Raw genomic sequence first — 65387 nt, 5'->3', positions numbered from 1 at the left:
AGTCGTCATACTTGCTGTCTCAATTTCCTCACTTCCCATTCACCTTTCATCCCTACTCTAGTTTGGCTTCTGTCCCCAGCACTCCACTAAAATGGTTGTCCAGGTTACAAATGTCCTCCATTTTACCAAATCCAATAGAAATTTTAGATTCTTGTTCCCCTTAATGCCCTCAACAGCATTCGATGCAGTTGAACAAACTCCCTTGAAATACTTTCCTCATTTGGTTTCTATAACACATCTTTCCTGTGACACTGTGGCCCCTTTTGCAGGCTTTTCAGTTGGATATATAATAGGCATCTCCAATCAAACAAGTCCCAATTAGAACCCTTCATTAACCCCTCCAAATCTGTGCCTTCCACAGAAACCCACATGTAAATACATGAGACCACCATCCACCCAGTGGCTCAGGCCAGTCACCTGAGAATCTTTCTTTTTTTCTCTCTATTTCTTTCTCTTTATTTATATATTTTTATTTCAGCATATAATGGTGGTATTGCCCTTGTCTCACCTGAGTCAGAGCTTCAAGCATGTCCATCCCCCACATGGTGCTCCTTTCACCTATTAGGTGTGTGTATACCCATCCCCTCCTCCCCCCTCCCATCTGCCCAATACCTGATGAATGTTATTACTATATGTGCACATAAGTGTTGATCAGTTAAAACCAATTTGATGGTGAGTACATGTGGTGCTTGTTTTTCCATTCTTGGGATACTTCACTTAGTAAAATGGGCTCCAGCTCTATCCAAGATAATACAAGAGGTGCTATATCACCATTGTTTTCGTGGTATACATATACCACATTTTATTGATCCACTCATGTATTGATGGGCACTTGTGTTGTTTCCACATCTTTGCAAATGTGAACTGTGCTGCCATAAACATTCTAGTGCAGATGTTTTTTTTATAGAATGTCTTTTGTTCTTTTGGGTAGATGCCTACTAATGGCATTCTTTCTTTCTTCTTTCCTTCCTTCCTTCCTTCCTTTTCTTTTCTTTTCTTTTCTTTTTTTTTTTTTTTTTGAGACAGGATCTTGCTCTGTTGCCCAGGCTGGAGTGCAGTGGCACGATCATAGCTCACTGCAACCTTGAACTCCTGGGCTCAAATAATCCTCCTTCTTCAGCCTCCTGAATAGCTGGGACTACCAGCATAAGCCACTGCACCTGGCCGAGAATCATTCTTTTTCTCCTCCTTCTCACACTCCCAAACTCTAAACAATTAGAAAATCCTATTACGTCTGGCTTCAAATAATACATATAGAATCAATCAACTCCTCTCCATCTCTGCTTTCACTTCTCTAGTTCCAATCACCATCACTTCCTGCCTAGATAACTATAATAGCCTTGTAATTGGTCTGCCTTCTTCCACTCTTATTTCTATATAGTCTATTCCCCACACAGAAACCAGAGTGACCTTTCAAAAGAAAAAAAACTGTTCTTTCAGTTCCCCAAACACACTAAGTTCTTTCCTGCCTCAGGGCCTTTGCCCTTGTGGATTTCTTTCACAGAACAGCCTTCTCCCTGTTTGGTGTGTGGATGACTATTTCTTATCCTTCTAGTCTAGATCTGAATATCACATCCTCAGAGGGTACTTACCACCATGTGAAATTACGTTCTCCTTTCCTACCTGGTCCCAGGAAACAGTTCCTCAAAGATGGGTATTTTTTGACATTGCTTTGGTTGTGTTCTTGGGCTTGAACTCATCGATGAGCTCCTTGCTGACGGAAAATGAGATTCTAGCAATCCATGGCATGCAGTGACTTTCTGATTAATCAAATTATCACCTGTGGTTGATTGTGATGAAGTGCCTATTGAAAGTGCCTTGGGGGGCAAAGTGGCTGTTTCACTTGGTCATTATGGCGGTAGTGATGACCGCCAGGACTATGGTGTGGGATGGATTCTTTTGAATGCACTAAAGTGCTTATAGAAAGAAAATGACAAGTTCAACTGAATATTCAGTTGAGATTATGACCAAATTTGAGGAATAATTAACGTATGTTAGAAATGGATATGAATATCTCCCAAAGATGGATACAATGATTATTGCAACTTTGCATCTCCTCATTTTGGGGAGAGGATTGGACAACTTTGTTTGTAGGAAGGATAGTTGCATCTTGCTAGGAAGAAAGAGTTGTTTTTATTGTCTTATGGAAGTTTGCCTATGTGAAGGAAGGTGTGAAAATATGTGCACATGGCTGTTGAGTGGCCAAAGCAATGGACTGTGCCAGTGACTAAGCTATTGCCTGTTGCTTCAACACACTCTTCTATACTCTGCATTGTGATGCTGGGGTAGGGATTTTGTAAACCGTATTTCTACTTTGCCAAAAGCAGGCTCCCTGCCGATGCATGGTATGAGAGGGAGACTGCAGGACTGAGAGAAGAAGGAGGAACTTGTTTCTCTCCTTGGGCTTCCTGAACTTGTGAGCGTCACCCAGCAACACTTCCTTACCTGAGCCACAGCAGTTCCTTCTTGTGGAGGTTGCTGAATCCAGTTTGCAGTTTTCCCAACACTTGCAGACCAGCCTGATGGTGCTTCATTCAGAAACTCTAGCAATGGCTGAGTGACAGCCCCTTCCTCAGAGATCTGAATTTCAGCTCTACAGGGCCCCTCAGCTAAGCTTGAGTTTTAATAGTTTAAATACTTTCTTTTTGTTCTCTAGCCCAAGGAGTGGTAGTTGCTTCCTGTAATTGCTGCCTCCGAGATACTTTAAACCCTTTTCAGTTAAACAGTTAATAATTTTACACCTACATAACAATCCTTGATATTAGATTTTTCTCTCCTCAAATAACTGGTGTGGTTTTCAACTCCTGATTAGACCCTTCCTGATATAATACACAGACCTTAGTCCCCTCTGAATGGAGAGTTGTGTCTGGCATAATAGGCACTAAATAGAATATTTGCTGAATTAATAGCAATAACATTTATTGAGCTCTCACCACCTCAGGCTTTGTTCTACATGTGTCATTTCATTTCATCATCAAAATAATCTTATGAGATAAGAACTATTTTCCCTAATAAAAGAAAAAAATAAATGCCGATATGTGGTGAGTATTAAGCTGAGTGCACCGCCAGATAAGGCAAGGGAAACCTGACCTGATACAGAGGTTAGGCCATGCAGGATGAGGCCCACAGATTAAATGTTAAAGAATGACTCAGGACAATTAACTAAAGCATTGAGGGCTTACTCTTAGGTAGGTAATACACAAGGGAGAACAGTCCCCACAAAGACTGATGCCCAGTCCAAAGACAAGGGTGGGCTTACAAGGGCAAAAGCCACACAGCTTCATAAGGGAATGCAATCAACTGGTTTAGACAAGTCTTTAGCTTGTCCTCTCAGTGTTGCTTGCCTGTAATGGAGCTGAGCTCCAATTCCATTTTTGGTTTTTTGAACTTTATTGACCCAATCAGTCTATTAAGTTGAGTCCAAATAGAAAGTTGGAGCACAGACCACAAACACAGCAAGTTCCTCATCAGGCTGGGTTTTTTGTTTTGTTTTTGCTGATTCTGGTCAGTTCTCTAAGAGGCAGTTGCTTTGGATCCTGGGACCCTGACTGATTGTTTTCTTGCATTTTATCACCCATCCAGGCTCAGAGCCATGCAGTGGGTAAGTCCATCTGCACATGCCCAAGGCTTAGCAAAAATTTCCTTCATCATCTCATTTTTACAGATGGACCTGAGCCACAGAGCAATTAAATAAACTTCCCTTGGTCACACAGTTGGGAAGTAATAGAGCCAGACTTCGGTAGGTATGGCTGGTAATTTATTCTTCATGAGAATCAATTTCCTGATGCCATTCTGCCCTGCAGGCACCCATATGGGCTAAGTCTTCCTGGTCAAGCAGGCTGACTTCTGAGTTAGTGCATTTAATTAATCACTTTGCTCTACTGCTTTTATAGGAAAGAGGGAGAGAAAGAGAGAGAGTTTGCTACTTACAACTTATATGAACTAAGCAAGTTATTTAGCTTCCTTTCCTCGAGTAAAATGCAATAACAATAATAATACATACCTACCTACCTAAAAGGGCAGGCAGTATAATTTATTCTACATATTTTTTTAAATAGCATACCAATTTATGATCTATGACTGCCCCCTAGAGGTCAAATTAAAATACTGACTCCATAAGTATACTAAATATTATAAATAATATAATCCCCGAAAGCTTTTTTTCCTCCTCAAACAGTCCAGCCAAAAAGCCAGTAGAGTCCTCAAAAAAAAACAAGGAAGGGTTGGGCCAGTTGGGTACTGCAGGGCAGAAAGGTGCCAGAGAATCAAGTCCCATGAAAATAAGTTACCACCGGCAGGGCGTGGTGGCTCACCCCTGTAATCCTAGCACTCTGGGAGGCTGAGGTGGGCGGATCATTTGAGCTCAGCAGTTCGAGACCAGCCTGAGCAAGAGTGAGACTGCCGTCTCTACTGAAAATAGAAAGAAATTATATGGACAACTAAAAATATATACAGAAACAAATTAGCTGGGCATGGTGGCACATGCCTGTAGTCCTAGCTATTTGGGAGGCTGAGGCAGGAGGATTGCTTGAGCCCAGGAGTTTGAGGTTGCTGTGAGCTAAGCTGATGCCACGGCACTCTAGCCCAGGTGACAGAGTGAGACTGTGTCTCAAAAAAAAAAAAAAATCACAATTCAGCTTTAGACCATTTTCATCATCCCCAAAAGTTTACTTGTGCCCATTTGCAGTCAATTCCTGCTCCCCGCCCCAGCCTCAGGCAACTATTAATCCACTTTCACTGTCTATAGATTTGCCTTTTATGGAAATTTTACAAAAATTAAATCATACAGTATGTGGTCTTTTGTGATTAGTATCTTTCATTTACCTTCGTGTTTTTGAAGTTCACCCATGTTGTAGCATCTATCAGTTTGTCCTTTTTAAATTGCTGAATAGCATTCCATTATGTGGATATACTTTGTTTATCCATTCACCACTTGATGCACACTGGATTGTTTTCACTTTTTAGCTATTTATAAAATGGTGCTACCAACATTTCACATGCAAATCTTTGAGTGGACATATATTTTTATTTCTCTTGGGTAGATATCTAGGAGGGGAACTGCTGGGTCATAGTTAAAGTTGAAATTTTAGTAGTTGCCAAACTCTTTTCAAAGCAGTTGCAACATTTTACATTCCCATCAGCAAGGTTTGAGGGTTCTGATTTCTCCACACCCTCTCCAACACTGTTATTGTCCCTCTTTCTGTTTATAGGCATTCTAGTGAATGTGCAGTGATATCTCATTTTGGTTTTAATTTGCATATGTCTAATGACAGAAGATGTTTGCTCATTAGCTCTTTGCCTCCTCCTATCTTCTTTGGTGAAATATCTATTCAAATTATTCTCCTGTTTTTAAATTGGATCATTCATTATTTTGGGATCTTGTTGTTAGGTAACTATAGTTGTTACATCTTCCTAGTATCTTGACCTTTTATTATTATGAAATGTTCCTTTTGTCTGTAGTAATATTTCTTAATCTTAAAACCTATTTTGTCTAATATTAATATAGCCACTTCAGCTCTCTTAGGGTTACTGTTTACATGATATATCTTCTCCCATCCTTTTACTTTCAACCTCCTTGTGTCTTTGAATCTGATATGTGTGTCTGATAGCATGTAATTGAATCTTGCTTTTAAAAACATCTAGTCTGACAGTGTCTGGTTTTTTATTATGTTTGTGTTTAGTCAATTCACATTTAATGTAATTATTGATAGAGCTAGATTTATGTCTGCCATTTTGCTTTGTTTTCTATACTTCTCCTGTCTTGTTTTCCTGTCCCTCCCTGACTGCCTTCTTTTGTGTAAAAAAATATTTTAGCATATAATTTTAATTTATCTATTGATTTTAAACTATATTTTATTGAATTTTTTCACTCATTAATTTTTTTTAAAAAATGTTTAGAGACAGGGTCTCACTCTGTCACTCGGGCTGAAGTACATTGGTGTGATCATAGCTCACTGTAACCTTGAACTCCTGGTCTCAAGTGATCCTCTCACCTCAGCTTCCCAAAGTGCTGAGATAACAGGTGTGAGCCACCATGCTCAGCCAGAGTATCTTGAATCTGTAGATGAATGTTTTTCCTCAAGTTTGGGAAGTTTGGGGCCATTATTTCTTCAAATATTTTTTCTTTCCCTTTGTCTCTCTTTATCTTTCTGGGACGTTCCACTTATCCATACGTAGGTATGTTTCATGATATACCACAGATCTCAGAGGCTCTGATCCTTTTCTTCCATCTTTTTCTCTCTGTTCTTCAGATTAGATCATTCCTCTTCAGCTGTCTTCAAGTTCAGTGATTCTTCTGCCATCTCAAATCTGCTGTTGATTCCATCTAGTGAATTTTTAATTTGTTTTGATATTTTTTTTTTCTTTTAACAAAAATTTTTTTTTGAAACAGAGTATTGCTCTGTCACCTGGGCTAGAGTGCCGTGGCATCAGCCTACCTCACAGCAACCTGTAACTCCTGGGCTCAAGCAATCCTTCTGCCTCAGCCTCCCAAGTAGCTGGGACTACAGGCATGTTGCCACCATGCTCTGCCCATTTTTTCTATGTTTAGTAGAGACAGGGTCTCGCTCTTGCTCAGGCTGGTCTCAAACTCCTGAGCTCAAGCGATCCTCCTGCCTCAGCCTCCTCGAGTGCTGGGATGATAGGTGTGAGCCACCATGCCCAGCCCTATTTTTATAATTTTTGACTCTAGAATTTCCATTTGATTCTTGTCTATCGTTTCTAATTCTTTATTGAGATTTACTATTTGTTGAGTCATTGTCATTAAATTTTTTTCTCTAAATATGGTTACTTATAATTCTTTGAACATATTTATAATAGCTGCTTTGATGTCTTTGTTTGATAAATACAACATGGAGGTCCAGTGAGTGACAATTTTCTACTCATGGCTTTTTTTTTCTGACTATGAGTCACATCTTTCTGTTTCTTTGCATGTCTCACATATTTTTGTTGAAAACTGGGATTTAAAATAATACTCTGTTTCTGATGCTGAATAAAGTGTGAAAAGTAAAAAAAGAAAATAATATAAAAATAAATTTTCAAAATAATACACTGTAGCAACTCTGAATTCTGATTTATTTATTTATTTATTTTACCCAAGGGTTGTTTCTGTTGCTGGTAGTTTTTTGTTTGTTTGTTATGTGTTTTGTCTTTTAGTAACTTGCCTGGATTAAATCTGTAGAATTTGTCTTTCTAGCAGTGTTCTAGAGTTGCATGTCTCAGTTTTGTTTTTTTTTTAATTCTTATTTTTATTTTTCTAGCTTGGCTTCCTAGGGTATGTTAGTGGTAAACCAATGATTAGTCAGAGGTTTTACGTAAGTACCTTGTGCTAGAAAGGCTTCCACTCTCTGCCTATGAATCTGTGTGTGGGTTTCAAAGCGCATTCAAAGTCTGGGCATTTTTCAAGTCTTCCCCAGGTTTTCTTTTTCGATGGGGCTTCCTGGTACTTCCTTGTATTTGGGGACAGTCTCCAAGTCTGCCAGGAATGTGTGCAGAGTTTGAGCCCTCTGGATTTTGCCTGTATACATGTGGTACAGCCTTCCAGGCAGCCAGGGGTGTGGGGAGTGTATCCAGGGCCTCTGCAGTTTTCCCATTTTCAGGATCTCCCTGCTAAATGTCTGGCTTCACTGCCAAGTGGGACTGCAACCTCAGGCCAGCAGAGCTACGGGCTTTCCCAGTTCAGTTCTCACTGAGCTTGGTATTCTTGCTGACAATACTCCTTGCATATGTTTTTTGCCTCTACTGTAAATCAAGTCAGCCCTTTCGAACAGCAGCAAAGCCGCTGGTTTTCATAACTGGCTCTGCCCTGGCAGCACGGATGGAGGGGAAGGGAGAGATATGAGCACCCCAGGCGAGAACACCACAGAGTCCCACTATTCTTAGCTGAAGTTCAGCAGTTTTTCATGAATAAACACTTCTCAATATGCCATGTGCAGTTAGTCAATTTCTAGAGCTCTGAAATGGTTGTTTTTGACAATTCTGTCCAGTTTTATAGTTGTTTTTCATGAGAGAGTTTGTGAACTCTTCATTCCACCACCACCAGAAGTCCTGCCCAATCAACTATGCTTTTTGTTGTGGCAAAATACACACAATATGAAATGTGCCATTCTAACCATTTTAAAGTATACAATTCGGTGTATTTGGTACATTCACAATGTTGTACAACCATCATCATTACCTAGTTCCAGAACATTTTCATCACCCCAAAAGGAAACTCTGTACTCTTTAAGTAGTCACTCCTCATTCTTCCCTAACCCTGGCCGTGGCAACCACTAAACTGCTTTCTAAGGATTTGCCTGTTCTGGACGTTTCTTATAAATGGAATCATACATGATGTGGCCTTTTGTGCCTGGCTTCTTTCCTTTAGTGTAATGATTTCAAGGCTCATCCGTGTTTTAATATGTATTGGTTATTATGTTACTTTATTCCTTTTTATGGACAGAACGATATTCCATTATATGGATATACCACATTTTTTATCCATTCATTTGTTGAAGGACACTTGAGTTGTTTCTACCTTTTGGCTACGGTAAATGGTGCTACTATGACGTTTGTGTACAAGTTGTTGTTTAAACACTAGTTTTCAAGTCTTGTGGGTACCTACCTAATATCTGAAGCACTTGGTCATATGGTAATTCTATGTTTTTAACTTTTTGAGGAAGAGCCAAACTATTTTCCACAAGGGCTGCGCCATTTTACATTCCCACTAGTAACATACAAGGATTCCAATTTCTCCACATCCTTGCCAACACTTGCTACTTATGATTTTTTAGGTTAGCCATTCTAATGGGTGTGAAGTGGTATCTCATTGTGGTTTTTTTTTTTTTCTGAGACAGAGTCTCGCTTTTGTTGCCCAGGCTAGAGTGAGTGCCATGGCGTCAGCCTAGCTCACAGCAACCTCAAACTCCTGGGCTTAAGCGATCCTACTGCCTCAGCCTCCCGAGAAGCTGGGACTACAGGCATGCACCACCATGCCCAGCTAATTTTTTCTATATATATTTTAGTTGGCCAGATAATTTCTTTCTATTTTTAGTAGAGACAGGGTCTCACTCTTGCTCAGGTTGGTCTCGAACTCCTGACCTCGAGCGATCCACCGGCCTCAGCCTCCCAGAGTGCTAGGATTACAGGCGTGAGCCACCACGCCCGGCCTCATTGTGGTTTTGATTTACATTTCCCTAATAACTAATGTTGATCTTGTCATGCACCTATTGGCCACTTGTCTATCCTCTCTGGAGAAATGTTTATTCAAATCTTTTACCCATTTATTAATAGGCTTGTTTGTCTTTTTGTTGTTGAGCTGTAAAAGTTCTTTATATTCTCAATACTAACCTCTTATCAGATATATTTGCAAATGTTTTTGTCCTGTGCGTGATCTTTTCACTCTCTTGATAAGTGTCCTTTGACGTATAACAGCCTTTAATTTTCATGAAGTCTAATTTATCTTTTTTTTTCTTTTCTTGCCTGTGCTTTTGGTGTCTTGTCTAGGAAACCATATCCAAATCCTTAGAACAATTTTAAAGCTTATTATTTTACTGTACATTGTTCGAGTCTGAACTGTTTGCAAATATTTTGTCTTAGAAACCTCATCCAACTTCACTCCAGAAAAAAATATAACTTGGAAAAGAAAAATCACACACAACTATATATGTTTTTCATTTTAAGTCTATTGTTTAAATGCAGAAATCTGTAGTGACACAGTGGTCGGAGACACAAACTGTGTTCAAAGGGAGCTTCAAGGAGCTCAAACCATTCTGAACCAGTAAGAGCTCATGTTCCACATAAGCACATGTAGCTCAGTCCAAGTGTCTTGGGGACAACTGTATAATAAGATTCCCAAATTAACTTTTATATAGATTACAATGTTTATTAAGGATAAATAATAAAACTGTGCCAATTTGAATCATATTCAAGAGCATTCACAGCAACTATTTCAACTTAGAAACAATTGAAAGTTTTTTTCAGGAGGAGTATTTTGTGAATGATATTGTTCAGAGCTGCCTGAGCACAAAAGAATAAAAGGTGACTGACTTTTTAGTTGTTTTATTATTGTTTTAAAATTCTCTCCAGACAATATAGCCCCTTATTGTTTGCACCCAGAATAGACTGCTTCTACTGTCCTGTTCTTACTATGTCATAACTTTTCTTGGAAAAAGTGGTTCTCAGAGTGTGGTCCCCAGGCCAGCAGCCTCTGCATCACCAGGGGACTTGTTAGAAATGAACATTCTTTGCTTCACTCAGGACCCACTGAATCAGTGACTCTGGGAGCGGAGCTCAGCAATCTGTGTTTTAATGAGCCCTCTGGATGGTTCTGATGTGGGCTCAGGTTTTAGGACCACTGTCTCGGAATATGGAACCTGCCAGACCTAGGAAACTGCAGTCTAGGGCACTGGTAAATCCGGTCCCAGGAGATGGTAGTGTAAGGCAGCAGAAGTAAAAGTGGCCACCAGCTCTAGATTCTGGCAGACTTGGACATCTGTCCCTCCTACTGTCAGTGAAGAAAAGTGCCCCTGGCTGGCAGATAGAATGTTTTAGCTTCTGGTCTCTCAAACAGTCTCCATGGTACAAACACTGACTCAGTTAAGAATTAAAGAAAGAGTCTTGGAGACTGTGGTTGCTAAGAATGGTGAGCTTTAATTTGGTTTGTTCTTTTCTTTGGGGATCCCGTTGCTGTGAGGCACATAGCACCTGTGCCACCACACTTGTGTTCACTGCTTCTCCTTGAGCTGTTTCTCCGTACAAACACACCGCCTCCAGTGCTGGCAGCCCACGGCCTGTAATTCAGCCTCTGCAGGGAGCCCAGCACCCAATGTGCTAAGAATAGAATTTTCCATCTCAACTTTATTTGAAAGACTTTCCTTCTCTGCTTCATTCATCAGATACTAAAACTCTACTAAATGTCAAGGAATTATGCAGTGGGCTGGGGTTACAGCAGTAAACAAACCGACCTGGTCCCTGCTTTCAAAGTGCTCTTTCTCTAGAAGGAGAGAAGGGGATTTAAAAAATAAATACAGATACAAATTGGGCTAAGCATGATTATAATGTCTAACTGCTCCCTTCAGAAATACAGGGAGAAAATGATGCTTCCCACTCTCCCACTCATTTCACCTACCTAAAGCTCTCTAAAGATGAGCTTTCTAAAACTTAATGCCGTGTGGAAAGATATGAATCCTTTCTATCACCTTCAGGGACCTGCATTTGGGCTTGAGCTCATCACTGGCATCACATGCTAACGTTCTAGAGCATTCAATGAGAGAAGGAGTATGGTATATAATAACTGTTGTGACATTTATACCCTTTGGCCCTGTCACTTCTGGAAATCCCTCCAAGGGGGATAATGTAGTCTTTTGAAAAAAGGCTGTATCGCTACAGATAGTTACTGCAGCTTTATACATTCAATAAACAAACTGACTACTCAGTTATTTTGCTAGTGTGAGTACATTGTTTGATCTCACTGGGTGTCATGGGGTAAAATGGGGTAATAAATTCTATCTCAAAAAGTTTGTGAGGACTAAACATCTGCGAAAATATCTCCCTGGCACTGAGCCTGACAGAGATTATTCTATATGGGTTCATATCACTTTCTCTTTCTAATTATGTTGTGTTTTATTATGTATTAATATATGAATATATAAAAGAATCTGTATAGTTTTTATATCGCTACCACTCCCCTCACAATGGACGGAATTTGGTCAGGCACTGTTGCCTCTTCTCCCCTTTCTTGGCATTCTGAATGGTAGCATGCAGGTGTTGAATGGTTGGACTGTTCTAACTTTGACCACCGTCAAGCGTCATCCTTTCCTCAGTGCTAACCCGCTGCCTCTCCTGGTTCCCAGCCCCCGCTCCCCCGCCCCCCCCCCCCGGCCTGTGGTCCATGTGCAAGGGCAGGAGCCTCTGATCAACTCCATGCTGGCCGCAGCATCCCCCCAAGAACAGAAGCAGGTGCTTGATAATGAATGACCCCGTGCTTGAAGAAGAAGATGGGGCCAGAACCTGGTGCCAGTCTGAACACCAGTGACTATTCTTCACTGGGGTTCAATTTGGTTTTTTATTAACTATCCTCCCCAGCAGAGAACGTTTGTTCCTGCTCATCCAAACAATGCATTTAAACCTGGCAGGAAAGATTAGAGGAAAAGATGCACAGGGCAAGGTGAGGGTTGAGGGGGGATGAAGAGCTTCCATGCCCTCTCCAGGCATGCCATCCTCCAAGTACATCAATGTGTTCACCAACCTGTCAACTCCCCGAACTCTGTTTAGAGTTTCTATATGGGGTTTTCATTACCTGGGGACCATTGCTTAAATAATTGGCCATTGGTAATTGAACCCAATTTCCAGTCAGTCCCCCTTCCCTCCCCAGAGGTCAGGGGTGGGGCTGAAAGTTCCAACCCTATATTCATGTGGTTTCTCTAGTGACCAGCTCCCAGCCTAAAGCTATCTAAGGGTGCCACCATGAGTCCCCCCCCCTTAGCATAAACTCAGATATGGTCAAAATGGGCTTATTATGAATAACAAAAGACACCCATAGCACTCAGGAAATTCCAAGTGTTTTAGGAGCTCTGTACCAAGAACTGGGACAAAGACCAAGGCTATATTTTTTATTATACCACACCCAAATAAAGGACATCTGTTTAGATTTTTCTCAAGAGTAACCTTGTTGGTTTGGAACGGTGATGGGCGCATGGTACACAGAGTTCTCCTAATCAGATCCCAGAGCCTCATTTCTATGGGCATCATCTCCCCAGTTTGGCCTAAGGTTAGTAAGGTTGGCTGCATGCGTATACAGCCACTGCTTAGCTCTGGGAACACAATGGGTACAGGTCTTGGTGTCAAAGATCTTGATCTAGTAAGAAAGAGAGAGACATGCCTGACTACAGTTATAGGTGTGTTCCAATTGACTTCTAGACTTGGGGGCCATAGACTGTGTTGATAGGGGATTTAGATGAATGAACCTTAACTAGGACGTTTGAGAAGGAATGGTGGGTGCCTCCCAATGGAAAAAGGAGAAAGAACCCAATGAGCAAAGGCAGAGGCAAAGAAAAAGAGCCGTGGTAAGTAGGTGAGGAGCTGGCATGGAGCTCAGGTTGACTTTGGGTAGGCATGGCCCCCTTGTCAAGGGCCTTGTTATCAGCAGCAGTGATTTAAGCAGGGAGCTCTAGAGAGTTTAGGCTTCATTTAAAGGAAGATCACTCTGGACAAGCTGGAGGGTGGATTGGAAGGAGAGTCACGATCAAGTATTCCCTAGTCTACTGCTTAAACTCCTGGTCTCGAGGGTTCCATCCAATCCATTCTGGGCCTAGTGGTCAGTGCACTATTTTATTATTGTTATTATTATTTTTTTTTTTTAGAGATGAGATCTCTCTATGTTGCCCAGGCTGGACTCCATCTCCTAGGCTCAAGCAATCCTCCCACTTCTGCCTCCCCAGTAGCTGGGACTACAGGTGTGAGCCACTGAGCCTGGCTCAGAGCACTATTTGAAAACATAAATGTGACCATGTAACTTCCCTGTTACAACTTCTTCAGTAGCTCCTCAAGGCCCCCAAATCTTCACATGGCCTACAGTGCCCTGTATGGTGTGACCCCCTGCTCACGCTTCCCGCCTGAATTCATGCCCTCCTCCCCACCCCCCATGCTCTGGCCTCTCATTTCCTTGAGTGTGCAAAAGCTGTCTCCCCTCCCTGAAATCTTTTCCCGCTTCCTCCTTTCGCTGGCTCCTTTTCCCTCAGGTTTCACCTTCAACGTCCCTCCGGGAGGTCTTAACCCCCCACTCTATCTAAAACAGATGGCTCCATTACTTTCTACACTTATGTCAATCTGTGATTTATGTATTAGTCCAAGAGTTGGCAAACTTTTTTCCTAAAGGGCCAAGGGCCAGATGGTACATATCGTAGGCTTTGCTGGCCACAGAGCTCCTGCCCTCGAAGCAGGAAAGCAGCCGCTGACAACACTTAAAGAATGAGCATAGCTGTGTTCCAATACAATTTTTTCTGTGGACACTGAAAATTCAACTTCATATAATTTTCACGTGTCACAAAATAATCTGTTGATTGTTTTTTCAATTATTTCAAAATGGAAAAACCATTTTTCACATTCCGGATGGTCCAAAAACCGGCGAGCTGGGCGGCCCGCAGACCTTAGATTATTTGCAGTTTACCATTTGCCGATAACACCCTGGTTTATTTGGCCACGGTTTGCTCCCCACAACACGGCGAGCACTGGGCGCGCTGGGATAACGCCCCTCGGTCCAGCACCGCGCCCCTCGCCCGGCGCTGGACGCTCCCTGCAGCGGGACGCGGGTCTACGCAGCAGGGCTGGGCGGGGCCTGCGAGCGCGGTGCTGTGAAGGCCGGGCGAGGCCCGGGGGGCGGGGATACGGGGATGGGCGGGCCGAGCGCCGGCTTCCGGCGGAAGAGCGCCGGAGCAAGATGGCGACTACCAAGCGAGTGCTGTACGTGGGTGAGCAGGCGCGGGCGCTAGGCGGAGTCTGGGCGAACCGAGTCTCCGAGTGGGTCGCTGCGGGGACCGGGAAGGCGGCGAGTAGCTGTCAAGGCCGAGTCTTGGGGCTGTATCACTTTGCCACAAGCCCAAGACGTAAAGATCATTCCGGCTTCCTTCCTAGCCCGCTAACCTTCAATAGGGTCTGGAGGAGTGGTAGAGCAATATTAGGGCCTTCCACATCCTCGCTCCCATTCATTTTATAGACATTCACTGCAGCGACGGCTCAGCCCCAGTCCCTGCCCTAAAAGGAGGAGTTCCCAGACTAGCCAGAAAAAAGTGGGAATAACCTCATTAGCACACTTTGATAAGCGCTGTGGTGGGAGTGGGCGATGATAACATGGGCCTGGGTGCGGGGAGAAGTGACCCATCCATCGGGAGAGGTGAGGGCAAACTTTCCGGATACTGTGACGCTGGAGCTGATGAGCAAGAGTTAGCTGGAGCGGAAGCCCAAAGGTGTGAAATGGCCTGACACTTGGGGGCAAGTGGCTCATTTTTCGGGAAACCCAGGGAATTGGGGAAGCAAAGTGAAAAAAGCTGGAAAATGTTAGCTCCAGGTGTAGAAACTGTTACTAAGTTTGCACTTTATCCTGAAGGCAGTGGGAAATCTTTGAAGGAATTTAAGCGGAGAAGTGATGAGTTCAAAAATCAGCACTTTGCCAATGTCATTCTAGTTGGCTTCGTGGAATTGATAGAGGGAATGAAGGCAGCGAGGCCACTTATGAACCTATTGCAGTAATCCTGGGGAAAGATGAGGGCTGAAAGATGGGTGAAGAGAAGTGTGTGTTTCATGAGTGGGCAGTCGATGAGAGAGGGGAGAATGTGTACCCAAAGAACTGGATTGAAGTATCCTTTCCCTTCCCTTGGCTAACATGCTAACCAGGCTGCAGGGAATTCTGCAAGAGTATGGAGGACAATAGCTCAGAAGGCCTTTGTCTTATTTGCAGGTGGGCTGGCAGAGGAGGTGGATGACAAAGTTCTTCATGCTGCTTTTATTCCTTTTGGAGACATCACAGATATTCAAATTCCTTTGGATTATGAAACAGGTGAGTTCTTTTGATATCTCTCATGTTTAGAATCCTCCTTCTAGGAAAAGAACTTAAAAAAAATTAAAGTCACATCACAATTCTAAATATGGTTAGTATGCAGTATAAGACAGTTCATGCAGGTGCCTGGTCAGCATGACGGTGATCTTGATGCAAAAGAAATGTTCTGAGGCCATGTGGTTGTCAGCTGTAAATATTTTGCAGAGTCTCTCCATCTCTTGGGTTTGAGATAAGAAATTTTTCAATAGACCAATAGGAAGATGGATTTTGAACTACATCGACACCTGTTTTTTCAAGCTACCTGCTGAGTACTTTATCCCACCAGCTCCCTTCTTAACAGCTGTGCTATTAAATGAGGCAGCAGGAAAGCCTGGCCCCACAGTGGGGGCCTTGGCCTCTTCACAGCTGGATGGGTTTTCCTTTAATTCTTATTACAGTTATAGCTCAGTATTCTATTTTAGCTTTGTTGTCATTTTTAAGATTGTCGTTTTAGGCCCAGCTCTATCATCAGCCTTGCATATGATTGTTAGCAAAGTCTTTGAACTCACTGGGCCTAAGGAATTTTTATTTGCAGAACCAATGAGGTTATATTGGCTTTCTAAGGGCCCTTCTAGGCTCCAAGTTCTATAATTAACACTGTTGTGCTTGGCCTTTCCAGTTAGATCAGCATTTTCCTGAGGTTAAAGACTGAGTATCCTTCAGGCTTTAGGATTCGTGCTTTATGAATGATTGATTCACAAAATGGATATTTTGTGAATAATTGCTAGGTTAAATGACTTCATTTTTCTAGTTGCCTTGCCAGGTTAATGTTTAAAGTTTAAGTGTGGCTTTGGTAGAAGAATTGAATGCTTATTTTAAAGATTAAAAATATAGTTCATTATTTAGCTATGTCCACTAAAAAACAATTTATTGCTTAAAATCTTTTTTAAGAAGAATCAAAGAATGAGATTCCTTCTTCCTAAACAGTAATTGGGTGGAATTTCTGGTGTCTGGATATGGCATGTAACTGATTACACTTTCTTTGTTACCGTCGTGTTTCTTCCCATTGCACCACATGGTAATTACTTTCTTTTTTCCTTTTTGCAGAAAAGCACCGAGGATTTGCTTTTGTTGAATTTGAGTTGGCAGAGGTGAGAAAAGTCTGTGCTGCTTGTATTTAATCTTTGGTTTGTGTTATTGTTACTGAGGAAGCTGTTCTCCATTTGGTTAGGTTTCTGGGCCTTAGTCTAATGCATCCAGACCAGAAATGGTGTTTGAAAGAAAGTTTCTTTCACATAATCAGACTGTAGAATGTGAATAACGTCTCAGACCTTCTGCCAGGCCCTGTTCGTTGAGTATTCTTGCCTGGCAGCACTGATTATTTCTTATGCCTTCAACTAGATGGCAAATTCCTGCACTACAAGAAGTGTGAAGTGACATTTTCCTGGTGTTTTTGGTTTTTGTTTTTTTACTACTGAGTATGTGTTTAGACGCTACAAGAAGCATTTGGCTGCAAGCCTAAACTTTTACCTTGTCTTTCCTTGGCAGGATGCTGCAGCAGCTATCGACAACATGGTATGGTGGGAAATCCTCATTCTAACTGAAGTTGCTTTTTGGTGGTACAGAGGGTCCTTATTCATATGTTGTTTTTCTAAATCTTCACAGTTATTAATACAGAGTTGCATGGGGAAGTAAAAATTGTCAACATGTGAAAATATTCAGTGTGAATCAATCACTTATAAATCCTTTCACATTTAACAGTGATGCAAGTCCTAATCATCCTTGTTGGCCAGTCTCTCACTGGCTGCCCTGTGTCTAAGATAGTAAATTGCAAACACAAGGTAAATTTATTGCACAATGAAAGTGCATATTTTGCAAAAGAGGCAGGATTTCGTGAAGTTTCCGACCAGTTAACACCTAAGAAGAGAAATTTAGTGAAGATAATGGTATGTGCAAATCACTGATACAAATGATTTGCATATCCTGGAAATGTTCTTGGGAAAAATGATGCCACTCTTTAGTATCTGTGCCCTCCTTGAGATCCTTTTAATTTTCATGTCTGATATGAAGTGCAAAGATAGCATATCATACTGTTGATAGAATTTTGTTGGAAAAAATACCTCAAACTAGTCAGCATCTGTTACATCTTTGTTCTACAAATTGTTGCATAGTTAAGTGTGATTATTTGTAATAAATTTATTTTCATTATTTTCAGTATCCTTACACTAAAGTCCCAAGCTTTTTTTAATTTTCACTTTTTACCATGAAATTTTCATCACTGCCATAAGTGAATACACATGAAGTGACCTTTCCTGGTTTCAGTTATCTCTGGATAATACGATTCTCCTTTGTTCTCTGTTCTGTATTACACATTCACCAAACATATTCCTCAGCTGTCAGAAAGAGATCATTTTTCACCATTTCAAAGCTGATCCTTACTTTTGAAGGTGAACTAGCTATTGGGAAACTGCATTATCCTTGTAATTTCAGAGCACTCTGAACCCAGAGTTCCTTTTGGTGGTACAGGTCTTTGTCTGCTGGCATTGCAAGAAAGCCGGTGTGCGATGGCTCAAGGGAGGAAGTTCCCAGTAAGCCATAGGCTGCTTTGTGATGGGTACATAGCTTGCTGTCAGGGGCTCAGGGATTAAGAGAGGACAAACGTCCTAGAAATAAATAAAAGGCTAAGTGTCTCTCTTTTAACCTAACAGTTAGAGCAGCTGGATTTTCCATTTTTTTTCAGAATGAATCAGAGCTCTTTGGACGAACAATTCGTGTCAATTTGGCCAAACCAATGAGAATTAAGGAAGGCTCTTCCAGACCAGGCAAGTAGGAGCAGCTCACAGATTCCCTGTCCTGTCCTGCAGTTTGGCCTTAGTTGCATTTTTATCCCTGTTTACTTAGAAGTAGGTGCTAAGTGCTGCTTCCTGGTGGGCAGGAATAAAGGGTGATTCACATTGGCAAGGGCGTGCACCACCTTTGCGGGCAAACAAAAAGAGTTTGAGTTTCTCAGCAAAGCCAGAGGAACTTTGTATTATGAGAGAAACCCTCTTTGCTCCCTTATCTTGACCAGTTTATCAGCACTCCATTCCTGGGGCTCCTTCTAGTGTTGGAACTGGCAAGGGCTATTCCTTTGCCTCTGGCATAGCGTTTTCCCTTAGCCCTGCTGAGAGGGGACTTCAGGGCTGACATTCCCCGTTGGGACTTCTTCACCCTAGGGAGTTCTCAAAGGGAATCCCCTGGCCGAGAGGACCACATAGTATCTTCTACTTTGCTGACCAAAGCAGCTACTTTTCAATTCACGCTGATAGCTTAAATTTATTAACATTTGTTTGGTTCTTTCCTTTCAGTTTGGTCAGATGATGACTGGTTGAAGAAGTTTTCTGGGAAGACGCTTGAAGAGAATAAAGAGGAAGAAGGGTCAGAGCCTCCCAAGGCAGAAACCCAGGAGGTGAGAGTGAAGGCTCGAGCTTCCAGAGGACAGGTTGCCCCTTTCCACAGGGGACCGTTTTTTATAAAAGTTGTCATGGAAATTTGCAAACATATGTATACAAAAGCAGAGAGAGTGAATAATGAACTCTTAGTATTTTGGTAAAGACACTATTGACTGAATTAAAGGGAAGAGCTTTGGGTCTCTCACCTGTTTTGTGTTCTACATAGTGAGTGTCTCCGCTCTGCCCAGGTACAGATTTGTGATGAGGAAGAAGTGAAAGTGCTCCTCTTCACTCGTCTTGATCAGTCCCCTTTCTTCACCGAAGAGTTTGGCACTAGGCTCATGGTCTTCCTATTCCTGTCTAACAGGAGAGATAGAAGAGGGTGGGGGTGCCTTCCCTTCAGCCTGCTCACCTTAGGAAGACTCGGGGTTCTCCCTTGCTAAGAGAACCCACATGGCACTTCCTTCCGACTCTCGGCATAGCTCTCTGACCACTGCTTCTCAGTCTTCCCCTCCTCTGGCCACCTGGTTAATGCTGTCATTCTTCTGTATTTCTTTCTTGGCTCACAGCTTCTCTCTGCTCTCTGCTGAGACAGTAGCAGTCACTTTCTGATATTCTGCAGCCTCTCCTCCGCTGTCATTGACTTTCATAGTCTCTGTTTCTAGTCCTGAGCTTCTGAGATTTTTGCCTGCAAGACTCACAGGCAGCTTAAAGTTGTCTAAAATGGATTCCTTCTCCTCTCTGATCCTGTCTTCTTGTGTTCTCAATCTTGGTTAATTTGCCACCATCCATCCACACATTGACCCAAGTCAGAAATTTGGATGCAAAGCAGAATGCATAAAGTGGCCATCATAGTCAGAAGACTCCCTGTAGATCATCCTGGACCCCTCTTTTAAGGTGGAGCCAATACATTTTTCTCTTAAATCTGCCTTGAAGCCTGTTTGTGCCATTGTCCCAATTTGGCCTCTTGTCTCTCATTCAGATAATTGCAGTAGCTTTCTGGCCAGCCTTCTGGCTGCAGTCTTGCTCTCCTCCAGTCTTTCATAAAGATAGCTAGAATGGTCTTTCTAAATCACATGTCCAATTGTTAACTCTCCTGCTCAGAACTTTTCAGCTCCCCATCACCTGTCTCCTAGGAGGAAATCCAGGAGGGGCTCTCCCCGTGCCTGACCCTGTCCACCTTGCCATTCTCGATTCCTACCTCTCCATGGTGCCGTCCTCACTTGGCACTCTGATGAAACCATGCTTTGTATTTCCGAGTGCATCTTGGCTTTTGCACAGGCTACTTAAGTGCTTATTGCCCTTCCTTTTCTAGGCAGTAAATTCTGTGCGGATAGGGGCCTTGTATTATGCATCTTATTAATAAAAATGTGGAGTAATATGATTACGAGTGTGGACTTGAGGGGGATTAGTGATTTAGGTGTGAATTCCAGCTCACCATTTGCCACCTTCGTGACCTTGGGCAGGTTACATGATAAGTGCTATGTGAGTATTTGCTGCTACTACTGAGCTACTGCTGTTATTAGCAGCAAATAGTAGTATTAGTATCCTCGGTGCCCAGCATGACACTTCAGCACGTTTGTTAAACTGAATCACAAGCAAGTTAATAACATTTGACTTTTCTTATTGGAGTAAATGTGGCAGTTGTGTCAAATGTCTTTATCCTCTGCTTAGTCTTATCTACTTGGAGCACAAAGCAGGCCCGACCTCCTCCGTTGTCTTCTGAGCACTTAGGCCCAAGCAAGAGGGCCTGCGAAGCCAGGCTGGGAATATGCAGGGCTGAGCGTAGAGGGAGGAGGTGGTGGTACGTGAATGAGTTCACATAACTAGGGGCACAGTGGGCTTGAACTGAGGTTTGAAGACCTTGAGAGTGGTTTATCGTGGGCCAGGAAAGTGCTGTTCCGGGACTGCAGGGGCGGGGGAAGTGAGCTGATGTGTCTGAGGGTGAGCTTGCTGAGATGACATATGGTGTTGGGGGCGGCCTCCAGTCAGATAGTGCTGGGGTCTCTGGTCACTGATGTCCAGGTAGGTGCTGTGGCCATGGCTTCTGCCTCCTGCAGCCCCGTCAGGGCCCGAGGCCTTCCCTGTCGGCACCTTGCTGCAGCCTGCTCACTGGAATTGGGTTCTGAGTATGTGTACAGAGGAATACTTGCACTCCTACTTGGGGAGTCAGAGAGTTCTCTCTAACCTAGCAGTTTCTTCTCCACCTAGGGAGAGCCCACTGCAAAAAAGGCCCGCTCAAATCCTCAGGTGTACATGGACATCAAGATCGGGAACAAGCCAGCTGGCCGCATCCAAATGCTCCTGCGTTCAGATGTCGTGCCCATGACAGCAGGTGAGCAGGGCTCTGTGGTAAGGATGGCAGGAAGCTGGTGGCTAAGCAGTGAGCCTTCCCAAGGCTCTTGCTGCCTCAGTCCTGTGCCCTTGACATTATTTCTGACCTAAGTTGATTTGAGGCATCTCAGATCTAGTAACAGATGAGTCAGAGCAGGCATTTTTAAAGCCTTATAGGTGCTGGCTTACTCTTTTTTTTTGTTTGTTTGTTTGTTTGTTTCAGAGTCTCACTCTGTTGCCCGGGTTAGAGTGAGTGCCATGGCATCAGCCTAGCTCACAGCAACCTCAAACTCCTGGGCTTAAGCAATCCTACTGCATCAGCCTCCCGAGTAGCTGGGACTACAGGCATGTGCCACCATGCCCGGCTAATTTTTTTTTTTTTTCTATATGTATTTTTAGTTGGCCAGATAATTTGTTTCTATTTTTTAGTAGAGACGGGGTCTCGCTCTTGCTCAGGCTGGTCTCGAACTCCTGACCTCAAGCGATCCACCCGCCTCGGCCTCCCAGAGTGCTAGGATTACAGACATGGGCCACCGCGCCCGGCCTACTCTTTTTTAATAATACTTTTTTAAAAAGAATACAAATCAATGGGAGGAGGAAGGGAGGGGCAAAAATCTACCTAACGGGCACAATGAACACTATTCAAGTGATGGGCACACTTATAGCCCTGACTCAAGCCATGTAACAAAAACATTTGTATCCCCTTAATATTTTGAAATAAAAATGAATAAATAAATAAATAAATAAATAATATAAGTAAATAATATATTCATGGTAAAATATATATATATTCTAGTAATACTGAAAGCAATGAATTGAAAACTTAAGTCTTTTTCCCTTCTCTACATCCAGTCCTGAGCTCTAGAAGTAACTAGTGCTGTTTCTTGAGTATTCTTTCTAGTTTGTTAAATATTGACTTTTATTTATTCTTCTTTAATTTAAAGTTTATTATTATCTAGACATACAGTTTAAAGAGTGAATTCATTTTCCCAAAGCTTGTTTGGAACAAACAAGTCCTCTGGTGCTATCCCCGTGCCCCACCGCTGGCACCATTTGCTGCAACTCAGAGACAGCTGATTTCAACTCTTAGCTCTTTTGGTTTTTTTCTTCCATGTTCGGAGGTAACAGGTTTATATTTCTGCTTCCTGGTTTTTCCGTATGGGACATTATCTTTTGACTTCCCACTTCCAAAGATATGAAATCAGTTTTTTATAATCCCCTTCCATGCCCCCTCATCTTCCCTATATAGTTACCATAATTTTGGTTAAGTCATAGATCATTTTAACAATGTAAGCGTAGTATGATAACTTCCTTTCAGGCACAGCATTTAGTTTTGCCTGGAGTTGCTAATTGCCTTGTTTTTACATTTGCATAGTTTTCTATGTGATCTTGATTCTCTTCCAGATCCTCCTGCTGGAGGCTCTACATCCAGCTGTTGGCCTTGTTGGTCAGGGGAGATAGAGGCAAGTTAATGCCTCAACATTCAGTGTATAAACTTTCCCTTAATCTCCATTTGTCATTATGGCACCTCAACCCTTAGGCATGTGTAGGGTGGCCTAGTCCAGAGGCCTTCTGCTTTACCCTACCAAAGAGTAGACCTCCAGCTGGCTGCCAGGGTGGGGAAGGGGCAGCCCCCAGCTGCAGAATCAGGGAGAGGATCCAGGGATTAACTACTTTCTTAAAGAGGATTTCAGCCAGACTCAGTGGTTTTAGGATTAACTCCACCCTTGTATCTGAGATTTCATAGTGTGAATTGAGTTGCTTCTTTGCTTTTACCAGCTTACAATTCACCTTTCTCATATCTGCTATCAGCTATAACTTCATCTATTTGTTTTCTAACTTTCAAAAATTTTTGTTGCTATTGTCTCTTCTTTCCTCCCCCTTTTAAATTTATTTTTTGGCTGTTGTAACCATTTTTAAGTGTACAATTTGGTGGCATTAATTACATTCACACTATTTTCAATTTTTTTTAATCCCTCTAAATAAAAACTCTGTACCCATTTTTTAATTGCTTTAACAATAACTCTCCATTTTCCTATAACTACCCCCCCAACTTCTGGTAAACTCTCATTTTTCTGTCTCTGTGAATTGGCCTATTCTAGATTTTTCATATAAATGGAATTATACAATAGTTGTCCTTTTTTATGTCTGGCTTATTTCACATAGCATAATGTTTTCAAGGTTCATCCACATTGTAGCATGTATCAGTGCTTCATTTCTTTTTATGGGTGAATAACATTTTATTGTATGTATATATAATATTTTATACCTGAACATTGTTTCTACCTTTTGGCCATTGTGAATAATGCTGCTGTGGACATTCGGGTATGTGTTTAAATCCCTGTTTTCGATCCACTGGGGTATATACCTAGGAGTGGAGATGCTTGGTCATACGATAATACTACAGTTAACTTTTTAAGAAATCGCCAACCTGTTTCCAATGTAGCTGGACCTTTTTACATTTCCACCAGCCATGTATGAGTTCCAATTTTTCCACATCTTCTCCAACAGATGTGAGGTGGTATCTCATTGTGGTTTTGGTTTATATTTCCCTAATGACTAATAATGTTGAGCATCCATCTTTCCCTGTGCTGTTGGCCATTTGTATATCTTATTTGGACAACTTTTTGACACATTTATTAACTGGATTGTTTTCTTTTTGTTGAATTATAGGAGTTTGTTATATATTCTGGATATGAAACCTTTATCAGATATGATTTGCAAATATTTTCTCCCATTCTGTGGGTTACCTTTCAATCTGTTAATAGGGTCCTTGGATGTACATATTATTTTAAATTTTGATGAAATATAATTTATCTTTTTTTTCTTGTATTTATGCTTTTCATGTCATATTTAAGAAATCATTGCTAAATCCAAAGTCATGAAGATTTGCCCATATGTTTTCTTCCAAGATCCTTTGGATTTTCTTGCCTTTTCCTTTTTTTTTTTGAGACAGGGTTTTGCTCAGTCACCCGGGCAAGAGTACAGTGGCATCATGATCGCTCACTGCAACCTCAAATTCCTGGGCTCAAGCAATCCTTCTGCCTCAGCTTCCTGAGTAGCTGGGACTATAGGCATGCGCCACCACAGCCGGCTAATTTTTCTAGTTTTGGTAGAGACAGGGTCTCACTCTTGCTCAGGCTGGTCTGGAACTCCTGGCCTCAAGCAATCCTCCTGCCTTGGCCTTCCAGAGTGGTAGGATTATAGGCGTGAGCCACCACACATGGCCCAGAGTTTTCTACCACCAATTTAGTGTGGTTTTGGGAGGGAGCAGAGCTAGAATGTGTGTTTTCAATCCTCCTTCTTTAATGCCCCCTTTTTCTAACTGGTGTCTTGTAGTACCCATCTTTACTATGCTGAACTGAATCCCCTGTAGTCCTTTAAGAGGTCAGCATCACAAAGGTTTATAATGAGCATCACTTATTTTAAAATGAAAATAAAAACATTAAACAAAACACAGTTTCTCAGAGGTTCATTTGTTTTTTGTTCTGTACTTTAACCTCAGCACTTTTTCCTTTCCCCACCCCAGAGAATTTCCGTTGCCTGTGCACCCATGAAAAGGGCTTCGGCTTCAAGGGAAGCAGCTTCCACCGCATCATCCCCCAGTTCATGTGCCAGGGCGGTGATTTCACAAACCACAACGGCACCGGGGGCAAGTCCATCTACGGGAAGAAGTTTGATGACGAAAATTTCATCCTCAAGCACACAGGCCCAGGTAGGAGCCGATCAGTGTGGATCAGTGTGTGGTGACGAGTGAGGCTGGGCCGGGGTGGAGTGGCCATGCAGGATGGGGGGACGGGCTGTGGTTTTCACTGGAGGGATGGAGTCTGCCGGAGACCCAGCTACTGGGCAGAGGAATAGCCTCGGTAGGGTGGACTAGCAGGTTCTGTGGTCTGCCATTGTAGGTTCTCTCTCCTGCCCTCAATCCCACCACTTCCTGCCCCCCTCCTGTCAGACTTACCTGGTAAAATCTCAGTGGTTGGTTCCCCAGCAGCTAGAGGAAAACACAAAATTATACTGAATGATCTCGCTTGGAGTTTATGACTACAGTTCTTTAGGGGGCCCTGGGCAGCCTGAGCAGAGTTTAGATTTCTCTGGTTGATGCTCGAACCCGATCAGAGATGAGAGCTATGTGCCTAAAGCCTCCATATCATCCTCTCCCTCATCTGATGCTTCCACGCCTGCGTGCTCCGACTTCCCTCCAATTGCAGGGATAAGCTGTTTTCCCTGAGACCAGCCCCTCCGCTTGTTCCCTGGATCCCATCCCTTTTGTCTACTTAGGAACTTGGCTTCTGCAGTTGTCCCCCTCTACCTGGTGTAATTCATTTCCCCTGCTCTGCTAGATCAGCCCATCAGTGTAGAAGTATGAGGTGTCAATCTTAACAAAAGTCATCCTTGGACTCTTGTTTCCCCCTCCAGCTATCACCCATGCCTCTGGTCCCCTTTTTAGTAAAACTGCTTGGAAAAGGGCATAGACTTGCTGCCTTTGTTCTCTCTAAGCCCTTCTAGCCCCACTTTACCATTAAAACTGCTCTCACTGAAGATGGCCACAGCCTCCATCTTGCTAATAGGCAATTTTTGGCCTTCATCTTATCCTACCTCCCAGCAGCATTTCAGATGCAAGTGGGGTATCCCTTATACAAAATGCTTGGGACCAGATATGTTTTGGATTTCAGATTTATTTGGATTTTAGAACATTTATATTATACTTACATTTGGGGTGATTGAGCACCCCAAATCCAAAACTCTCCAATGAGCATTTCCTTTGAGCATGTTGTTGGTGCTCAAAATATTTCGGATTTTGGAGCATTTCGAATTTTAGATTTTCAGATTTGGGATGATCACCCTGTACTGACCCTGTGCTTCGTGAATCCTCCTCCACCTGGCTGGCGGGACTCCTCCCTATTCTGGTCTCCTTTTATCTAACTGGCTACTTGGTCAGCCTTTCCTGCCTCCTCCTTTTTTTAGCCCTTAAGCATTGAAGTGGCTCTGAGCTCAGTCTTTTGTTCTCCATAGAAACCTGTTACCCAATACCCCCCTTTTCTAACTGACAGTTTGTATTAATAGTACCCCTCTTTACTATGCCAAACTGTGAAATGCACAGATGATAAATCCCACCTACCTACATAATTATCTTTTTTTTTTTTTTTTTTTGAGACAGAGTCTCGCTCTGTTGCCTGGGCTAGATTGAGTGCCGTGGTATCAGCCTAGCTCACAGCAACCTCAAACTCCTGGGCTTAAGCGATCCTACTGCCTCAGCCTCCTGAGTAGCTGGGACTACAGGCATGCGCCACCATGCCCAGCTAATTTTTTGTATATATATTTTTAGTTGGCTAGATAATTTATTTCTATTTTTAGTAGAGACGGCGTCTCACTCTTGCTCAGGCTGGTCTCGAACTCCTGACCTCGAGCGATCCACCTGCCTTGGCCTCCCAGAGTACTAGGATTACAGGCGTGAGCCACCGCGCTGGCCTTAATTATCTTAAAAATCAATATTATTCCATAACTAATAGGGAAGACCATCAAAGGAAAGTAAGTTGTAATAAAAGAAAACATGTTTCTGGATGTAAATGTTCCAGCACAACTATGCCAGAAGACAAAGGGAGTTATTCAGATGTGTTCAGATGCAGCAAATAGGAATGCAGGCAGGTGTACCCACCTGCAACTTGGGTAATGTGAGCAGTATTGCTGTTGGTGACAAGATTTTGTGAAATGGTAGATAAAGTTGGTTAGATTCCAGATTAAAGAATAACATTCTGTTGATGTATATAATAGTTGCATTCCTAGAAGATTTCACAAAAAAACAAAACAAACCTCCAAAACTTTGAGGTTATATGCATAATGAAATTAGGTTTTAGGTGCAGGTAATTGTAAACACATTTTTCACCTACACTCACTGTTATCTGGTACGACATTTGAAACACCAAGGTATATGGGACAATTCATTGTGTAAGACACCGTAGAGCTTCTAGCATTCCAGGTCCCCACCCACTAAATGCCAGTGGCACCCCACAATATACCTGATAATAAAAAACACTCAGTGCTGGGTGCAGTGGCGCACACCTATAGGCCTAGCTACTTGGGAGGCTGAGAGAGAAGGCTTGCGTTAGCCCAGGAGTTTGAGGCTATCGTGATCATGCCTGCAAATACCCACTGCACTCCAGCCTGGGCAACATAGCCAGACCCCATCTGTAAAAAACAACTACAGAAAAAAAACCACATTCAGATTTCTGGAGGTTCCAGGCTCCTGCCCAGCTGCCTGCCTGTTGTCTTTGCTGGATGCCCCAGGAGCATCTCAAACCTCACATGTCCAAAATAATTCTTGCCTTCTCCTCCAAACTGTTCCTCTCCCTCTTACCTGTTTCGGTAAATGACACCACCTTCTACTTAGCTGCTTGGTTAGAAACTTAGGAGTCATCCTTTACTCCTCTCCTGTGTCACCATATGTCCGGTCATCTCTGGTGTGCACGCACACACACACACACACACACGCATGCATTCCTTTACGTGACTGCTTCATGCTTCCGTTCCCCACACAAATGTCTGTGTCACTGGGCTTCACTATGTCATAGCTTTCATAGCACAATTACCTTTTGAATGACTCTTTTTCCACTGTCTTTTAGGACTATGTCTTGCTCATCAGTGTTCTCAGGGCTTAACAGGGGCCTGGTTACAAAGTATACTCTTTGTTTTTTCTTTTTTCTTTCTTTTTTTTAAGAGACAGAGTCTCACTCTGTCGCTCAGGCTGGAGTGCAGTGGCACAATCATAGCTCACAGCAGCCTCGAACACTCTGGGCTCAAATGATTCTTCCATCTCAGTCTCCTGAGTAGCTGGGATTACAGGCATGAGCCACCACACCTGGCTAATTTTTTAACTTTTTTGTAGAGACAGGGTCTTGCTGTGTTGCCCAGCTTGGTCTTGAACTCCTGGCCTCAAGCAATCTTCCTGCCTCAGCCTCCCAAAGTGTTGGGATTACAGGTGTGAGCCAATGAAAGAACAAACCAGTATAAAATGATTGAAATAACCTTGCTCGTCCCATTTCACTGACTATTAATTGAGTGAAAGACAAGTGGCCATATCTGCATGGTCTGTGAGCAGCCCACAGTCTGAGCCTGCCTGGCTGAAGGGCTGTCAACACTGCACAGATGTCCTTTAAGGGTTGGTTGCTAGGGGTTGGGGAGCTGACATGGTCATACTCTCCCCCAGGCCTACTCTCCATGGCCAACTCTGGCCCAAACACCAATGGCTCCCAGTTCTTCCTGACATGTGACAAGACAGACTGGCTGGATGGCAAGCACGTGGTGTTTGGAGAGGTCACCGAGGGCCTGGATGTCTTGCGACAGATTGAGGTATGTGGCTGGGAACAGGCCTCCTCCTCGCCTGGGCCCTTGGTGCACAGCCTGTGGGAGGGCTGGAGAGGGCGCTCTGCAGCCTGGGAGATGTGGGCCAGGCTGCTTCCAGGAGAAGGGGCTGCTTCTGCCCAGGTTCCAGGGTGGGCGTGGGTGTCCCTAAGCCACTATTTATTCTCCCCACTCACTCCCCTGATGTCTGTTCTGCCCACGAAGGCCCAGGGCAGCAAGGACGGGAAGCCAAAGCAGAAGGTGATCGTCGCGGACTGTGGGGAGTTTGTGTGAGAGATGCTTTCTCTGCTGCCAGCCTCAGCTGTTTGAAGCAGGCAATGTTTGTGCCATGAGTCCTTCCTCAGGGTCAACTTGGAGCAGCTCCTCTGCCGGCATAGCCTGGACTTTTCCCAAGCGTGGCTGTGGGCCCCAGAGCCATGGGCAGGCTATACGTGGCTACCGGCTTTTCCCAGCATTTGCTGCTGGGTCTGTCCTGGGCTCTTGAACATTGTCTTTGCTAAAATAAATCCTAGTTCTTGTACTGCTGCTTCCAGCTATTAATAGTTCCCGGGAGTTGTCAGAGATCGTCTCTGTGGCTAAGCTGTCCCCCTGAGGCAAGCTGGCAAGTGGGTAGCGCATAGCCTCTTCCTCATAGCTTTTATTTCCTCCCTTGGGCCAATCCCCTTGGATGCCAAATGATATATCTTCACGCAGATACCCTTGTCAGACCGTGTCAGGACAATGGAAATCAAAGATAGTGGGAAAGTGGGAAAGTCCCGTCTGCAGCTGCCTCTGCCCTTAAACCCAGCTGCCAGTCTTACAGCCGGCAAGTGTACTGATCAGTCTCAATGATTCATTTGTTTATTTGTTCACCTTCATTCTACAGATTTTTTTAAATGATGTTTTATAACTCAAAGTGCCTTCTCTGTACAAGGTATTATGCTTACTTGTCAGGAGACAGGAGGTCAGCAAACTACATGGGCCTAATCTAGCCTACTGCCTGTCCTTGTGAATAAAGTTTTATTGGAACACAGCCACATCCATTTGTTTATGTATTTTCTATGGCTGGTTTCTCACTACAGCAGCAGGGTTGAGTAGTTGGCAACAGAGGCCGTGTGGTCCTGTATTAGAGTTCTCCAGAGAAACAGAACCGACAGGATGTGTATATAGGAAGATTTATGTTAGGGGATTAGCTCACGTGGTTGCGGGGACTGGCAAGTCTGACATCTGCATGACAGACCAGAAGGCTGGAGACACAGGAAAAAACTGATGTTGCAGTTCAAGTCAAAAGGCAGTTTGGAGACAGAATTTCTTCCTCCAGTGACCTCAGTCTTTTTTCAAAGGCTTTCAACTGATTGGGTGAGACCTGCCCACATTAGTTACTCTGTTGACTTACTTTTGTTTTTTTGTTTGTTTTTTTTTTTGAGACAGAGTCTCACTCAGTCACCCGGGCTAGAGTGCCGTGGCATCAGCCTAGCTCACAGCAACCTCAAACTCCTGGGCTCAAGTGATCCTCCTATCTCAGCCTCCTGAGTAGCTGGGACTATAGGCAAGCACCACCACATCCGGCTCATTTTTTCTGTTTTTAGTAGAGACGGGGTCTCCCTCTTGCTCAGGCTGGTCTTGAACTCCTGAGCTCAAGTGATCCTCCCACCTCGGCCTCCCAGAGTGCTAGGATTACAAGGGTGAGCCACCGTGCCCAGCCCTGACTTACACGTTAATCCATCTAAAAAATACCTTCATAGCAACATCTGGACCATTTGACCAAAAACTGGGTACCATGGCCTAGCCAAGTTGACACATAAAATTAACCACCACAGTCCCAAAGCCCAAATGTTTACATATTTACGATCTGAGCCTTTATGGAAAAAGTTTGCCAACCACTGAACAGAACAAATGGCCCCACCCTCTGCTGAGCTCACAGTCTGGCCCTCCTGTGTGCAGCCACTGCTTGGAGCTGGAGCCAGGCTGGCTTCTCCCTCTTCCTTTCCAGACACTGCTCAGCCAGGTGGCTTTAAAGAATCCCTCATCTGCTGAAGGCTCTGAGCAGGGACTGAGCCCTGGAGGCCTGGTGTCCCTGCTGGACACCTCCCTGTGGGTTGGGTTACTCAGACTGTTCCAAATCCACTGGGCTTTCACATCTTGAGTTGAGATCTAGACGAGGCAGGAGAGGCCTGCCAGCCTGGGTGGCCAGATGACCCAGGATAGCTCCTGCCGAGGGATGGTGACATTCTGGCTTTATCTCTGGCTACCGTGTGCCAACTGGACTCTCCGAGCTCCTTCTGCTACAGTTGTCTGTTTCTGACTCCACGTGCTGGGAAGTACCACATAGTTCCGCCTGACCTCTGTGGAGCTCACAAAAGAGACCCTCAAAGGACAGAGCCACAGTGCAAACTGTGGCCATCAGAGGTCAGTCACAAGTGTTAGGGCAGGCATTTGTGAAGCTGGGGACAATAGCACTGACCCAGGGCTTCTACAGGAACCAAGAGAGGCTGTGTCTGAGGAGCTTAGCACAACCAGCCTCCCACAGGAGGATGGACTCCTGTGACGATGACCTTGTCACTTTCTGCTCCTCCCTGACAGCCTGGGGAAGTGGAGGCCAGTGGGCAGTTCGGAAAGCTCAGCAGGTTTGGAATCACTGGGTGCCAACTCCTCTCCCCGTGCTCTACCTGGTGTTCATAGATGTTATCTCATTGAACCCACACTGGAGCCCTGCACAGGTAAACCAGAGCTCAGGTGACGTGACTGCCAAAGGTCACCTAAGGTGGTGTGGCAGAGCTAGGACTGGAAGCTTGGCCTGTCCCTCCCCAGCAGTAATAGGATCCTAGGAGGTGTGCTGGGCTCTGGCCTCAATCTATGGCAGCTGGGGCCCAAGGCTCTGGAGGAAGACACAGTCGTGGTCCCCATCATTGGCCTGGACCCTTGTGGGGAGACATAGGGAACAGAGTCCTACCTGCCAAGCTGGAAGGCCCCAGAGCCTGAGGAGCAGCGTGCCCAGCAGTCTGACCGCCTGCTTCAGCCACTCACGATGCAACAGCAGCCCCCTGTTGCCTCAGGAGGGCTCTGGCCCATCTGGGAATTTGAGCCAGAGGCACTGTGGGGACCCTTCGCTGCAGCTGGGAGGGCAAAGCCGCTCTCCTTAGGACAGCTTGGCTCCTGTCCCAAGTGACCTCCCAGGCCCATACTCCTATTGCTCCATTGCTCCAGCACCAGGACCGAGGGGACAGGGCTCCTTTTTGCTGATTCATTTCCTAACTCATTCAGAGTTGAGCCCATCCGTGTGCTGGTCGCGTAACAGCTGCACAAAGGCAGAGACCAGGGACAGTGGCCCCAGGATCCATGCTGTGACTGCTGGAGTTTCCTCTGACAGCTATCTCCAGATGCTACTGGCATCTGTCATGGTCATGGCAGCCTTGCAGCCACCCTCCAAGGAAGGAATTATGGGACTGACTTTTCTGTGGTGAAAATGGAGTCTTGGAGAGTTCAGGTGACAGGAAGCTAAAGTGGAGGAAGCACATCACAAAGCAATTTATATAGCACAGTGTGATACCAACTTTGTAAAAATATCTATAATATGTAAACATAGGTATTTATATGTATATCTTAAGCAAAAAGGCTAGAAATAAAGTCACCAAAATATTGTGTGTTTATCTGAGTCGTAAGACTATGGTGATTTAAATTGTATTTTATTTGTTGTATATCCCACTTTCCTCCCAAACTGCACTATTGTTTTTAGGAAATGAAAAGCCTTTTTTAAAAAGGAGGTCAAGTGGTTGCAGAAGGCCTGCCTGTGAGTAGTACGAGAATTCCCCCTTCACACTGGACAATTCCTCCATTCAGATTGCTGTGCAAGGCCCTGGTAGGCCCAGACCTCTCAGCAGGATGTGCGGTACCCGTGTCTCTGGAAACACTAGAGCCCCAGCCACTGCCACAAATGAGACACCTGCCAGGCCTTTAAAGGCAGTGAGAATACAAGTCCTACTCTCCAAGTAATGCCATGTATAGATTTTTTAGGCAAAAGCACAACTCTGAAATAAAGGCACCAACACCTGCAGAACACATTTTGTTTTAATGGACGCAGAAGTGACTGAAAAGCAAATTCACTTGTAATAATACCAAGTACCAATTGTTAAGCATTTATATGCCAGATGTCTCAAATGTTTGTGTATAGATCTAATTTTTATAATAGCTTTGGGAGGAAAGAACCAATATCCCACTCTATAAAGGAAGAACCAGGATTCCAATCCATCCAGCTCCAAAAATCTGTACTCTGGTTATGCTGCCACTTTTTGTGTTTCTTTGGAATTTTTCCAGAACATGTTACTTCCTACCTTCATTAGAAAACAGTAAACACAAACCCTCTGCTGACTTGGCCTCAAGGCCAGTATTGCACTGCAAGTACCAAGACTGCTGGGCATTTCTCCTTAGCCTATTTTTGTATATGTCCTCCCTTCCTGTCAACTGTCATTGATTTCTCATCGCCGTCAGTGATCTGAACTGACCACCCTTGTTTATCCTTCTTGTCTGGTGCAACACATCAACAGGCCATGCCCTAGGCAAGGAAAAGGGAGGTGGTGGTATCTGTGCTGCCAGCCTGGCCGCCCACTGCAGCTGTCATGCTTGGCTCAGCAACCAGACAACTTACGGAATAAAATGCTTGGGCTTTGTGTGTCCGTTCACAATGGTTTCACTGTTCAAGGGATTCCTCTGTTTGATTTCATTTGGTGACCATGTGGATGGCAAAAGTTGCTGGAAGTCCGACAGCCAGGTAGATAGGCAAAGCCTTACTGTTTCTCAGTTCTGCATGAACCAGGAGGGTCACAGCTCCTATGGGTTCCTGCTTGGGCACAGCTTGACTGATGGGTAAGGTGTGCTCCACATTACAAACCTCTGGGTAACTTGACAGACATTCCTGCCGCACTCCTAACTATGCCAGATCATTGGCTGAGCACTAAAGATACCAGGTGAAATAAAAAATTAGTTGTCAAAATAATTGGCTGATTTACAGTTGCCTAAAAGACAATCCTTGATGTTGAGAAGAAAGAATTGTTAGGTAAGTACTAGAAGGGCAATTAGGTTCTATGTTATATGCCAGCTCTGCTTCATGACAGCCACCCCAGCTCCACGTTCAGGGTTATGAGGATGCTTCTGAGCTCAGTGGGAGATGTTGATAGATTCCCTGGCTGAAGGCTCTTTGGAGGTCAACAAGTCCAATTCCCTGTTATAGAATTGATGGAAAACAGACCCAGGAGAAGGACGCTACCTACAAGTCAGGTCTCCCTACATCCAGGCCACAGCTGAGAGCTCTGCAGTGATGGGGAACCTAACACCTTCCAGACAGCCAGGCCCGCCCTCGTGTACATGGGAGGGGGTCTTCCTCTGCACTCGCACACGGAGGCCCTCCCTGGTCCAGGTGGAGGGGCTGCTGTCCTGCAGCGTGGCCCCAGCCTCCACCCCTGCTGCCAGACCTGCCCTCCAAGGCTCCTCCTCGGGGTGCAGCGTGTGAACTCCAGAGAAGCACATCCTTGGGCACAAGGGTGGTTCCACCTCGCTGGGCTGTGCCTGTGGATGGGACAGGCCCAGGATCTGCTTTTAATGGCACAGTTCGGGCAGCTGGACTCTGTCTGTTCCAGCAGGTAAATTACAGGCTTAGCAAGCCAGAAATCAAATAAACACCCCAGCTCCCAGTGGCTGCTCCAAGGAGAACAGCGGTTACCGGGAAAAGTGGGGGCTGAGACAAACCTCCGCACCCAACCCAGTCTAATTACCACCTGTCACTCCCTGGGACGGGGCCTTTTCTTTGACTCACAGGCCCAAGACACAGGACAGGGCTGCTGGGCACCCGGGGTGATGCAGACTTTGGTGACCAGCCTGTTTTTAACAACTCCTGCACACAAACACTGACAAGCCCGTGGCCTCGCCACAGGCCACCCAGTGTTGCAGATACATTGCTCTGGGGGGAATGGGTTGCTCTTTAGCATGGCAGAAGATGGCAAACGGTTTTCACTTCACAGGCCAACTTTGCTCTGTTGGCAGTGGCTGCCTGGAGTCCTGTGCTGATGATTTGGAAATTCTGTCCAGATTTGAAAGAGTAAAATATCAAGATCGATTATTGATGTCTGCCGTGCAGAAGGGAAAGGGAAATGATGGATCTGCACTGCGCGTTGTCCTGGGCCACCCAATGCAATAGCCGTGCTTGCTCAGCAGAAAGAAAACTTTGCCCCAGAACTGAGCTCCTGATGGGTCAACACAGTGGCAGATAGGTGGGTCAACTGGAAGCCTCCAGGATTTTCCTGTTTCTCCAAAGCAAAATGTCCACGCACTGTATTTCTTTCCCAGATAGCACAGGCAGGCGCAGGTTGAAAGATGAATGCCATTGGCTTTAGCCCTAAATCGTGCAGTTCATTCAGCTTTTTCTTGAGTTGACCCCACATGCCTACCTGTGGTCAGTGGATCAATAACTTAGAACCATGAATATACAACATGGTATATTGTATACCATGCAGGTCCACGCTTTTAAACTGTTCTCCAGAAATGCCCAGTCTTGTACCTGGGAGTGGCAGGTAACTGGTGGAGGTGGAGGGGCAGACACCCCCCTATACATACCCAAACCCTGTAATGGATAATGAAGAGCCCAAAGTGGACAGTCGTGGTCCAGGTGCCTCCCAGGTCATCCCACATCCTCTGACAGCTTAGGCCACTGATGGGCATGGACAGGACCTCAGACAGGAATTTCGTGCCAACCCCAAAGAGTTGGTCCCTATGTGGCTTGGGGTGAGCGGGGGGTGACTGGGCAGCACACTATGGATGACTCAGACCACCAGGGCTGGAGGCAGGATGGGCACACACACATCAGGCAGAGGGAGGGGAGCACAGGGTCCTGGAGAGGACCAAGCCCTGGCCTGAAGCAGGGAGGGGCAAGGACATGATTTTGAGGGCCCTGCTTGGGGTCTGGCCGGGGCTGAGGGTTTCCTGTCTCTGGAGCGGGGCCTGACCCGGATGGGAAGGGGTGGCTGCAGCAGGGCTGGGTGGGGGCTGGGCGGGCAGGGCCTCAGTGGCAGCCACAGGCCTTGACCACCATGTTGCGGTGCTTGCGCAGGATGACATTGTTGCTGCTGTCATAGTAGAGCACGGAGGTGGCGCTCAGCTTGGTGGGTGCGCAGCACGCCTTGGGGACTGCATCCGGCTTCATCAGGTGCACCTGGGCAGTGAGGGGTACACGTAGGGGCATGAGCCCCGCAGCCTCCAAGGCCTCCCCAGCCCGGCCCCCCCCTCCGAGCCTCCCCAGGCTCGGCCTGCTCCCCGCCCTGGCCTGTCTCCAGGATGCCCCATCAGGTGACCACAGCAGCCCTCACTGGTCTGCCTGCCTTTCCCACCACTGACCCCTACTGCCCACCCTCCCACAGCAGCCAGGCCCTGCTAAACGCCCCCACAGCTTCCCAGGGGACTTGGAATAAGACCACCCTCCTTTCCCGGGACCCCCAGGCCCGAGGGGAGTGGCCTGCCCATTCCCAGCATCACCTCCCTCCGCCCCCATTTGCCCTCTGCCCCAGCCCCACCTCCCTGCTGGCCCTGAACCCCCCAGGCTTGCTCCTGCCTTAGGGCCTCGCACTTGCTCCTTCTGCCTGGAACATTCTTCCTCTGGCTCCTAACACGGATCCTCCCTGTGCACAGAGGCCCAGCCTGGCACCCTCCCCTCAGGGCCTGTTCTCTCCATCACAGGATGCGTGGCCGTGGTGGTGGTTTGCTGACCTGCTCACCCACAGTCTCCCCCAGGGGGCAATGCCCGTCCTCCTTGCTGCCTGGTGGCTCAGCCTTTGTTGAGCCGCTGGGGGCCTGGGCTGAGGCAGTGGCAGGGGTGGGGGGCAGGGGGGACAGGGTCCTGGGAGGTGTGATCACCTCCCCAAGCACCTCCTTCACCTGGACCCGAGAGCCACCCAGCACAAAGCTGGGCTGGGCTGGGCCACCCCATGAGTCCTATCATCCCCCTGAGCTTGTCCAGGCATCCTGAAAATGCCATGTGACCCTGAGAAAGGAAGTGTCACAGGCTCACAGCCACTTTTGCCAGTTCCTTTCCCCTTACACTGGGCATCACCTTTGAACAGCCTCTTACTAGAAAAGCATAAGGCCAAGGGATCCTAGGAACTAGGATTCTGGGTAAAAAGTTCTGGAAGGAAGTCAATGCCAGAATCGCCATACAAACACTTAGCAATAGGCAGCAGAAACGATGTTTCCATAGAAACTTTTCTTCATCCTTTAAAGCCGCTCCAGACACTGAGGCATGAAAACCCCACCGTCTGGAAAAAACACAAACGGCTGAGGAAGAAACTAGGACAATGTCAGGGGGTTGACAGCCGGAGCCTGGACTCCCCCTGCCCGCGGCGTGGCGGGGGTGGGGAAAGGCACCGCAGGTCCCTCACGCGGTGCATGTGTGTCGTGGTCAGACTGTAACCGGCCCCACGAACAAACACAAAGTGACGCCCCGTCTGTGCCTTCCCTGCGGCTTCCTTATGCTTGGGCTTCCGGGGCCATCGATCTCCACGACCAGAATGTTATAATCTTGCTGTTTCACCAACCCTTTTCCCTTCTGCGTCGTCTCCCAGAAATGGAGACTCGTCAAAGGACATCAGCACACTCACCACCATCACTGACCTGCGACTTCTGAACTAGCCCTCCTGCCCGCGTCGCTTTCAACACAACCGCCCCATACGCGAAGCCACCGTCCTGAACCCCTTACAAAACCCCTGCCCTCAGCTGGTCGGATTTGAGGCATTTCTCCCATCTCCCAAGTGGTGTCACCTGTGATAAAGTATCACACTTCCTTGGCAACCCCTCAGTAATCGGCTTTCTGTGCAGTGAGCAACAGGACCAGAACCCCCTTGTGGGTCTGGTAACGAGACACGCCAGTGCACGCAGGCACACGTGTGTGTCAAGGTCACGCAGGTCCCCGTGCGAGCGTGCATGTCTACTGTGTGCTATGCCTATGACCGTGAGGAGCGGTGCCTGTCAGCCTGGGTGTCCACACACAGGGACATAAGTGACCCACATGCGCGTGTGCAGTGCACGGATGTGTACGTGTACTGAGCTATGTAGTGTGAGTGCGGGCTGCAGCCATGTTCAGGGGTGCGTGCATGTACAGGCGTGGCCGTGAGGGAGTGGTTTCTGCAGAGCTGTGGGGTTCACTACCTTACTGACTCCACGCAGAGAAAGCGCCCTGAGACCCGGAGCAGGTGCCCTCACTGCCCTTCTGGCTCACCAGCCCCCTCCCCTCAGGGCCCCCACCCCGGCCCGGGCGTGACGGTGAGACACTCACCAGGGACTGCAGGATGGCGTGGTTGGTGGCGTTCATGCAGGAGTCCAGTGGGAAGGAGCACTCCCCCTCGCAGTAATAGGCCGAGTAGCCTTGGGGGGCGATGACCCAGTCCTGGGGGACATGGGGGAAGGTGAGTCCCGTCACCTGCCTCCCCTCAGCCCCTCAGTCCCGTCAGAGGACGTGTCACAGGACGACTCAGGGCTGCCCCTCACCCTCCCTGAGCCTCAGGGCCCATCCACCCACCCTCAGGGGCCTGACTGCACCCAGGGACCCTCGGCAGACAGGGCTCCAGCTCTGTCCCCTCACACCCACCTCGCTCTGCGTCTTCCCCCAGCCTGCCCTCCCGCCCGCGCCCCCGGGCTGCAGTCACAGCAATGCACAGGGCACCGCCACCATCTCAGGTCCCTGTAGCAGCGATGACAGCTTAGCTGGCTGACGATTCAGTCTTCATTTTCATGGTTTTTACAAAAACAAAAACCAAAACAACAAAAAAACCCTTTCTTCACTATAAGTAACATATTCTCACTTTAGAAAACTTGGAAAACACAACAGAAAAACACAAAAAGAAAATGGGAGCCGGGCTCAGTGGCTCACACCTGTAATCCCAGAACGTTGGGAGGCTGAGGCGTTCAAGACCAGCCCGGGCAACATAATGAGACCCTGTCTCTACAAAAAATAAAATAAAAGTTAGCAGGGCGTGGTGGGGCCCGCCTGTAGCCCTGGCTACTTGGGAGGAATGAGGATCCCTTGAGCCTGGGAGTTTGAAGCTGCAGTGAGCTATGATCGCATCACTGCACTCCAGCCTGTGCAAAAGAGTGAGACCTTGTCTCAAAAAAAAAAGGAAAGAACGAAAATTGGGCTGGGTGTGGTGACTCACATCTGTGATCCCAGCATTTCGGGTGGGCGAGGCGGGAGGATGGCTTGAGGCCAGGGGTTCAAGACCAGCCCAGGCAATATACCGAAACTGTCTTTATAAAAAATATAAAGAAATATGCTGGGCATAATGTCAACACACTTGTAGTCCCAGCCACTCAGGAGTCTGAGGCAGGAGGATCCCTTGAGCCCAGGAGTTTGAGGCTGCAGTGAGCTATGATTGCATCACTGAACTCCAGCCTGGGAGACAGAGCAAGACCCTGTCTAAAAACAGAGAAAGAGAAAATGGAAGTCACCCATAATTCTAAGTCCTCCCTGCAGATCCACGTGTGACCTACAGGTGGAGGTTTTCAATTAAGAAAGACGGAGAAGGGTCAGAAATTACCAGCCAGCCGAGGTCCTGGAAGCTGACGTAGAGCTCGTGCCGACGGCAAACCTGCCGGCCGCTGGAGCCATGGACGTCATCTGTAGGGACAGACAGGACAAGGTCTTTTCTGGGGTTCCTGCTCTGTGCAGCTCCCATGGGGTACTGGGGTGGGGGTCACCCTGATGGGCACATTTGTTGAATAAACAAATGTTAGGAAACCATGTGGTCTCATAAAGCCACCCCTGGAGCTCTGCTTGTGCCATGGCCCAGCTCAAGAGCCCTCCACGGCTCCCCATGGCTAGAGTAGCCCTGTGCTCGGCTGGCCTCCCCTGCCCCTCAGCCTGTGAGCCGCCTGATGCTCCAACGAACAGCCGAGGAGGCCCCTCGGCCACCCTGTGCCTCCTCTTTCTTTCCCCTGGAGACCCCTCTTGATTCACAGCCACCCCCCTCACCACACCCATTCCACGTGTTCAAGTGGCTCCCGTCAAGGCCGGCCAAAGGGCTGACTCCCTGTGAAGGAGGACACATGGCCGGGTCAGACCTATCCCTGATCCCGAGGGGCTTGGCCCTGCTGGGGAGAGACCTTCCCATAAACAGCTGAGGGTCCTGCAGGGTGCCCAGGCTCCAGCTGAGGTAGGCTCCTGGGAAAGGCCTGGGAGACCCAGGGGAGCAGCGACGGGGACTTCCAGGTGGCAGGGACAGGCAGGGCACAGGCTCCAAGGCCTGGAGAGAGCGGAGTGGCTGGTCATCTCGGTGCCTCAGAGCAAAGACAGTGTCAGGCACGGTTGCTGGAGAGTGACCAGGGCTTAGACCGAACCGAGGGCCCCGAGGTTCTGTGCCATCGCCTGGTTCTTGCCCCACCTCTCTCGGCTGAAGCCTGCGGGGCCGCAACCCAGGCCCTGCCCCGGCCCTCACCGAAGATCCCTGGGAGTCTGTTGGGGTGCGGCAGCTCGTTGGTTCTTTTCGGCTGCCTCCTCTTCAGTGGCCTCACTGCCCGAGGGGCGCGGACGGGGCTCGCGCTGGCTCTGAAGAAAGTGACCACGAAAGGCTGTCTGGCGCGCGGGGCCCGTCGCCCCAGCAGACCGGCCAGGCCAGGATCCACGCTGTGCCCTGAGACAGAGGAGAGAGGGGGTCACTCACGGGCGGGGGCCCTGTGCCGGGACACAGAGGGACCTCTCCCCCTGCAGGTCCAGGGGCGTGGAGCCTGAGGGCCTGAGGGGCCGGCTGAGCCTCAGTTTCCTCGCCTGAAGCCCAGAGTCCTCAGTCCAGCCCCGGCTCCCTGGCGGCAGATCTGGAGGAGGTGGGGAGTGAGGGGCCTCATGAGCCACAGGTGTCGGTATTAGGGATAATCATGACACAGACGTTAGTAACACGTTTTGCAAGTTGCAAAGAATTTCCCCACTGGTTACCTCATTCGGTCTTTACAGTAATCCCGAAGTGCACGCTTTACAGAAGACACTTCAGGGGCTTCTGTGGTGACCAGGGCCCCTGCCAGTGACTCCCAGAACCGGGCTCTCACCTCCGCCTGAGGACCCTGAGGCCCGTGTCCTGGCTTCCTGCCTGCACCGTCTGGGGTGCGAACCTGTAACCTCTGAGCGGGACAGCCCGGGGCAGCATGTGCGGGTTCGGCGAGTCCTGCTCTGCCGGGGCGGCCCGAGGGCCGGGCCTTGACCGACCCCCTGATGCCCGCAGAGGAGGCGCCAGGCTCCGCGGGGCAGAGACCGGCCCTGCAACCCAGTCCCAAGCCCAGGGCTCAACCCGAGTCGGCCTCTTTCCAGAGCCCAAGTTCCCATGATGGTTGAGAACAAGAGAGAGACAGGAGGCTGCAGGCGGGGACCTGGCTCGGGCTCAGCCCCAGGTCCAGCGAAGCCTGTAAAAAGGGATTTTTCCCACAGCCGCCCCGAGACCCAGGAAGCCATTAAAAACGTGATCCCTGACCCTGGAAACGCAAAGCCTCACCAAAACCCACAATTCCTCCTGCACTTGTTTGCATTTCAAGTGATCTCTTTTCTTTTCTTACTGTGAAAGCAACATAATAACCACAGTAAAGAAACCTTTGAGAAAAAACATTTCTAACCCCCCTCCTCAACTCCTATATATTCATTTTCATTTTTCTGGGCTGTTTTCATGACATGGATTTAAGTTTTAAACAGTTGTCAGCCCAGGAAAGAAGTCTGTATTTTCTGCAGTTGTTTTTTTCAGAGACGGGGCCTGGCTACGCTGCCAAGGCTGGTCTCGAACTCCTGGCCTCAACGACCCTCCCGCCTCAGCCTCCTGAGTTGCTGGGATTACAGGCATGAGCCGCCACGCCTGGCTTTTCTACTTTTTACCACAAACATTTTTCCGGTTGGCAAAATGTCTGCACAATAAACATTTCCAGCGTATAAAGTCCCGTGGAGCACACAGCGCGATTGACGTAGACGCGGCTCGTCCTTAGTCACGCGGGCCATTTCCCGGCTCTCGTTATAGAGATGAGGCTACAGCAGAGCCTGTGCACTTTGGGTGTGAGGTCTCCTCACACTGAGTCCCAGAAGCAGGATCACTAGCTCATTTGTGCGTCTCTTTAAACACAGTGCCAAGTGGTCAGTTTACACGAGAGCACGTTTCACTTCCATGTTACAAACACTGATAAACTTAGACATGCACACACACATACATGTACATGTGTACATATACACACGCAGACATACCTACATGTTAGGCACGTTACACAACGTGGGTCTCCATTACGCACCACAGGTCGAGGACACCGCCTGCCCCACCCTCAGTCCCTCTCAGAGCTCGGCCCTTAAGCAGCTGTGCCTCAGACCAGGTGTCCGCTGGACACTTGATTGAACCCTTCAATCCAGAGACCAACCTTTGACCTGTGACGTCACCTGCCACAGACAACTGCTCTGGGCCCGGGAGAGGCTCCCTCTGAGGAATGTGGACCAGAGCCCCATGGACAGGGAGGGTGCTGGGTGCAGGCACCGCCATCAGAAGGCGGCCCGGGAGAGCCATTCGGCAGATTGGGTCCTGGCCAGTCTGGGTTATGGAAAGTGGCAGAGCCACAGGGGGCGGAGCCTCAGGAGCAGAGGGACAGGCGGGAGAGGACACATGGGAAAGGAACACAGTGTCCTGAGCAGGGTGGCCGGCAGTCACCGATGCCGGGACCTGGAGGGGAACTCCGCAGACTGGCCCCCCATGGGGACGACTCTGGACCCCGGGCAGCCCTCCAGGGCTGTCTGCTGCTGGGGAGCCCTGGCTGCGGGGGGCAAGGGGCCATCAGTCCTCCAGGCTTTGTTCGCTATTTGCCTTTCTTTTGTGCGACTACCTATGTTCCAGGGTCTGCAGTTATGGGGGTCTCCTGGGCACAGAACATGGCGACATATTAGATCAATTCCCCAATAAACCCTTGCAGACCTTCTGAGCCAGGGACCCTTTGGTGCTGGGGACCCCTTCGCAGGCCCCACAGGCCAGGTGAGCCTGACTGAGGGCCCTTGCGAGCAGCCGATCCCAGGCGCCCATTTTACAGCAGCAGCAACGAAGGCCCAAAGACAGCAGCAACTGCTCAAGGTCCCAGGGCAAGGTGGGACAGAGCCAGGACAGTCACACCCTTCCCTGGCCAACTGCAGAGGCCTGGCTTGGGGCCATGGGGGTTAGGGGACTGATGCCTGGTCTCTGTTCAGAGCTTGCATCTGGCAGGCCTGGGGAAGCCCCCCAGCCCCTCCTTCCAGAGCCCAGAGCCCCCCTCCTCTCAGCTCTGCTTTGTGCCCACCCGTCCTTGGGCAGGGCCCCCGGCTCCAGCTGGCTGCAGGAAGGCCGGGCAGTCCTGGCGGTGGCAGCTCCCAGGCTGCCCAGCTCTGGCAGACCCTCCCTGGGAATGAGAGTGGGGCGTCTCGCTGTGTGCTCCTGGCACCTCTGCCTGTTCCACGCTCCTGCTAGAAACTCTCACAGCCGGGGCAAGTCAGCTGCCCCTTCCCAGAAGCCCGAAAATGTGCCCCACCGTCCACTCAACAACATTTCATCCCACCCACCCCCAGCCATGGTCCCTGGCCACTTCCCCACGCCCCCAGGCTGTCCCCTCAGCGAGTGCCATCCCTCCTGTCCAGGATCCAGCCCTTCCATTGGGTGAGGCTCTAATGGGCCCTCTCAAAAAGGCCGTCCTTGACCACCTAGAACTTACTGCTCTGCCCAGCACGCTCCCATCAGCTGTGTGAACCCCTGGAGCTCACTTACAAGGAGCACGCTCCGTGCCAGGCTTGATCTCCAACAGTGCACACACAGGCACCCACAGGCACATACACACATGCACACACACACATTCTTCTCACTTTAGTTTTGAGACTACAGACTCAGGATGAGACACCTCACAGCCCCTCCTGGGTTCTGAGGGCTGTTACACAAGAGGCCACTTAGGGCCACTAACAGGGGGAAGGATGTAGGTGTCTGGTCTGGAGGATGCAGATGCAGCTCAAGTGGAGAAAACCCTCTAGTCCATCGCTTAGGTTTCTAGACCTCCTTTTAGCATAAGCTGTCGCCTTGGGCAACACAGAGACTGCTTCTTTCTGGGGGAACCTTCCCTGTGGGCTGTCGGCACCAGCAGTCTCTCCCCGCCTCTCCCATCACCAGGTCCCAACCCCTGGACACGGTTCTGTTTTCCTTCTAGGGTCACGTATTTATTTAGGCACCAGGAGAAGAGACGTGGGAGGAGGAGGGGAGGCTGCCGGGAAACAAACTTTACCAACAAAGTGAAAGGCCCCAGAAGAAAGTCAGAGGAGCTACCGGGGAAACTTCCATGAAGACCACATTTCTCCATCACAGATTCACATGTATGTCTGTCTGTGTGTCACGGCAGTAGTGAGATGGCCCTTTAGCTCTACTCTGGGTGGGGGTGTTTTCTCCCTCATCTTTTGTCTGGATTTTGTGACTGGATTATGAGGGAGGCGCATGGGTGACATTCCGCTAGGACACTCTCCAGCTGCTAGAATTTGATGTGAACACCACAGAGACCGAAGAGGGCACGTTCCTCACCGACGGTCGCAGAGCACCTTGCTATACTCAAGAACATTCCAGATGCCCTTGGCTGTTTTCCTTTTGTGTTTATTAAAGTCACGTCCCTCTAGAGAGAACACCACCTGTGCAGTAAAGTCTGAGAGACCAGCGGCCAGCCTGTCACAGCGCTGGTGAAATGCTTTCCTGTGGTGACCCAGGTCCTCTGAGGACGCCCTGCCAGGTCACCCTGAGAAGCCCAGCGTGGGCGCCCAAGGGCTGCCTCCTGGGTCAGGGCGTGACCTGCTGCATGGGCCTGAGGTTGGGGCACACGGCAAAGGCGCACCCTGTGATCTTTTTGATGTCATCCACGGTCAAGCCCTTCCAAAGCTCTACCAGCGTCAGCCCCTTCTTCTTGTGCACGTCGAACACGGCCTTCTCGGTGATGATGCGGTCCACACAGCGCTTCCCAGTCAGCGGCATGGTGCATTTATCCATGATCTTGGGGGTGTTGCTCTTCGTGCAGTGCTCCATGGTGACCACCACTTTGGTCTTGGGACTGGACACCAAATCCATAGCACCGCCCATTCCTTTCACCTTCTTGCCGGGAATCATCCAGTTGGCCAGGTCGCCGTACTGGGACACCTGCATGGCTCCGAGCATGGTGAGGTGGAGGTGCCCCCCTCGGATCATAGCGAAGGACTCGTCGCTGCCGAAAAAAGAGCCCCCGGGAAACACGGACACGGTCTCCTTGCCTGCATTGATGAGATCCGCATCCACCTCAGCTCTTGGAGGAAACGGGCCCAAGCCCAGGACCCCGTTCTCGCTGTGCAGGTGCACGGTCATGTTGGGGCTGATGAAGTTGCTGGCCAGCAGGGGGATCCCGATGCCCAGGTTGGCAAACATGCCGTCCTCGAACTCCAGAGCTGCCCGTTTGATGATGCGCGTCCTTATGTCTTTGTCCCCGACTTTGGCTTCTCCAGCCTGCTGTTCGCGGAACCTTAACCGCTCGATTCTTTTCTCATATTTCGGCCCCTTTATCACGCGATCCACGTAAATGCTAGGGACATGGATGTCCTCTGGGGGGAAAGTCCCCACTTCCACGATTTCTTCCACCTCCACCGCTGTGACGTCTGCGGCTTTGCACATGGGCGCGTTGAAGTTCCGGGCGCTCTTCCTGAAGATCACGTTGCCCTCGCGGTCGGCCTTCCAGCCCTTGATCAGGGCGAAGTCCGCCCTGATGGCGCGCTCCAGCAGGCAGTGCTCCTCGCCGAACTCCCTCACCTCCCGGGGCTGGCTCATGATGGCCAGGTGGCCGTCTGGGGCGTACCTGATGGGGGTGCCCCCTTCCTGCACCAGGGTGCCGTAGCCCGTGGGCGTGTAGAAGGCGGGCACCCCTGCGCCCCCCGCGCGGATGCGCTCGGCCAGGGTGCCCTGCGGCGTCAGCTCCAGCTCCAGCTCGCCAGCCAGGTACTGGCTCTCGCACAGCGTGTTCTCGCCCACGTAGGAGCACACGACACGGCGGATCTGCTTGGTGGCCATCAAGAGGCCCAGGCCGAAGTCCTCCACCCCCACGTTGCTGCTGACCACCTTCAGGTCCTTCACGCCCGTCCGGAGCAGCGCCGCGATCAGGTTCTCGGGGATCCCGCAGAGTCCGAAGCCCCCGACCATGATGGTGGCCCCATCGGAGATGTCCTTCACCATCTCCACGGGGTCGGTGTAGAATTTGGCGCGGGGACGGGGGCTGGTGGCAAAGCTGCGCCGGAAGCAGCCCTGGGACAGCGCGGGCCCCGCGCGGCCGGCGGGGACGCAGCTCCCGAGCGCCGCCGCCAGGAGCCGCCGGGCCGCCATCGTCCGCCGGGCTCCGAGGTCCGGGGCACAAGCCGGGGGCGCCCCGCGTGCGCGCCCCGGGCCGCCGCCGCGTCACAGAGCAGGGAGGGCGCCAGCGCCGTGACGCGCGCCTGGGGGTCGTGCTGGGAGCCAGGTGTACGCGGCCAGGAGCCAGGTTCCTAACGGCCCGCCGCGGGGACAAGGACGGAGCTGTGCCCGCGCCTGCCCAGAGCTGGGGGCCAGAGTCGCCGCCCGTGCAGGCCCGGGACGGCGCTGCTCTCCGTCCACCCGTGTCCCGCACACAGGCCCCAGGCGCAGGGCAGAGCCGAGCTCAGGCTCCGCGTGGAAGGCGTCACCCCAATCCCTCCTGCCTCGTGGAGCCTCAGACAGAAGCTGCAAACCCGCCAGAGCCTCCCCAGAGCTGCCAGTGTCTAAGGAACAGGCACAGCAGGGGGACGCTGATGGTGGTGATGAGCCACCCCTCTCTGAGCACTCCCTCTGTGCGGGGCACCCTGGTTTAATCCTGTGACAACCGGGAGAGTGGATGTCTGCTCCACCGCAAACACCTGGGGCTCAGGCTCACCCCTCATTGTGACAGTGAAGCACATTGTCCCTCCCACACAGCCATCAGGAAGGGCCCCTGCACCTGAAGAGCCTGCCGCCAATGTCCTCTGTCCCTCACCCTTGAACTGGTCCTGAGTTTTGCAGTTTTCGTCCCTCTCCACTGAGTCACTCCCCCACAGAAGTGCAAGAGTGTCGCCTAACCTGTAAAGACGCTGCCCTGTCCCCCATTTCTCTCCAGCCACCACCCCATTTCTCTGCTCCCCTTCAGCAGCAAAGGTTCTGGAAAGAGCTGTCTACTGTCTCCACAGCCTCTCTCCCTCCACCTCCCCCATCAGACTTTGTCCCCACACTGAGCTCTTGGTCATCAACATCCTCCTGTGACTAAATCCTTTGGTTACTTCTCTGTTCTTGTCTTCTGTGCTCACAGCAGGACACAGATGACAACTCCCTGCTTCTGCAAACACTTTTCTCTCTTGGCGTCTGGGTCACCTTGCCCTCCAGGTTTCCTGGTCCCTCCTGTTGGAGGCTGCAGGGCTCTGGGCCACCCCCTTCGTCTCCAGGGACACATTCCTTCCCCAAGTGACCTGGTCCAGTCCCATGGCTTTAAATCCATTACATTCCAGCACTTCTCACACCTGGATCTCCATACCGACCTGTCCCTGGAGTAGCATTTCCATGAGGTCCAGGGATCTCAGTAGGACCCCAGAGGGTCTCCATATTCCAGCCACAGAAGAACTCTTGACTTACTACCCGAAACCTGCCCTTCCTCTATTTTCCACCAACTCAGGCCAAAAAATCTATTAAAAACTATCCACAGGTTGGGTCCACATGTCATCCACCATTCCCCTCTTCCCTCACCTGTTCCCCAGCTGGACCTACATCCTCACCTCCCTAATTCATCCACCTTTCTCCATCTCCGCACCAACGAGCCCTCACAGCCGCCTCCTGGACCGCTGTGTGGCTCCGACAGGTCTCTCTGACGTCACTCTCGTCCTTCTCAGTCTGCCCTCCCCGCTGAAGTCAGGGGGTTGCTTATTTTATGCAGATGTTCTGTAAAGTTTTAATTTTACAACAGTTGAGATTTACAGAAAATTTGTCAAAGGTAGCACAGAGCGTTCCCATATACCTGGGCCTAGTTTCTCCTGGGGAAAGTTAACATTTTACACTACTAGGTAGGGTACCCCTGTCACAACTAATGAACCAATACTGGTATCTTATTACTAAGCACATGCCATCATTTATTCGGATTTCATAAATTTTCCCCTAATGTCCTTTCACTGTTCCAGGATCTCGTCCAGGACACCACATTGCATTTAGTTGTTACAACTGCTTAGGCTCCACTTGCCTCGTTTTTGATGACCGTGACAGTTTTGAGAAGTACTTGTCAGGTATTCTGCGGAGAGTTTTCTCGTGGCTGGAGGGGGGTTATGGGCTTGGGGGAGGCGGCCTCCGAGGGTAAGCACCGTTGTCCACAGCGCGTGTGGACGTGACCTTCCTCCCAGGCGACGTGGAGCTTGTCCGGCTCCTCACTGTGCAGGTTCTGCCCCACCCCGTCCACACGGCACTTTCAGACAGCAAGTCCCTGTGGGTCGCCATTATGGACGGGTGGGGAGTCACCCTCCACCCCCTTGAGGGCAGCATTTCTGAGGGTTCTCTGCAAAAGCCTGAATCAGGTCCTGTCATCCTCCCTGCTACTAAGCAAAATCAACCACCCCAAACTCCGAATACCTCGCCCTGGTTTACCCTAACTCAGCTACCCCTGCCGCCCTCTCTCAATCTCAGCTCCTTCCAACTGCTCCCTGGCCGGCTCTGCAGCCCACGCGCCCTCTTGCTGGACCGCAAACACACCAACCTCGTGCCCACCTTCGGCCTTTCCCACTGCCCGGTATGAAAGAGGCTGTCCCCCCAAATCCCCGTGCAGTGAGAGAGAATCCTCGTTCTCTGGATGAGAAAACTGAGGCCAGGGCCACCGAGTGGGGCATTGCCGAGGTGGGATTCAAACCCAGGCCTCTCGGACTCAGAGCCTGGGGATGCAGCCACCTCCCCTCCTTCCCTTCCCAGTGCAGAAGCTCCCAATGTAGAAGCCGCTCCGGGGGCAGAACTGCCTGCGTCCCGGGGAAGGAAGACATGGGCTCACTCTTAGAGACTCAAATGTGGGCTCTGCAGGAGAGCAGGGCCACCTGCCCAGGACCTCCTCTCTGGACCTCATCGACCCTCACAGTGGGCACAGCTGAGAATGGCAGGACACCAGGGCCCAAGGAGGCCACCACCACGGCCTCTGCTGGGACAGCCTGTGAGGGCCCCGGGGGGAGCAGCCCCTCAGCCTCACCATCCTCGGTTTCCACATAGAGGCGGAGTCCCAGGTCCTTGTTACGGTGCAACAGCCAGCGGTCACTGGCTGCTGTGACATCCAGCACCAGCCAGCCCTCGTCCCCAGCTCGGAGCGTCTGAAGATCCAAAAAGAACAAGTCAGACTCCCTGTGGACACGAAAGAACAATTAACTGGTGGCCGGCACAGCTGCCTGTGAGTTTCTAGTGTCCGCTTGGGGACCCGTCACTGGCGCATCTGACTCTGGGCTGGCTCCTTCCACGCCTTATCTCACTGAGTCAGCCCACAGAGGTGTTACTGCGCCTGAATACAGATGGAGAAACTGAGGCTCAGTGACCCGACCAAGGTCCCACAGCCAGAATGGCAGGACGGGGACCTGACACCAGGACTGTCTCTGGGCTGTTCCCACAGTGCCCAGAGATCTCAGTACAAACATCTTTCCCATCTCCCAGGCTCCCTTTTCCATCCTCTGGGAGCAGATCCTTCCCCTCCCCCACCCCAGCCCCCAGTGGGTGGGACACACCACCAGGGCCTTGACCATGAGACCAGGAGGCGGGGCGGGCGCCGGGGCCCAGGGGAAGGCACCTGTTGGATTGCTCCTGGACCACCTCAAACATGCTGACGTGGAGGGTCCTGTTGAGTGGGCGGGTGCTCGGCACCTTGTAAATGCGGAACTCCGCGGCTGTGACCGCCTCCCCCGCCGGGATCTGGGTCAGATCAAAGCGGAACTCCTTCCAGTGGGGCTCCTGGTGGCCCAGGGCTCGATCTCGCTCCACTGGAAGACAAAGCGGAGCCAGTCACTCGGGGTGACTGAGGCTGCTGAGTGGCCGGAGCCGGGTGACCTGCTGTCACCCACTGCCTTGGGGGGCCCTGGGAGGCCTGGGCAGTGCCAGCTTCCTCCTGTGCAAATGGTCTTGTTCTAGGCCTGCCCCACGGTGTAGACAGGATTCCACAATGTAGACAAGGCTCTGAGAGGTCGTGTAGTCAGGCCACCCTGAGCCCTGCGCCTGGCCACCCCCAAACCTGGCTTGCAGCCCCCCAACACGCGGCTGGCCCTGGGACCTGCAGGTGAGACAGAGGCTGGGCCCTCCTCTGGGAGCTCCCAGGCCAAAGGGACACAGACATCGGACCCAAGGCAGGAAAGGGCCAGGCCCTCCTGGGGAACCCTGGTGGACAGGGACATAACCAAGGGCATCTCAGAGGGACACGGGCCATCCAGAGTCTGCCCCTTGCCTGGATGGGAGGGCAGGGATGAGGTGGGGGGCTCAGAGCTGACAGCTGAGCTGGGCTGAGGCAGGAGTGTGAACCTGCCGCAGTGTCAGGGCACTGCAGGACACAGGCCTAGAGTGGAGGGACCCGAGGGCAGGGCAGGCAAGTGATCACCTGGAAACAGCAGAGGGCAAAGGACCCAGTTTCCCTTTTTGGAACAAGGAGAAGGAGGAAGGAGGGAGGAGGGAAACATGGAAAGGAACAAGAAGAGCCAGGGTGGGAGTGACAAGCTGCTGGAGAGGCCCAGTCAGGTGCTGGGGAAGTCCGAGGGTCCCACGAGGTGGTGTGATCTGAGTAGGCTCCACGGAGGAGGTGACACCTGAACTGGCCTTGAAGGATGGGATGGAGTTCTAGTGGTTGGAGAAGGTGGCAGGGAGGGCGCTCTAGGCAGAGGGGACCCCACCTGCACAGGTGTGGAGGTGCCCTTAGGCCAGCAGGTGTGGGGCACAGCAGGGGAGCCGGGCCAGGACATGGGCTGTGCCTCTGGCCAGCGGGGAGCACAGCAGGTGGGGGCAGCAGGGCCTGGTGGGGCGAGTGGCGGGTTGCAAGACTCCCTGGAGGCCGAGCTGGCGCAAGGGCTGGAGGTGGGATCCGAGGCGGCCCCGCGGCGGGGGCTGGTCTAAGAGTCTGGCGGAGTCCGCGGTTGCGGAATAAATCCCACATTTCCCTGCACGGAAATGCCCAGGATGGTATATTTAGGGCGGTCTCACTTTAGCCTCCTGTCACTTTCAAACACTAAAAATCTGTGTTTCCGGAAAGCAGGGCTGGGAGCCGCCCAGCGCCTTCCTCAAAACCCAACACTGAGATTTTAATTATATGTTTGTGAGTCTTTTTAAAAATTCTCTCTCTGGCTACTGGGCTCGGTGACCACAGCCAGGTTTTTAAAAAGCACCGGGCTGTGTGGCCCGAGACGGATGTGGGGAGCACTTCCTGTCCTCGCGGTGGGGACCTGGCCCAGTGGCGGACGGGCAAGCGGCTGTGCTGGGCAGGGCCGGGGCCAGACCTGCTTGGGCAAGAGGAGACCAGGGCGGAGAAGGACTGGGTCGTGCATTGTCCAACAGCACCCGAGGGTGTCTTTTGATGTCTTAATTTTTGGTCAGAAAAAAGACTTTGAATTATCTTTTCATAAATAAACGTATTCACTTACTCATTTATTTATCCATGAATTCATCATGTTCAATTTATAAACAAATTTACCAAGTTCTTACTCTATGTACGACACTATTCTGGGCAACAGTGAACAAGACAATTTCTCCACATTCATGAAATGTATAGTCTAATGGAGGAGGCAAGATATAAACAAAAAAAACAAGTAAAATAGGGAATGTCATTTCTATCGTAAGTGCTATATGAAGGAAACGGAGAAGGTTCTGGGCTCTAGAGTCATGGATGTTCTTCACAGGGTGCGCAGTATGGCCTATGAGAGAGAAATGGGTTAAGATCGGACGCTCTTATGCGTTGCTGATAGGAATGCTGTTCAGAGCGGGAATCTGGCTATACCTGACAAAATGACATGCGAATTTACCCTTTGACACAACAATCCCAAAGACACACTGGATACAATATGAAAAGACATACACAGAAAGCAATTCATTGAGCATCGGAAACGCACAAAGCTATACCTAGTTCCACAGGCACCTCTAAATGTTTATTTTCCACAAAATTATAAAAGCTACCCAAAATGGTCAAACACTGAACTGGCTTCTGTCTGGAGAAGCAGCAAATGGATTTACTTTCTGAACCGCCTCACTGTGGCCCCAGGAAAATAAACAATCGTGAATCACCAGCGTGCGCTGATGGAACCCTCGGCCTCCTCCTCCAGCCTCAGCTAAAACAACCTCTGGATCCCACGTTTCCAGGAAAGGCCTGCTGTGGGCAGGAGGCGGCCTCCACCCGTCACGGCCACTGGCCACGTCCGGGGCGCTGCGCCTGCCACTCGCACGCCAGCCCTCCAGATGTCCAGCCCTGTGACCATCGGCCCGACACCAACAAAGGCTCCAGCTATTTTTGAGCCCCGGACAAAATTTAGACTCACCCAGACAACCTAAATCTGTCTTGTTTCTGACCAAAAAGTAAGACTTCTAAAGACACCCTCTCCCTCCAGCTCTGAGTGGCTGTTCAGAGAACAGAACTTCTGACCCGTGTGACCCGTCCCGCGTCCCTCAGACCCTTCCCAGCCCCGCAAGGCCCACAGGAGCTCAGCTCTGTGTTCCAGGCCCTCCCCGAGCTGGCCCCGCCCTCTGTCCCTCTCGGCCTCTTGCGCCTTCTGGCTGCAAACACCCTCCCCAGAGTCCCTCCTGAAGCCGCTCTCTCTGGGGTCGACCCTCCCGTCGTGACAAAGGCTGCCTCCCTCTCAGCCCGGCTGAGGAGCCCCCTTCTCCTCCGACCCCACACGGATCAGGCCGTTGGTCTCTCCCTTCCCGCTGTGCCAGGGGCTCCTGTTCCTGCTTCAGCTGCCCCTCCGCACAGAAAGCCCTTTGACAGCAGGGACGGAGCCACGTGAGGGGGACACGAGAGGCTCTCAGCGGTCAGCTCAGCAAGCCCTGTGCTCCGGCGGCCCCAGGGGCGGGGTGGGACCCAGCCCATTCTTCCCAAGGGCTGCCTGTCCCCAGGACGGCAGCTCCGTGTCCGGCACCTGGGCCGGGGCATCACTGCTGGTCTGGGAGTGGCTTCCACGTCACAGCGTCTCCATCAGATGCCACCGACAGTTCGCGTTGCTGTGGGACTTGCCTCCTTCCAGCCTGGCCCTGAGGTGGGGGACAGGCTCCCCCAGAGCCCCGGGGCGGACAGGCTGGGCCCGTCTGGCCAGTCCTGCTCGTAGCGAAGGCCGAGGGGCCACGTCAGGCCTAACGCAAGGTCCCCCGGGTCTCCTCGGCCTCCGCCGGCCAGCGGAAGGGCCACAGGGTGGACGACGGGTCAGCCTGCGTCCTGAAGGGGTTCCTCGCACCCAGAAATCTCAGCGCCGCCTAGGGCAGGCCCGGGCCTTCACTTCTGGGGTATTTTCGGTCCGGTCTCCTCACTGGCTTTTCTCAAGAGCTGTTTCCATAACTGGCTCTGCGCTCGTAATTACCGGGCCGGGCCTCGGACGGCTCCGGGCCCCAAATTAAAAGGGAACACCCACGCGCCACCACATCAAGCCCGCCAAGGCCAAGAATAGATCCCAGGAGATGCGAGCAAGAAAGATGCAATTCCTCCAGTTGAACCGCGGGAAAGAACTGAACTCTGGGAATTTTCCAGAGAGACCTGGGCACGGTGACACTTCCCTCCTGCCTGTGGGGCAGAGGTTTCCGTGAGGAGGAGCCCCCGTGAGCGGCAGGGAGTGGGCACATTCTCTGGTCAGAGCTGGAAAGGCCTTTGGGCAACCCTGCAGAGATGGGGAAACTGAGGCCCAGAAGGGGCAGAGGCTTTCCAGGGGTCACAGATCAGGTTAGGGGCCCATGACGTGGACGTTCAGGCTTGGAGCCGGTGCGCAATGAGTGGCCCTGGAGTCAATGGGTGGCCATATTGGGATGGGAGGGTCACCTGTCCACAAGGTTCTTCTGTCAACAGGTGCCCGAGATGCCTACTGAAGCCACCCTCCTCGAGGCAGGGCCCATGGGGACTCAGGGTCCCAGGGGAGGGCCCAGGGAGCTGTGGCACCCACTGTCGGCTTCCACAAAGACGGAGGGCTGGCCCCCTTCTGCCCACCGACCAGGCCCAGCTCCTGCCTGGCTCTCAGGCCCCTGCCTGCCGCTGGGCTCCTCTCCCAACACTGCCAGTCTGCCCGGAGCTCCCGCCACGCAGGGGCTGGTACACGGTGGGGTGGGGGTGCCGTGAAGAGTCAGATTTGGTCCCTGTTTTCAGATTGTTCAGGGTTTCCCAAGGAGTAGGAGGAAGAGGGGCTGGATGTGGCCCTGAGTCACACAGGCAGAAGGTGACCAGACCTGTAAGAGAACTACAATGAAGGATGGGCACTCTAGTAAGGTAGGGTGCCTTGGGGAGAAGGGCTCAGAGACCGCTTTTCTAGAAAACATATTTGGGAGTGGTGGAAGAATTCTGACAAGGAGAAATGAAGAAGAGTCACCTAGGCAAAGGCACAAAGGTGGGAAACAATGTGCCAGTTCCCATTTTTTAAGCACTGAACTGTGTGTCAGGCACCGTGCTAGGCACACTGCATGGGCCATTTCTGTTCCTGCTTACCTGATTGTATTTGTGATCTACTGCTGTGTTACAGATCACCCGAAACACAGCAGCTTAAAACAGCAAACACTACTTCACATTGTTTCTTAGGGTCAGCAGGCCCAGAGCTTAGCTGGTAGGTCTGCATCAGGGCCTCTCATGAGATCACAGCCGAGCCATCAGCTAGGGCTGCAGTTGCTGGAGGCTTGCCCCGGGCTGGCAGGTCCGCTGCCAAGCTCACTCCTTCATTCCTCAGCACAGCGGCCTCTCCCTGGGGCTGCTCACCTCATGGCTTCCCCCAGAACAAGTAATCCAAGAGAAAGAGAAGCCATGGTCTTTTGTAACCAAATCTTGGCAGTGACATATCATCACAATTATCATAGTCTATTGGTCACCCAAACGAGAGCTGGCACAATGTCGGAGGGGACCACACAAGGGTGTGTGTACCAGGAGGCAGGGACCATTGAGGGCCGGCCATGTTGAAGGCTGGCTACCCCAACAACCCTGTGAGAGTCAGTATTCATTATTCTCATCTATAGATGACAATGGATAAGATCAGGGAAGTTAACGATTTGCACGATGCTACAGTTAGAAGCATCCAAGGTGGGATCCCGGTCTGGGTACATCTGGACTCCACAGTCTATGTCTTTTCTCATCCATGGCCTCCTCAAGCTGCGGACGTGCCAACATCATGTGGTTCAGTTGACTAGAATGCTGAACTTTGAATGCCAGGCTGGGGCACTCGAAATCTATTCTGGCTTGAAGGGACACTCAGGGATCCTGAGCAGTAAAAGCCATGATTGGATTTTCACTTGAGGAACTGGAGTTCCAAGAACACTCCAAGAGCTTTTCACCTGCATGGCTCCCCTCTGCCTGGAGATTAACTCATTTAACACTCATAACCATCCTAGGTGGTAGATCTCCCATTTTACAGATGAGGAAACTGAGGCACAGAGCATTAAATGACTTAGATGAAAATCATATAAATAGTATCTCAGGTTGGACTCCCTGGGCAACAGACTCTGAGTTGGAAATATACTGGGGAGTCCTCTTTGGAGGGAAGGAAGGGAGCAGGTCTGAACACAGTGGAAGAGGGATGCAGTCCCAACAAAGGCCTCAGCCAAGTCCAACTGCACAGGGAGCTCTGGGGCCAATGGCCTTTCAGAATTGTCCCGCCTTAAGGCAAGAGGGCTGGACATTTATACCCCACAAACCAGTTATTGGAAGGGGAGTTCCCCCAAGGAGGGTGCCTGACCTTGGGCAGCTTCTGTGGACCCAGTCAGTCAATGCCCAGAGAAGAATTCTGCCTGGAGATGTCAGCAGCCCGCACTCCATGCAGCTGTGGCATGCACTGAAGACCTCTGAGCAGCCCACCACAGCATCCACCATGAACAATAAGTGGCAGAACGGGGATTCCAATCCTGGAGCAATGCGCCAGGCAGCCAATCCTGGAGGAGTGCGCTTTACCACTCCTCTGTAGGTTCCTAAGTACACAACTGGCAGGCGGGTGGAGGGGTGGGGAAGTGGGGGGGTGATAAACACAGCAGGCCCTTCCCCCATCATACTGTCGGCCATTCATTGAGCAGTGCTGGGCATATGCTAAGTTTTTATGTGCCTTAACCTATTTAATCACTGACTATGATACAGGTATTATATTATTACCCCAATTTTAAAGGTGAGGAAACCAAGATGCACAGACTTTAAGTTACCTGTTCAACAACTCACAGCTCTCAAGTTGTAGACCCAGAATGAAAACCCAGTGTGCCCCACTCCAGAATAATTAAGCACCCTGCCGCCCTACCTCCAGGGCCCACCCTCCTCACTGCTATGATCTGGTTCTCATGTCTGCTCCTGTTGCTCTGGAGATCCAGGACCTGGGGCCAGTCACTCTTTGAGACTCAGCTTCCTCCTCTATCAAATGGGGGCAATAGTAGGTGTTTACCACAGAGGTGAGAAAGCATGAAGGAGATAGGAGGGACGAGTTGTTGGGGATCCACAAGGCACACCTTCCTGCTGAGTAGACAGCATCCTGGGGAAATCAAACACCTTTGGGCATATGGTCACTATAACAGTTAGCTTTTAAGATGGACAAAAGATTTATTAGGGGGTTTTGTTTGCGGTTTTTTTTTTTTTTTTTTTTGAGACAGAGCCTAGCGCTGTCACCTGGGCTAGAGTACTGTGGCGTCAGCCTAGCTCACAGCAACCTCAAACTCCTGGGCTCAAGTGATCCTCCTGCCTCAGCCTCCCGAGTAGCTGGGACTACAGGCGCGAGCCACCACGCCCGGCTAATTTTTTATTTCTATTTTTAGTTGACTGGCTAATTGTTTATATTTTTAGTAGAGATGGGGTCTCGCTCTTGCTCAGACTGGTCTCGAACTCCTGACCTCAAGTGATCCTCCCACCTCAGCCTCCCAGAGTGCTAGGATTACAGGCGTGAGCCACCATGCCTGGCAGATTTATTGTTTAATGAAATACAAAGTAGCAAAACGGTTAGCATTTACATCTCACTTAGTAAAAAATAATACCACAAATGTTAGTATCTGTATTGATAAAATATGGGGGTGGGACGGTGCTACACCAAAGGATTAAAACACTGGTTTTCTCTGGGGTAGACAGAAGATTTCTAGGAGTTTCCATGTTATATATTTCTGAATACATGGTACAAACTTTCTGTAATTAAATTCTATAATTAATTTAGTCTTAATTCAACAAAAGGAACATGCACTAGTTCTATAAATCCCAAAATAAAAATATTTTTAAAACAGGAGTCTCCATTTACATCACACGTTCACATTTAACTTAGTCCATTTCAGCAGCACTCGCTGTACCCTATGATGGGCCAGGCCCTGGGCTCGGGGGACAGGCAGCCACTGTGTAAAAGAGCAGAGGCTGTGGAGGCACGGAGACAACCTGCTGTGTGCCCTGAGAAAATCACCTAACCTCTCTGAGCCTCACTCACTCTCCTCCTTTTAAAACAAAGATCTGACAGTCATTGTGAGACAGAAATGAAGGAACAGACGTGGAGGTTCTGAGCATATGGTCACCACTGGGTGGCATCTCACACAAGCCCAGAACGGCCCTATAAGCTGAGGATGTCCATGTTCCAGAGGAGGAAACTGAGGCTGGGAGAGGTGGGCTGGAAAGCCCAGATCACGCTGAGAGCAGGTGTTGGAGTCAGGATGCCAATTCTGTGTGTGCGAGTCCCAGGTCAGAAACCCTCACCCCAGTCCTGTCTGCCCTGCTGTCCTTCAGCCCTTCCCGTTTCCAGGAGAGGGGATCACTGTCCAGCGTACCTGACCATTATCTTCATGGCTCATGGATTTATTATTTGTGTCTCCCACTGGGAGGTCAGCTCCATGACAGGAAGGACTTGGTTTTGTTCACTGTTGTGTCCCCAACAACTAGAACTGCGCCTGGCAGGTAATAGGTGCTACATAACTTATTTGAATGAATGAATGAACGAATGGGAAAGTGAAAGAGTTCCCTAGTAAAGAACCAAAGGATGTGACCCTGGGGCCCGTGGAGATAAAGCATTACCCTTCAAGGCCACAGGGCTGATAAGGGCAGAGCAGGACCCGGGCAGGTTCCTGATCCCCACACAGTCCCGATTCTCCCAAACCAGCAGCTCAGTTAGTTCATCAACACCCCTGTTCTCAGCCACCAGACACCACGGGGATAAATCAGTCTGGTTCAGGAAAAGGTCAGGGCAAAAGGGCCCCTGGCTAGACTTCTGCCTGCTAGTGCTGTCTGTGCCTCAGTTTCTCCATCTGGAACACAGGCATCTGCCTCTCCGGGGAGCCCTGGTGGAGAGGGTTCAGGGAGGAGCGGAGTCGGTCCTTCCTGCCCTCCTTCCTCCCTCAGGAGGGGCCAGGCTGGGTGAGGCACTGGGGCAGGGGACGGGGATGCTGTGAGAAGATGCCTCTGACACTGAGCCACAGGGCCAGAGCGGGGAGCACTTCGTCTTTCTGACACCATCACTGTAGACTGGACGAGACAGCGGAGGCCCAGAGAAGGGAAGGGACACGGCTCAGAACACGCAGGAATTAATGGCGGGTGCAGAAGGTACAAGAACCTGGGTGACAGATCACTAGGAGCCCCACTTTACAAGGAGGGGCCCAGGCTCGGGGGACCAGGGACAGGATCCATCTGCTCCACATGGTGACAGCCCCCATTACTGTTGGGACAAAGAGGAGCTGCAGGTCTACGGGCTGATGTGGACACAGAGGCCAGGCTGGGGCACCGTCTGACCGCGGCCCTGGCCCCCAGGGTAAATCACGACAGGCTTCCTGGAGCACCTGCTCCACGCGGCGCCGGGGGCCATGGGTGGGAGGCCTGGACAGCACCCGGCCTCTGGGTCCCACAGGCTGCCATCGACAGGCAGGGGCCTGGGGACACCAGGCCTGGCTTCTCAGGAGCCAGATGAGGCCGATAGGAGAGGTGGGGCTGAAGGCAGCAGGTGTGGGAGCCGGGGCGTGGGTGTGACACCTCAGGGGCCCTGCTGTTGCACCCATGGTGGTTCTGGGGCCTCAGACCTTCAGGGGCCTGGGGCCTGCGGCTCTAAACACAGAGAGACTCTTGGCACGTGTCCAGTGCCCCAGACGGCCTCCGTAATCACCAGTTAGCACTACTCTCACCGAGAGAGTTCTGCTGGTGCCATTAGTGCATCCGGATAAAGAAGGCCCTCTGACAGCCGCTGTGCCCGCCCACAGCCTGGGCTTCCCCTGAACAAAGATCTGCTTGTTAAACCCACAGCGTCCGAGGCCCCGGGTCTTAATGAAACACGCAGAGCTGGCGTGGGAAGAAGCTGGGATTTGGACTCCACGGCCGTGGATGTTGCCCTGAACATGCTGTGTGGCCCTGGGGTGGCCACTTAACCTCTCTGAGCCCATGAAATGGGGCTGGCAAACCAGTTTCACAGGAATTGAATGAGGAATTGTAAGGCTGTGAAAGGTCACATGCTAATTTCTACTCTAAAAATAGCTACAGACACTTTTTGGTTGGCCATTTCTGGGTTTCACATGCGTACAAGACACGTGGGGAAGTTCCTGTCACATCCACGCCAAGGCTGGGCTGTAGCTGGGAGGGACTGGGGCCTACAGCGGCCAGGCACAGGTGCACCCTCTGGAGGGGGGCTGACTTTACGCTCCTCCCCCTCCATCAACCAATCACACAACCACCCTGAGGACCGATCACTAGGAGCCCCACTTTACAAGGAAGGGCCCAGGCTCAGAGAGGGCGAGGGACTGCTCTAAGGTCACACAGCAGGAGTAGGCCTTGCTGGACTCACAGCAACAGCTCGCTCCAGGCTGTGCTTGCCTTGACCCACCCCAGGGCATGCCGGGGTGGGGGGAACAGGACGTGGGCTGAGTGGTGATTCATTCTGGTGGGTGGCTCCCCTGGGCATATTCTTGGGTGACTCCATCCTCAACTCTTCTTGGTCCTGAGCCCTGGGTCAGCCTGTCCTGAGGATGGAGCCCTGGTACCAGCCCCACATATGGGCTCCTCTGTCCCAACTCTCCACCCTGCCCTCTAACCGGGAAGGTGGCAACCAGATCCCACTGGCCGGAGTCCTGTGCCTGGCACTGGGCTCTCAGCACTGGTTAACGGCTGCCTCCCGCTGCTCATTCCCCATCTCGGCCCACCAGCAACTCTGGCATGGGGGGGCAGAGGCTTGGCTGTTCTCTCTCCCTGCCCTAGTGTAGGAAGCAAATGGCTGAGGACTCCACAAAACGTGCAGCTGCTCAGTTCCCCGTGTTCTTCAGCCCAAATCCCTCAGAAAGCTCTCTCGACCCTGAAAGCCTAACCTGACAACAGAAATGTCACCTCCTTGAGCACTGGATGTACAGTCAGAAGACCTGGGCCTGTCCTGGCTCAGCTGCATAGAGGCTGTGCCATCCTAGATGTGACATTGCCTCTCCGAGTCTCCCTGTCCTCATCTGGGAGATGGGATGAGGACCACGGCTGTGAACAGGGTTGCTGGAGGGTCATGAGCGCTGCTGTAGGTGACAGGAGGCTGGTGACCATGGCCAGGGTCCTCTCCCTGCTCTCGGCCCACGGCTCCCCTGACCACTTCAGGCTGAGCTGTGGTCCTTGGGTCCCCAGGCCCAGCCTGCTGTCTGCCCAGCCCAGACCTCTGCCTGGCACTAGCCACAGACAGGAGGAAAAGCAGATGGGGGACCGACCAACAGGAAATACTCGGGACCGTAGACTACAGAGAGTTTTCTAGTGGAAAAAAATAACTTTGAGACCTTTAAGAGTAAATGGCTCCATGGTTTAGAGAAAACTGTCTGCAGAGAGGAAAAGCCGGCCTTTGCCTGGGAGAACAGAGAGGGTCCAGGCTGCCCACTGGGCCATTCCACAGGCCTGGACACTCACTCCATGCCAGGCCACATCCCAGCTGCTGGGGCCCAAGGTGACAAGACAGTCCCTGCCCCACCGAGCTGAGAGTCTGCTCCTTCCCCAGCGGCTCCCCTCACAGCCGGCCCCACCCAGGCTCTGCGACTCTGCACAGGGAAGAGCCTGCTGTGGACTCAGGGCAAGTGGGTCAGCTCTGGTCACTCTGATGGTGTGACCACGGGTTTCCACACTGAACTTTGTCCGTCTCCTCAGCACTGCCCTTATCACAGTGACAGCATCCCAGCCTCTGTTTACTCATCTGTCTCCCAGGACCAGGCTGTCTTCCTGGTGCGGCCTGGGTGGGCACCGACGTCGCCTGACTCTTACTCCTGGGTGTGTTGGGGGCGGGGGGCGAATGCAGCCCCTGGGGGTCCACATTCCCCGCTGCTCCTGCCCACTCTGCAGCCCCGGGAGCCCCACGTGCCTTAGACCTTCCCTGACCAGGGCAGTTCCCACGCCCCTGTGGGCTGCGTCCATCCCCCGTGACTCCCGGTTCCCGGCCAAGGTCTGGCACTGCCCGAGGATGCAGCTCGTGTTCACTCCCCGACGGGCCACCGTGAGGGCGCCGGGCCCCTTACACTCAGCCCGCCGTCCACACGGTCACCGCGGGGTCCCCGATGCCATCCCGGAGGCCCGCACTTACCCATGTTGACGAAGCTCATGACCAAGTCTGCGCGGGCCAGGCGCCCCTCCGGGGCCCCGCCGTCCTCGTCGTCGTCGCCGGCCATGGCGTGGTAGAGGTCCAGCATGAAGAGCGGCGCGGACGCGGGCAGGCGGGCGGCGGCGGGCGGCGCGCGGGGCCGGGGCCGCCCGGGCAGCCCGAACACCGCCAGGATCTCGCGCTGCATGTCGCGGCGCTCGCGCGCGCCCAGACTACGCTGGGGACAGCCGGGCGGGGGGCGCGGGCCGGGGCCATAGCCGCCCAGCGCGCACAGCGCCAGGCCCAGGAGCCAGAGCGGGCCGGGGCGCGCGGCCATGGCGGGCCGGCCGGGGCTCAGCGGGCGCGCATCAGCTCCGCGGGCCGCGCGGGCCGGGACGCCCCGACGGTGAGCGGCCGGCTGGGCTCGGCGGCCGGCGGGACGGGGCGAGCGTCGCCCGCGGCCTCAGAGCGATCCCAGAGCGGTCCCCGCGCCGCACCTGTCCCGGCCCGGGGCCGTGCGGACGGGCACCCACAGCCTCTGGGCAGGGTACTGCGCGGACTGGGGACCGTCGGCTAATCCGTCTGTCACCGCCGTGCCCGCCAGTCCGGCTGAGGCCGAGGTCCGCGCAACGGGCAGGGGAGACGGGCGAGCTCCCGCAGCGATCCCGGCGGCGCGAACCCGCGAGTCCCCCGGCCCGGCCCCGTCTGTGCTGCCCGCCGCGGCCGCCCGCGCCCTTCGCCCCGCCCCGCCCCGGGCGCGACCAACGGGGGGCGCGAGGGCGGGGCCGAGGCCGGGGACCGACGCCCGGGAGGACCTCTCGGTGGCCGGTGGGCGGGCCGGGCAAGGGGTCCGCAGCCCCGGCGCCAGCACCGTCAGGGTCGTCCTGGGCTCCCACCCAGCCTCTAGCCTCCGCTCTGGGACCCCAGGGTGGCGGCGCCGTCCGGGGACAGCTGGCACATGCGCTCCTGCGGGGCGTGTCCTTGATGCTGTGGCCCTGGCGGGGATCCCCAGTGCCCGTCCAGCAGCTCCGCCTTGGTGCGCGGGGTGTTGCCACCGGGCCAGACACACGGCCTCAGTCCGTCTGGAGAGGCGGGCGGATGCCAGCCAAGCCCGGAGGGTGGGGCACATTCTTTTGCCAGCAGCAGCCGGGCCCGGGTTTCCGGCCACCGCAGCACCTCGCCGCATCCAGGTGCCTTCCCCGAGGTCCGCTTTCACGCGCTGCTGCGGGTCCACCTTCCCGGACACCTGCTCAGTGGCTCCTCCTGGCGCGACCACCCACCCGGCTCCAGCGTCCTCTCCGGCAGCGCCCCCGGCGGCCGCCCCCGCCAGCGCTCACTGCGCGCCCTGCCGACCCGGGTGCCGACCCAACCGCGCGGAGGAGACGCGCACCCGCCTCCAGCCTGGCTGAGAAGTTCCGGGGCCCTTCACCAGCTACCTTTGAGCATCTTTGCAGTTGTCGCGGCCCCGGTGCAAGGCTTGCAAGAGAAGGATCCTCACGGAAACGCCTCTATTGACTCAGCCCCTTTCTGCACACCTTGCTCTTCCCTAGCTGCTCTCTCACCTCATTTATTCATTTATGGTGTGGGAGGAAGTGGCACCTAGACTGAGCTTGTAAAGCTGGATGGAATTGGTCTGGAAGGACAGGAAAGGTGAGTGGGAGGAAAGTGTTCCAGGCAGAGGGAATAGCTTGTGTCAAGGCCCTGAGATTCGAGGGAGCCTAACAATGCCAGGTAACAATTAGCACTTACCAGGTGCCAGGCAGGTTCTGAGTGCGTGTGTCCTGTGTCACTTCTGTAATGCTCCCTCATTGTCACGGGACACATACCATTAGAACCCTCTCTTTTTAACAGGTGAGGAAACTGAGGCACATAAAGATGAAGAGACTTCCCCCAGGTCTCACAGCAGTGGAGCTGGGCTGGGGCAGGTGGGCACGTGCACGTTAGCTGTTCAGTGGATCCCGGAGAGCCCAGGGGATAAACGGCCACGGATGAAGGGGCTGGCAAGGGACAGATAACAAAGGACCTTACAGGGGGCTAGATGAGGGCTCTGGGCACCAGGTGATTATGGTGTCCCCCCTGTGGATTCAAGATTAAACCTCCAACAAGTGTATAATACCCAACAAAATCACATTTTGAAGTGATCACTTCAAAAAAGTTTTTCAGTATCAGAATATTCTTAAGGTAAATACTGGTGCCTTAAACACATGCCTGGTCTGCATTTTACCCAACAGGTAAATTTTCACACTGCTTGTAAACCTCATAAGGACACGGAGCTTTATCCTCAGGATAATGCAGATTAGCCATTGAAAGTGCCCAAGGCAAGAGCAGAACCCTAATGCAGTGGGGAATATGGATAGTCAGGAAGGAGGCAGGAATTGGGGCCCTGCAGTTGGAGGCTGGCGCAGTTTTGGGGGCATGGTCACAATGACAATGAGCCTCTAATGACAATGGGGTGGAGCGGCAGAGGACAAAACTCTTTAGGAGGCTGAATCCACAGGGCTTGACTGGGGCAGAGGGCAGAGTCAAGGGGTCGTCCCCATGTCAGCTTGGTCAGGGTCTCTGAATCTTCTGCCCATCCCCTCACTGTCCTCTCTGCACTCTCCGTGCTCCCCTTTGAGGCCACATCACATCATCTGGGGCCTCAGATCTAGCCTGCAATTCTCAGGGTGCATTTTGTGCAATGCTGGGCTCCCAGGCAGACTGCAAGCTGCCCAGCGCTGATTCTTATGACAGAAATGATTTCTATGGATTTAGGATGAGTGGAAATAGCTGTGTCCTCTAAACAAAGGCCTTCATATTGACATAAACCTAAACAGCAGGTGTTAGCCATTCCAAAGGGCCTCAGCCCACGGTTCAATTCAGCAACAGCCACCATGGGCGGCTGTGTGCTGTGCCCTGAGCCAGAGATCAAGCAGACAAGTCCCCTGCCCCTGAGCAGCCCCCACTCTTAACAGGGTGACAGCTGGTGAACACAGTCATTTCCAGAGGCAGAATGTAAGGTGTGTTCCCACAGAGGAGCGGGCGAAGTGTCTGGAACGGCAGAAGAGGAGGGGCTGGGAAGTGGGGGTCGGGCGACGTGTGAGTGGAATCCCAGACCACCAGAACCGGAAGGGAACTGAGATGGGGAAAGTTTCTTGGAGAAAGCAATGTCAAAACAAGGGCTTTCCCAGCTGCCTGGCAACTTTGTGACCTTGGGTAAGTTACTTAACCTCTCTCAGACTCAGTTTCCTATCCAGGAAAGGGGGCTAATGATCATAGGCTTGTGACGGGTATTAAATGGGAATGTATATACAGCACTTAGCACAATCACTGGCTTATTATAACAGTAAGCAGTCAATAAATGTTAGCTATTATTATTATTATTATAAAAATAGTATTGTACTATTCAAAGCACTAGAAAATACTTTTTCCTGATAACAAAGGTAACTTGTTTATTATAGTAACTTTTGAAAATATAGAAAAGTAAAAAGACCACTGTCCAAAAAATTTTAAAAATCACCCAAACCCATGTTCCAGAGATAATCACTGGTAATATTTGGTGTATCTTTTTCTTACACGTTTGTGTGTGTGTGTGTATGTATTTTTTTTCTTTTTTGAGACAGAGTCTGGCTCTGTCACTCTGGGTAGAGTACAGTGGTATCATCATAGCTCACTGCAACCTCAAACTCCTGGGCTCAAGGAATCCTCCTGCCTCAGCCTCCTGAGTAACTGGGACTACAGGTACATGCCACCATGCCCAGCTAATTTTTCTCTTTTTTATAGAGACAGGGGTCTCGCTCTTGCTCAGGCTGGTCTGAAACACCTCACCTCAAGCAATCCTCCCCTCATCAGCCTCCCAAAGCTAGGATTACAGACATAAGCCACCACGTCCAGCCTGTATACTTTTAATAGAGAAAACAGGATCATATCGTTTTATTCATTTCATGATATTTTGCAACATTTCGTCATGTCATTAATTATTTCACACATATTTTTAATTGGGTTCATGGTATTTTTCATCATATTGTTATCATAATTTATTTAATCAAGCCTGTTATTAAATAATATGTTTATATTTTAT

At 50.5% G+C, this 65387-nt stretch overlaps 3 protein-coding genes across 6 annotated transcripts; 1 reads left to right on the top strand and 2 right to left on the bottom strand.

Moving 5' to 3' along the window:
- The first annotated feature begins 14370 nt into the window (after positions 1 to 14370).
- PPIE (peptidylprolyl isomerase E) lies at positions 14371 to 29158 on the top strand. 3 transcript variants are annotated; one of them, XM_045548170.1, is made up of 10 exons: positions 14371 to 14439; positions 15434 to 15532; positions 16619 to 16662; positions 17060 to 17086; positions 18252 to 18333; positions 18859 to 18959; positions 21154 to 21277; positions 24806 to 24991; positions 28484 to 28626; positions 28843 to 29158. In XM_045548170.1, exons 4-10 carry the CDS (start codon positions 17084 to 17086, stop codon positions 28909 to 28911), a joined length of 708 nt encoding a protein of 235 aa, XP_045404126.1. In that variant the 5' UTR covers positions 14371 to 14439; positions 15434 to 15532; positions 16619 to 16662; positions 17060 to 17083; the 3' UTR covers positions 28912 to 29158. The 3 variants fall into 3 exon arrangements, with proteins under 3 accessions (XP_045404126.1, XP_045404125.1, XP_045404127.1); XM_045548169.1 differs by having other exon boundaries at positions 14388 to 14447; XM_045548171.1 differs by lacking the exon at positions 14371 to 14439 and adding an exon at positions 14889 to 14942.
- A 6510-nt stretch (positions 29159 to 35668) lies between these two features.
- Positions 35669 to 61664, bottom strand: LOC123635710 (bone morphogenetic protein 8A). Its single transcript, XM_045548168.1, has 7 exons — positions 61331 to 61664; positions 49450 to 49639; positions 48865 to 49013; positions 40086 to 40280; positions 39189 to 39268; positions 37931 to 38041; positions 35669 to 35818 (listed from the first exon to the last, which is right to left on the bottom strand). The coding sequence occupies exons 1-7, from the start codon at positions 61662 to 61664 to the stop codon at positions 35669 to 35671; spliced, it is 1209 nt and encodes a 402-aa protein (XP_045404124.1).
- OXCT2 (3-oxoacid CoA-transferase 2) lies at positions 44306 to 46094 on the bottom strand. Of its 2 annotated transcripts, XM_045548167.1 has the most exons (2): positions 44739 to 45992; positions 44306 to 44657 (listed from the first exon to the last, which is right to left on the bottom strand). In XM_045548167.1, the coding sequence occupies exons 1-2, from the start codon at positions 45990 to 45992 to the stop codon at positions 44433 to 44435; spliced, it is 1479 nt and encodes a 492-aa protein (XP_045404123.1). In that variant the 3' UTR covers positions 44306 to 44432. The 2 variants fall into 2 exon arrangements, with proteins under 2 accessions (XP_045404123.1, XP_045404122.1); XM_045548166.1 differs by having other exon boundaries at positions 44306 to 46094.
- Positions 61665 to 65387: the final 3723 nt, after the last annotated feature.

The sequence above is a fragment of the Lemur catta genome, chromosome 3 (genome assembly GCF_020740605.2).
Source record: "Lemur catta isolate mLemCat1 chromosome 3, mLemCat1.pri, whole genome shotgun sequence".
Taxonomy (NCBI): Eukaryota; Metazoa; Chordata; class Mammalia; order Primates; family Lemuridae; genus Lemur; species Lemur catta.
This window is presented reverse-complemented; position numbering and strand designations above follow the sequence as displayed.

Coding starts and splice junctions, on each gene's coding strand:
- PPIE (XM_045548169.1), top strand. CDS start 14,417: ATGGCGACTACCAAGCGAGTGCTGTACGTGG. Junction 15,533..16,618: donor TCCTTTGGATTATGAAACAG/GTGAGTTCTTTT, acceptor TCCTTTTTGCAG/AAAAGCACCGAGGATTTGCT. Junction 28,627..28,842: donor ATGTCTTGCGACAGATTGAG/GTATGTGGCTGG, acceptor CTGCCCACGAAG/GCCCAGGGCAGCAAGGACGG.
- OXCT2 (XM_045548166.1), bottom strand. CDS start 45,992: ATGGCGGCCCGGCGGCTCCTGGCGGCGGCGCTCGGGAGCTGCGTCCCC.
- LOC123635710 (XM_045548168.1), bottom strand. CDS start 61,664: ATGGCCGCGCGCCCCGGCCCGCTCTGGCTCCTGGGCCTGGCGCTGTGC. Junction 39,269..40,085: donor CAGACTCCCAGGGATCTTCG/GTGAGGGCCGGG, acceptor CTGTCCCTACAG/ATGACGTCCATGGCTCCAGC. Junction 35,819..37,930: donor ACGCCATCCTGCAGTCCCTG/GTGAGTGTCTCA, acceptor CTCACTGCCCAG/GTGCACCTGATGAAGCCGGA.